This window comes from Engystomops pustulosus, chromosome 8 (genome assembly GCF_040894005.1).
Source record: "Engystomops pustulosus chromosome 8, aEngPut4.maternal, whole genome shotgun sequence".
Taxonomy (NCBI): Eukaryota; Metazoa; Chordata; class Amphibia; order Anura; family Leptodactylidae; genus Engystomops; species Engystomops pustulosus.
Window position 1 is genome coordinate 44,568,350 of NC_092418.1, and position 72,089 is coordinate 44,640,438.

Consider the following 72,089-nt stretch of genomic DNA (forward strand, 5'->3'; position numbering starts at 1 on the left):
GTTACAGAATCGGATACAAAACACAGAATACCAAACAAGATAGCAAGAGCACTAGATACACAGGAAAGACTTGAAATAACCAGCTAGGTCTGATGGGAATAGGCTGGTATATAAGGCCGTTCCCGGACACGCCTCCAGCAACACAATGGGGAACTGTCCATCAGGCTAGTAACCCTTGCTGGGCAGGGCTGAAATGCAAGGAGCAGGGTGTGGCTCAGTTAATCCAAACACAAGCAGTAAGCCACAGTAAGTCACACACAAATAAACGCCATCTATTCTGCCAACTGCAGATAGTATATCCTTATAGATCTCATATTTTTGTATGGAAGTCCAGGGAGCCTTTGTGAGCTACCATTACTACCATGGCAACCTTTGTCACCCAGCAATCATAGTGCATGGTGCCACTGTTGCGACCATGTCATAGGCAAGTTAAGAAAGCTTTAGCTCCAGCAGAAAAGACTGTTTAAGATAATCGTCTTGGACAGATGGCTCAAACACAGACATTGAAACCACTGCCAGGTCCATAAGGCTATAGATATTAATGTGTTTGTGTTCTATCAATTCAATAAATTGATAACAAAAGGACAAAAACAAAGTGGATTGAGCACCACCTCAACCCTGAACCCCCCCCCCCGACTTTTCAACCAAATTCAATTCTGTGCCCATTATGCCTTTTCCTTATAATACTGGGATGCTGCCACCCCAGTGCCGATTATAGCTGGTATTATTAGGTATTAGATTATAGTCAGCTTTCCAGTTGAAAACAGACAAACAGCGGTGTATTTATCAATCGTGTTTCCTGAAATCTTTTGTGATTCAATAAATCATAAGAGACTCTCCATCTCGAGCTGTGGGATCACAGCAGGCCTGCTGTTTTGGGGCTGTGCTGGACTCCGACTTCTGTTTTGCCCTGCCTATTCAATCTCTTGCTCACTCTTGTTGGGTGCATCTCAGAAACCTCTACTGAAACCACCAATTTCTTAAAATTGATGCCTCTAAAATGCTAATTGTATACTGTACTGCTACTGTAAATTTCTACTAATCAGTCTTCCACTCACTAAACTTTCTCCTCTGAAATCTTCCAGTTTCTGCATTGCAATAACAACCCTGTCTAAATTATGTCAGAAGTAGGGCCCTAATGTTCTGTATTTTTGTCCTACTGAATTACAATCTGAAGACCTTTTATTCAGACTATTCATTTATTTTTAACATATTTTATAGAATTATTAATAAATTGATTGTGTTTTATTAGAGAGGAGCGAGCACTAAAATGCTCGGGTACTCGTTATTCGAGACAAACTTTTCAATGGGAGACTCGAGCATTCTTCAAGGGGACCAAGGCTCTGCACAGGGAAGCTTGGCCAAACACCTGGGAACCTCAGAAAAGGATGGAAACACCACGGAAATGGACAGGAAACAGCAGGGGCAGCATGCATGGATGCCTCTGAGGCTGCTTAATCGCACCATTGTGCCAAAATTATGGGCAACAGCATGGCCATGACAGAGTGACCGAATGAGGCTAGATAGCATCTAAAACATCCAATAATTGACCCTGACACTATAGGGGACGGCATGCAGAGGCAGCGGCAGCAGTGGCAGGCTAGAGAGTCTCATGGCGACATACCCTAACTGGACTCAGGTTTCACCAAAGGAGGTGAAATGATTTCCTATGTGAACAAAAGGTTGACGGTATATTTAGTCGATAACACAGCATGGTGGCGACATAGTGACCAAGTTCCATAACGTATCTGGTGAAACACCCGAAAAATGAGCCTGACACAGCTCTTTTGATAAGGGGACGACATGTGGAGGCAGCCATGGAGACGACTTCCATGATTAAGAGCGACAGTATGGGGCATTCATATTGCGCTGCTATGATTGCAACTTCAGGTCTCCAGCATGGCGGCGACAGATGGGCCGAGTTCCACTATGTATCTGGTGAAACACCTTAAAATTCTGCCTGACACAGCTCGTTTGATAAGGGGATGATGTGCTGCATATCCTCTCGTGCTCCAGCGTCTGGGGTATAGAGAGTTGAAATGAGACATTGGTGGACGCTGTGGAGGATCGTGGAGGCAAAATGGACAGGAAACAGCAGGGGCAGCATGCATGGATGCCTCTGAGGCTGCCTAATCTTGGGATGGAGCTGGCAGTCCACTGCCAGGCGAGCTTTCGCCTGTCCAAGCCCCTGTCTCTCGGCTCCTCCCCACCCAAAATGGGCCTGGGGGCCAGAAGCGTTTACTTTGAAAAAATTATCATTTTCAAATCAGGCCAGGTCGTTTGAATATTTCACCTAGGAATAATGGAATAGCATAGTGGTTCTATTTTTAATTGTTTTTACGGAAATGGTTCCATGATTAAGAGCGACAGTATGGGGCATCCATATTGCGCTGCTATGATTGCAACTTCAGGTCTCCAGCATGGCGGTGACAGATGGGCCGAGTTCCACTATGTATCTGGTGAAACACCTGAAAAATCTGCCTGACACAGCTCGTTTGATAAGGGGACGATGTATGGAGGCAGTTAACTAGTAGTAGATTAAAGGTGCTGCAGTTAAAACTATGTAAGTTGGATCTTAAGATGGAGCTGGCGCTCCGCTGCCAGGCGAGCTTTCGCCAATCCAAGCCCCTGTCTCTAGGCTACTCCCCAAACAGCACTTCTAAGAACCTTTTGTATAAGATCAAGTGTAATAGCGTTCTTATAAGTTTGGGATATGGCGGGTGAGGGTTATGTAAACAGATGCGCAAGAAGCGCTGAAATAATATCTGTAAATTATAAAAGTTTGCCAGTATATTTTGTGGATTACACAGCAAGGTGGCGACAAAGGTAACACGTTTGATGTGGAATCCATGAAAACAACCCAAAATTCTGCCCGACACAGTTCTTTTGATAAGGAGACAATGTATGGAGGCAGCTATATGGACGACTTTTGGAGGCAGCTATGGCGATGATGTGTGGAGGTAGCAATGGTGACAACGTGTGGAGCCAGCTAAAAAGACGACATGTGGAGGCTGCTATGGAGACAATTTAATTTGGATAGTGCCTGTATGTGGGAGTCCAAAAAAGTTTTCAAACCAGAGGAGCAAGTAGGTGGTCCTCCAGAAAAATTAAATACATAGAGTACTATAGCTAGAGCCAGTTGGCCCTGGCAAAAAATTGCCAGTTTCCTATGCTTTAGTGTACAAAGAGGAGGAAAAGGAGGACAAAGAGGAGGAGGAGTGCATACATTATTCAGGTTGAGCTTCTTTCACCTGGTGGAGAATGAAAATCCGGAGAAATCCAGGCTTTATTCATCTTGATAAGCGTCAGCCTGTCAGCGCTGTCAGTCGACAGGCGTGTACGCTTATCGGTGATGATGCCACCAGCTGCACTGAAAACCCGCTCGGACAACACGCTAGCGGCAGGGCAGGCAAGAACCTCCAAGGAGTACAGCGCCAGTTCGTGCCACATGTCCAGCTTTGAAACCCAGTAGCTGTAGGGAGCTGTGTGATCATTTAGGACGATGGTATGGTCAGCTACGTACTCCCTCACCATCTTTCTGTAAAGATCAGCCCTACTCTGCCGAGACTGGGGACAGGTGACAGTGTCTTGCTGGGGTGACATAAAGCTGGCAAAGGCCTTGTAAAGCGTACCCCTGGCAGTGCTGGAAAAGCTGCCTGCTCGCCTACTCTCCCTCGCTACTTGTCCCGCAGAAGTACGCCCTCTGCCGCTAGCGCTGTCAGAAGGGAAATACTGTTTCAGCTTGTGCTCCAGGGCCTGCTGGTATTCATGCATTCTCACACTCCTTTCCTCTCCAGGGATGAGAGTGGAAAGATTTTGCTTGTACCGTGGGTCCAGGAGAGTGAATACCCAGTAATCAGTGCTGGAATAAATTCTTTGAACGCGAGGGTCACGGGATAGGCAGCCTAGCATGAAATCTGCCATATGTGCCAGAGTCCCAACGCGCAAGAATTCACTCCCCTCACTGGCCTGACTGCCCATTTCCTCCTCCTCCAACTCCTCCAACTCCTCTTCTTCTGCCCATACACGCTGAACAGTGAAGGACTCAACAATGGTCCCCTCTTCTGTCTCGCCAACATTCTCCTCCTCTTCCTCCTCATCCTCCTCCACCTCCTCCGATATGCGCTGAGAAACAGACCTAAGGGTGCTTTGGCTATCAACAAGGGAATCTTCTTTCCCCGTCTCTTGTGACGAGCGCAAAGCTTCCGACTTCATGCTGACCAGAGAGTTTTTCAACAGGCCAAGCAGCGGGATGGTGAGGCTGATGATGGCGGCATCGCCACTGACCATCTGTGTTGACTCCTCAAAGTTACTCAGCACCTGACAGATATCAGACATCCACGTCCACTCCTCATTGTAGACTTGAAGAAGCTGACTGACTTGACTACCAGTTCTGGTGGAAGTTGACATCTGGCAGTCTACAATCGCTCTGCGCTGCTGGTAAACTCTGGATAACTCTGGATAACCATGCCTGGCTTCAGGTTCAGAGGTGCCAGCCACAGATCAGTCGCCCTGATGCCCTGTAATAGCTCTTGGGCGGTGTGCCTTTTATTGCTTAGGCTCAGCAGTTTGAGCACCGCCTGCTGTCGCTTAGCAATGGCACTGCTGCTGTGCCTAGAGCTACCGACTGATGGCGCCATGCCCACGGATGGTAATTCGGAGGAGGTGGAGGAGGGGTGGGAGGAGGAGGAGGCATAGTAGGCCTTTGAGACCTGGACCGAGGTAGGCCCCACAATCCTCGGCGTCGGCAGTATATGAGCAGCCCCAGGGTCAGACTCGGTCCCAGCCTCCATTAAGTTAACCCAATGTGCCGTCAGCGATATATAGTAGCCCTGCCCGTCAGCACTCGTCCACGTGTCCGTGGTCAGGTGGACCTTGTCAGAAACGGCGTTGGTCAGGGCACGGATGATGTTCTCTGACACGTGCTTGTGCAGGGCTGGGACGGCACATCAGGAAAAGTAGTGGCGGCTGGGGACCGAATACCGAGGGGCGGCCGCCGCCATGAGGTTTCGAAAGGCCTCGGTCTCTACCAGCCTATAGGGCAGCATCTCCAGGCTAAGCAACTTGGAGATGTGGACGTTGAGGGCTTGGGCGTGTGGGTGGGTTGCGCTATACTTCCTTTTGCACTCCAGCGTCTGGGGTATGGAGAGCTGAATGCTGGTGGATGCTGTGGAGGATCGTGGAGGCGAAGATGGGGTTTTCGCACGGGAGGTGTTTGGGCCGTTGTCCTGGGCAGGGGGCTGACTAGCAGATGACACAGGGGAAGGAGCAGTGGTGTGCCCGGCCGGCGGTGAACGGGCTTGGTGCCATTGAGTGGGGTGTTTAGCATTCATATGCCTGCGCATACTGGTGGTAGTTAAGCTAGTAGTGGTGGAACCCCTGCTGATCCTGGTTTGGCAAAGGTTGCACACCACAGTCCGTCGGTCATCCAGTGTTTCTTTAAAGAACCTCCAGACTTCTGAAAATCTAGCCCTCGCCACGGGAGCTTGACTACGGGCAACATTTGGCGCTGATGCACCAGCTCTGGCCCTCCCTCTCCGTCTGGCCCCACCACTGCCTCTTCCAACCTGTTCTGCTATAGGACTCGCCTCCGTCTCAGTAGCACTGTGTTCACCTGGCCTATGAACCCAGCTTGGGTCTGTCACCTCATCATCCTCCGATCCCTCAGTCTGCTCCCCCCTCTGACTTCCTGCCCTGACAACAACTTCACCACTGTCTGACAACCGTGTCTCCTCATCGTCCGACACCTCTTTACACACTTCTTCCACTACGTCAATAATGTCATCATCACCCACAGACTGCGACCGGTGGAAAACCTGGGCATCGGAAAATTGCTCAGCAGCAACCGGACAAGTGGTTTGTGACTGTGGGAAGGGTCCAGAAAACAGTTCCTCAGAGTATGCCGGTTCAAATGCCAAATTTTGCTGGGAGGGGGCAGACTGGGGGGAAGGAGGCTGAGGTGGAGGAGCTGGAGGAGTGCTGATTTCGGTGACATGGGTGGACTGCGTGGAAGACTGACTGGTGGACAAATGGCTAGAAGCATTGTCCGCAATCCACGACATCACCTCTTCGCACTGTTCTGGCCTCAACAGTGCTCTACCACGAGTCCCAGTAACTTGAGACATGATGAACCTAGGGAGTGTAGCTCTGCGGCGTTCCCCTGCTCCCTCATCAGCAGGTGGTGTCTCACCCCGCCCAGGACCACGGCCTCTGACCCCTGCAGTAGTTGGACGCCCACGTGCACGCCCTCGTCCTCTACCCCTAGCCCTCGGGTTAAACATTTTCCAAATAAAAGTGTAAACTTTTAATTTTTTTTTTTTTGTGTTTATTTTTTTTTATTTATTTCTTTTTTTTAACAAAACGATGCTATCCTAATGCTATGGCTAGTTTCTAACCTACGCTGACAGCACACAACTGGATTTTGTGCTGTGCCTGATGACTTTGAGCTATAAAATGAAATAAAGGTAAAAAAAAAAAAAATCATCAGACTCTGCCTAATTCTAATCAAACCCCTAATAAATTGTCCCACTTCGGTGTTTGCGGTGGATATGCGTGTCACTAAGAGCTAAACACAACGGTCGCAGGTCTTCCAGCAAATTCCTCACAATATGGTACTAGCTGCACTACTAATGCCAGCAAGCCCAGCCACAAGCAAACGAAAAAAAGGAAAATATAACGCTATTGTAGGCCTAAGTAAGCCGTTGGGGTTCTCCTATGGCTATTTTGTAGCCTACACTGAAAGCACACTGCTTTGCAGGATGAGTTTGAGCTATAAAATGAAATAAAGGTATAAAAAAAAAAAAATCAGCAGACTCTGCCTAATTCTAATCAAACCCCTAATAAATTGTCCCACTTTGGTGTTTGAGGTGGATATGCGTGTCACTAAGAGCTAAATACAACGGTCGCCGGTCTCCCAGCAAATTCCTCACAATATGGTACTAGCTGCACTACTAATGCCAGCAAGCCCAGCCACAAGCAAACAAAAAAAAGAAAAATATAACGCTATTGTAGGCCTAAGTAAGCCGTTGGGGTTCTCCTATGGCTATTTTGTAGCCTACAATGAGAGCACACCGCTTTGCAAGATGAGTTTGAGCTATAAAATGAAATAAAGGTTAAAAAAAAAAAAAAAATCAGCAGACTGTGCCTAATTCTAATCAAACTCCTAATAAATTGTCCCACTTCGGTGTTTGAGGTGGATATGTGTGTCACTAAGAGCTAAACACAACGGTAGCAAGTCCCCCTGCAAATTCCTCACAATATGGTACTAGCTGCACTACTAGTGCCAGCAAGCCCAGCCACAAGCAAATAAAAAAAAAAATGTATAACGTTATTGTAGCCCTAAGAAGGGCTGTTGGGTTCTTGTAGAATCACTCCTGCCTAACACTATTCTAATAGAACACCCTAACGCTTTCCCTGACCAGCAGCAGCTCTCTCCCTAGCGGCATCAAGACACAGAATGATCTGAGCAGCGCGGGCAGGGGCTAGTCTATTCCAGGGTCACCTGATCTGGCCAGCCAACCACTGCTATCGACGTGTAAGGGTACCACGTCATGCTGGGTGGAGTGCAGAGTCTCCTGGCTTGTGATTGGCTCTGTTTCTGGCCGCCAAAAAGCAAAACGGCGGGAGATGCCATTTTCTCGAGCGGGCGAAGTATTCGTCCGAGCAACGAGCAGTTTCGAGTACGCTAATGCTCGAACGAGCATCAAGCTCGGACGAGTATGTTCGCTCATCTCTATGTTTTATGCATTTTATGCGTTTTTATTATTTACAATTGAATACAATGGATTTTATGTATCTACCACTCTTATTAGTGCCCAGAACTTTTAGTATCTGTATCATAAGCACATAAGATTGGGAATGGGAAAAATTAAAAAGTACCACAAAATCCATTATAGATCATCATCGTAGATCATACTGTGGAACATTAATTATTGTCCTATAAAATTTCAGTAGATTTATGTAAACAGCAAAGACACCAAAAAAGGGCTATTGTCATCTACTTTGTTCTCTACTGTCATTAAACACGTTTTTCTCTTTTCCTCAGACAAAAGATCTGTTTTTCTCCTAAGTCATACTGACCAGAGATTGTTCCATAATGAGCACATAACGATCACAATAATGAACATAAGGTTTTTTTTGAAGACTGGATTGAAGTTGGATTTACAGACATGTCCATATGCTGTGCATTGCAATATCCGTCAATCCCTAATTTTTTAAAAACATTATTTTATATATTTTTATGCTTTAAACACTTCCTGGTCTTTTTGCCAATTTGTTTTTATCCCAATACTAAGAAATCTGACTAATGTAGAAAGAATCCAAAAATATTCTAATATTAATAAACAATATTAAATATTATTATTTTAATTCAAGGCTTAAACTTTTAAAAAAAGAGTTGGGAAACACATTTTTAATCTATAAAATGTTAAAAGAAATATAATTTAAATTATACACTCAAGAACACATGAAATAGACACCATAAATTATGTAAAAAATAAAAAATAGAGTACATTAAAATTCAAAATAAATAACTGTGTCTAATGGCACAATCCTATTAATTCAAAAACCTGTCAAAGCTGACAGTGAGGCTGTCAATCCAGGATGCAGCTGCAATGGAAATAGAACACAAAATTTTACTTAAGTGCAAATCTTACTATAGTGCAACTTTTTACTGAAACAAAAAGGTCCACCAGGAGCAGAGACTAGCATACAATAGTAAGCTCAGAATGAGGTCACTTTTTAAGAACATTTTCCATCAAGTCCAAACCAGAAATACATCATTGCAGCATATTGAACACACTTTTTACGGAAATCAACTATTAATATTAAACTAAACATATTTACTAGAGATGAGCGAACATACTCGTCCGAGCTTAATGCTCGTTCGAGCATTAGCGTACTCGAAACTGCTCGTTGCTCGGACGAGTATTTCGCCAGCTCGAGAAAACGGCAACTCCCGCCGTTTTGCTTTTTGGCGGCCAGAAACAGAGCCAATCACAAGCCAGGAGACTCTGCACTCCACCCAGCATGACGTGGTACCCTTACACGTCGATAGCAGTGGTTGGCTGGCCAGATCAGGTGACCCTGGAATAGACTAGCCCCTGTCCGCGCTGCATGCGTCATTCTCTGTCTGGATGCCGCTAGGGAGAGAGCTGCTGCTGGTCACGGAAAGCGTTAGGGTGTTCTATTAGAATAGTGTTAGGCAGGAGTGATTCTACAAGAACCCAACAGCCCTTCTTAGGGCTACAATAACGTTTTATTTTCCTTTTTTTTTATTTGCTTGTGGCTGGGCTTGCTGGCATTAGTAGTGCAGCTAGTACCATATTGTGAGGAATTTGCAGGGGGACTTGCGACCGTTGTGTTTAGCTCTTAGTGACACACATATCCACCTCAAACACCGAAGTGGGACAATTTATTAGGGGTTTGATTTGAATTAGGCACAGTCTGCTGATTTATTTTTTTTTTACGTTTATTTCTTTTTAGAACTCACAGTAATCTGCCAAAGCAGTGTGCTTTGAGTGTGGGCTAGAAAATAGCCATAGGAGAACCCCAACGGCTTATTTAGGCCTACAATAGCGTTATATTTTCCTTTTTTTTGGTTTGCTTGTGGCTGGGCTTGCTGGCATTAGTAGTGCAGCTAGTACCATATTGTGAGTAATTTGCAGGGAGACTTGTGTTTAGCTCTTAGTGACACACATATCCACCTCAAACACCGAAGTGGGACAATTTATTAGGGGTTTGATTTGAATTAGGCAGAGTCTGCTGATTTATTTTCTGTTACGTTTATTTCTTTTTAGAACTCACAGTAATCTGCCAAAGCAGTGTGCTTTGAGTGTGGGCTAGAAAATAGCCAAAGGAGAACCCCAACGGCTTACTTAGGCCTACAATAGCGTTATATTTTCCTTTTTTTTGTTTGCTTGTGGCTGGGCTTGCTGGCATTACTAGTGCAGCTAGTACCATATTGTGAGGAATTTGCTGGGAGACTTGCGACCGTTGTGTTTAGCTCTTAGTGACACACATATCCACCTCAAACACCGAAGTGGGACAATTTATTAGGGGTTTGATTTGAAATAGGCACAGTCTGCTGATTTATTTAATTTTTACGTTTATTTCTCTTATAACTCAAAGTCATCTGGCACAGCACAAAATCCAGTTGTGTGCTGTCAGTGTAGGTTAGAAACTAGCCATAGCAATAGGATAGCATCGTTTTGTTTAAAAAAAAAAACACAAAAAACACAAAAAACAAAAATTGAAGTTTACACTTTAATTTTGAAAATGTTTAACCCGAGGGCTAGCAGTAGAGGACGAGGGCGTGGACGTGGGCGTCCAACTACTGCAGGGGTCAGAGGCCGTGGTCCTGGGCCGGGTGAGACACCACCTGCTGATGAGGGAGCAGGGGAACGCCGCAGAGCTACACTCCCTAGGTTCATCATGTCTCAAGTTACTGGGACTCGTGGTAGAGCACTGTTGAGGCCAGAACAGTGCGAAGAGGTGATGTCGTGGATTGCGGACAATGCTTCTAGCCATTTGTCCACGAGTCAGTCTTCCACGCAGTCCACCCATGTCACCGAAATCAGCACTCCTCCAGCTCCTCCACCTCAGCCTCCTTCCCCCCAGTCTGCCCCCTCCCAGCAAAATTTGGCATTTGAACCGGCATACTCTGAGGAACTGTTTTCTGGACCCTTCCCACAGTCACAAACCACTTGTCCGGTTGCTGCTGAGCAATTTTCCGATGCCCAGGTTTTCCACCGGTCGCAGTCTGTGGGTGATGATGACATTATTGACGTAGTGGAAGAAGTGTGTAAAGAGGTGTCGGACGATGAGGAGACACGGTTGTCAGACAGTGGTGAAGTTGTTGTCAGGGCAGGAAGTCCGAGGGGGGAGCAGACTGAGGGATCGGAGGATGATGAGGTGACAGACCCAAGCTGGGTTGATAGGCCAGGTCAACACATTGCTTCTGAGACGGAGGCGAGTCCTAGAGCAGAACAGGTTGGAAGAGGCAGTGGTGGGGCCAGACGGAGAGGCAGGGCCAGAGCTGGTGCATCAGCGCCAAATGTTGCCCGTAGTCAAGCTCCCGTGGCGAGGGCTAGATTTTCAGAAGTCTGGAGGTTCTTTAAAGAAACACCGGATCACCGACGGACTGTGTTGTGCAGCCTTTGCCAAACCAGGATCAGCAGGGGTTCCACCACTACTAGCTTAACTACCACCAGTATGCGCAGGCATATGAATGCTAAACACCCCACTCAATGGCACCAAGCCCGTTCACCTCCGGCCGGGCACACTACTGCTCCTTCCCCTATGTCATCTGCTAGTCAGCCCCCTGCCCAGGACAACGGCCCAAACACCTCCCGTGCGAAAACCCCATCTTTGCCTCCACGATCCTCCACAGCATCCACCAGCGTTCAGCTCTCCATACCTTAGACGCTGGAGTGCAAAAGGAAGTATAGCGCAACCCACCCACACGCCCAAGCCCTCAACGTCCACATCTTCAAGTTGCTTAGCCTGGAGATGCTGCCCTATAGGCTGGTAGAGGCCGAGGCCTTTCGAAACCTCATGGCGTCGGCCGCCCCTCGGTATTCGGTCCCCAGCTGCCACTACTTTTCCCGATGTGCTGTCCCAGCCCTGCACAAGCACGTGTCGGAGAACATCATCCGTGCCCTGACCAACGCCATTTCTGACAAGGTCCACCTGACCACGGACACGTGGACGAGTGCTTCCGGGCAGGGCCACTATATATCGCTGACGGCACATTGGGTTAACTTGGTGGAGGCTGGGACCGAGTCTGACCCTGGGGCTGGTCATATACTGCCGACGCCGAGGATTGCGGGGCCTACCTCGGTCCAGGTCTCAAAGGCCTACTATGCCTCCTCCTCCTCCCACCCCTCCTCCACCTCCTCCTCCTCCGAATTACCATCCGTGGGCATGGCGCCATCAGTCGATAGCTCTAGGCACAGCAGCAGTGCCGGCGCTAAGCAACAGCAGGCGGTGCTCAAACTGCTGAGCCTAGGCGATAAAAGGCACACCGCCCAAGAGCTATTACAGGGCATCACGGCGCAGACTGATCTGTGGCTGGCACCGCTGAACCTGAAGCCAGGCATGGTTGTGTGTGACAACGGCCGTAACCTGGTGGCGGCTCTGCAACTCGGCAGACTGACACATGTGCCATGCCTGGCCCATGTGTTAAATCTCATAGTTCAGCGTTTCCTCAAGACATACCCCAATCTGTCTGATTTGCTCACGAAGGTGCGCCGCATCTGTGCGCATTTCAGGAAGTCCAGCACAGATGCTGCCACTCTCAGGGCAGTGCAGCGCCGCCTCCAACTGCCCGCTCACCGACTGTTGTGCGACGTGCCCACGAGGTGGAATTCAACATTAACCATGTTATCCAGAATTTACCAGCAGCGCAGAGCGATTGTAGACTGCCAGATGTCAACTTTGGGCAGTCAGGCCAGTGAGGGGAGTGAATTCTTGCGCGTTGGGACTCTGGTGCATATGGCAGATTTCATGCTAGGCTGCCTATCCCGTGACCCTCGCGTTCAAAGAATTTATTCCAGCACCTATTACTGGGTATTCACTCTCCTGGACCCACGGTACAAGCTAAATCTTTCCACTCTCATCCCTGGAGAGGAAAGGAGTGTGAGAATGCATGAATACAGCAGACCCTGGTGCACAAGCTGAAACAGTATTTCCCTTCTGACAGCGCTAGCGGCAGAGGGCGTACCTCTTCGGGACAAGTAGCGAGGGAGAGTAGGTGAGCAGGCAGCTTTTCCAACACTGGCAGGGGTACGCTTTACAAGGCCTTTGCCAGTTTTATGTCACCCCAGCAAGACACTGTCACCTGTCCCCAGTCTCGGCAGAGGAGGGCTGATCTTTACAGAAAGATGGTGAGGGAGTACGTAGCTGACCATACCATCGTCCTAAATGATCACACAGCTCCCTACAACTACTGGGTTTCAAAGCTGGATATGTGGCACGAACTGGCGCTGTACGCCTTGGAGGTTCATGCCTGCCCTGCCGCTAGCGTGTTGTCCGAGCGGGTTTTCAGTGCAGCTGGTGGCATCATCACCGATAAGCGTACACGCCTGTCGACTGACAGCGATGACAGGCTGACGCTTATCAAGATGAATAAAGCCTGGTTTTCTCCGGATTTTCATTCTCCACCAGGTGAAAGAAGCTGAATAATGTATGCACTCCTCCTCCTCATTGTCCTCCTTTTCCTCCTCTTTGTACACTAAAGCAGAGGAAACTGGCTATTTTTTGCCAGGGCCAACTGGCTCTAGCTATAGTACTCTATGTATTTAATTTTTCTGGAGGGCCACCTACCCGGTCCTCTGTTTTAATAAATTTTTGGGAGTGCCACATACAGGCACTCAATCTATTTAATTTTTCTGGAGGACCACCTACTTGCTCCTCTGGTTTGAAAACTTTTTTGGACTGCCACATACAGGCACTCAATTTATTTAATTTTTCTGGAGGACCACCTACCTGCTCCTCTGGTTTGAAAACTTTTTTGGACTGCCACATACAGGCACTCAATTTATTTAATTTTTCTGGAGGACCACCTACCTGCTCCTCTGGTTTGAAAACTTTTTTGGACTGCCACATGCAGGCACTATCCAAATTAAATTGTCTCCATAGCAGCCTCCACATGTCGTCTTTTTAGCTGGCTCCACACGTTGACTTCATTGCTACCTCCACACGTCATCTCCATAGCTGCCTCCAAAAGTCGGCCATATAGCTGCCTCCATACATGGTCTCCTTATCAAACGAACTGTGTCAGGCAGAATTTTGGGTTGTTTTCATGGATTCCACATCAAACTTGTTAACTTTATCGCCTCCCTGCTGTGTAATCCACAAAATATACTGGCAAACTTTTATCATTTACCGATATTATTTCAGCGCTTCTTGCGCATCTGTTTACATTCCCCTCACCCGCCATAACCCAAACTTATAAGAACGCTACTACACTTGATCTTATACAAAAGGTTCTTAGAAGTGCTGTTTGGGGAGTAGCCAAGAGACAGGGTCTTGGATAGGCGAAAGCTCGCCTGGCAGCGGAGTGCCAGCTCCATCTCAAGATCCAACTAACCTAGTTTTAACTGCAGTACCTTTAATCTACTACTAGTTCACTGCCTCCATACATGGTCCCCTTATCAAACGAGCTGTGTCAGGCAGAATTTTGGGTTGTTTTCATGGCTTCCACATCAAACTTGTTAACTTTATCGCCTCCCTGCTGTGTAATCCACAAAATATACTGGCAAACTTTTATCATTTACCGATATTATTTCAGCGCTTCTTGCGCATCTGTTTACATTCCCCTCACCCGCCATAACCCAAACTTATAAGAACGCTACTACACTTGATCTTATACAAAAGGTTCTTAGAAGTGCTGTTTGGGGAGTAGCCGAGAGACAGGGGCTTGGATAGGCGAAAGCTCGCCTGGCAGCGGAGCGCCAGCTCCATCCCAAGATCCAACTAACATAGTTTTAACTGCAGCACCTTTAATCTACTACTAGTTCACTGCCTCAATACATCGTCCCCTTATCAAACGAGCTGTGTCAGGCAGAATTTTCAGGTGTTTCACCAGATACATAGTGGAACTCGGCCCATCTGTCGCCGCCATGCTGGAGACCTGAAGTTGCAATCCTAGCAGCGCAATATGGATGCCCCATACTGTCGCTCTTAATCATGGAACCATTTTTGTAATAACAATTAAAAATAAAACCACTATGCTATTCCATTATTCCTAGGTGAAATATTCAAATGACCCGGCCTGCTTTGAAAATTATAATTTTTTAAAAGTAAACGCTTCTGGCCCCCAGGCCCATTTTGGGTGGGGAGGAGCCGAGAGACAGGGTCTTGGACAGGCGAAAGCTCGCCTGGCAGTGAACCGCCAGCTCCAGCCCAAGATGAGGCAGCCTCAGAGGCATCCATGCATGCTGCCCCTGCTGTTTCCTGTCCATTTTGCCTCCACGATCCTCCACAACGTCCACCAATGTCTCATTTCAACTCTCTATACCCCAGACGCTGGAGCACGAGAGGATATGCAGCACATCATCCCCTTATCAAACGAGCTGTGTCAGGCAGAATTTTCAGGTGTTTCACCAGATACATAGTGGAACTCGGTCTATCTGTCGCCGCCATGCTGGAGACCTGAAGTTGCAATCATAGCAGCGCAATATGAATGCCCCATACTGTCGCTCTTAATCATGGAAGTCGTCTCCATGGCTGCCTCCACATGTCGTCCCCTTATCAAAAGAGCTGTGTCAGGCTCATTTTTCGGGTGTTTCACCAGATACGTTATGGAACTTGGTCACTATGTCGCCACCATGCTGTGTTATTGACTAAATATACCGTCAACCTTTTGTTGACATAGGAAATCATTTCAGCGCTTCTTGCTCACCTCCTTTGGTTCCTCTCTGCCACCCATTGGTTTGAAGCCTGAGTCCATTTAGGGTATGTCGCCATGACACTCTCTAGCCTGCCACTGCTGCCGCTGCCTCTGCATGCCGTCCCCTATATTGTCAGGGTCAATTATTGCATGTTTTAGATGCTATCTAGCCTCATTCGGTCACTCTGTCATGGCCATGCTGTTGCCCATAAATTTATGCATAATGGTGCATAATGGTGCCTCAGAGGCATCCATGCATGCTGCCCCTGCTGTTTCCTGTCCATTTCCGTGGTGTTTCCATCCTTTTCTGAGGTTCCCAGGTGTTTGGCCAAGCTTCCCTGTGCAGAGCCTTGGTCCCCTTGAAAAATGCTCGAGTCTCCCATTGACTTTAATAGGGCTCGTTATTCGAGACGAGCACTCGAGCATCGGGAAAAGTTCATCTTGAATAACAAGTACCCGAGCATTTTAGTGCTCGCTCATCTCTATTCCTACCCCATACAAGTTCGTTCAATAGCCTTTCTATCAATTGGAAAAGCCTATCCTCTATCCACACCGGTGACGCACACAGTACGTGCAGTAGTTGGGGTAACATCACCATTTTTATTAAGCCAATTCGATCCATTTTTGATAGGGGCAATTTTGTCCAGATAGAAACCTTAGACATAATCTTAGCGATTAATGGAATGATGTTAAATTCAATCTACCTTTCAATATCAGTACTATATTGGGTCTAGTACCAATATATCATTCCCCCTGTCGAGTTTGGTTCCATCCAACGGGAGTAATACCGTCTTGCCCCAATAAATTTCAAGTCCTAGCATACTCCCAAAATCCTGTATCAAGTTCATAGCCCTCGGGACAGATTTATTAGTGTCTCCCAGACATAGCAGAATATTGTCCGCGTATAGTAAGATTCTATCCATCTACCCATCAATACCACAGCCTATTACATAGGGATCTGCTCTGATCAAACAAACCAGGGGTTCAATAAATAGATCAAATAAAAGTGGGGACAGTGGGCAACCTTGGCGCATGCCTCTACTAAGTTGGAACCCCTATTACCATTAACCATTATCCTAGCCATAGGGACACTATAAAGCAATCTGACTCAGGAGATAAAGTTATCACCGAAACCCATTGACTGCATAACTGCCTACAGGAAAGGCAAAGATGACTTGTTAACGAACGTTTGCAAGGTACGTACCTAGAATGCAATGAATTATCACAGTCTAGCAGAGAGTTATTAGATCAATCAGTATAACATGTTAACAAAGCAAGATACAAGAGGTAGATGGATTGATTGTCTTTTTTAACAAAAAATTCAATATATTTCATAAACAAAGTAAAACAACATATACATTTCAGCAAAGAATGTAAATTCAGCATGTTTATTAATGTTGTACTAAAAAAAGGAAGGATATGAAATTGAATCACTTTTTTTGTATTTGAAGTCTATAAAATACGGTGAAAGTTATTTCAGATACACAACTTTTCAAAATTAACACTAAAAATAAAATACATAAAATGGAACTTGCCTTCCTAAAAATGTAATAAGACGAGATGAAACTAATAAAGTGAAACAAATGGCAGAATGTAAGATATTTTCAACATTTACTAGTAATCGCACTTGCCTCATCTGGTGTTGTATAATTTTATCTGCATGATTAAAAAAGATCTGAAGGAATAACTCAAAGATGCTTCCGGCCGCCAATTATAGCAGCGATATTAGAAATATGTGGATGAGAAGATACCTGCTGTCTATAAAACTACAGCAACAGGAAATCAAGTGGGAAATGGTCACGCAATGCGGACACAATTACAAGGACAATTTCAAACACTGGACTGGCCATTGCCCATCTCAAATCTTTTTTTGAGGGGAGCAGCATGAGGTGAAGATAAAGACAGAATGCGTGGCTGTGCTATGCTTCACGCAACACAAAATTTTTGCACTGAAGGGAGCTGAGTCAGACCGTGCGCCAGATTTAACATGCAAAGTCTGAAAGAAATGTTAAAGGTGCACCAAAAAAAACGTGGTGCACTCTGTCGGGGGAATGCATGAGATTCATGAAGAACATGAGACAGAAATCCTGTTTCTGGCGCACCATGCACACTACACAGGCAAACTGCACAGAGTACAGACTGCACTGTTCTTAGTAAATGTGCTCCATTGTCTTATATAGTAAAGGAGGGATGTTAAGGTAATGCATTGATTGTGGTGTCTTACACAGTTTTATACCAAAGTATGTAATTCCTGATTTGGCTACTATGATAACAATTTCGTCAATTGCTGCATTTCCCACATACAATAATTCTATCTTGTTAGGACCAATAGCTCAAATTTAGTTGTGTTTAATTTGGGACCTGAAAACCTGCCAAACTCCTACAGTGTCAACACTGGGTCTATTTGCTCATCCAGACAGAACATGAAGAGCAAAATATGAAATTATATAGTTCTTACCTCTCTCCTGTCTCAACATTTTTTTCCCATCATGAATGGACATTAAAATTAAAGTTGCAGCACTGCCCTTTTTTCATAATCTTATAAGATTCTTATTTGGGAGAAAAATCATTAACCTGTATCAGACTCATTACAGACTGGATTTATTTGGTGCTAGTTCTAGCTTCTGCAGTTCTGCCATCTTCATAAAATACATTAAAATATTACAACCCAGATGGAAATGTTGTTAATGCCAGTATCAGCTGCTTCTCTCTGGGCTGATAAAGTCATCCAATGTGTATTTCAAGTCTTAATCTCCTTGACCAGAATTTCATTGAGAACTTGAAAAAGATTACTGAATCTTTGTGACTTACACAAAAGCTTTGAATGTGTAATTCTTAATGTAGTTCTAATTCCTAGGTAAGCTATTTAGTCTTTTTTGTAATCCAGTCATTGTACAGACAACAAGTGCGACCTATCTGCATGCTTTTATATTAGCATTTTAATATTTCTTTTTATTATTTGGCAGGTATATACATAAATAACCGTTTTTTTAATCTATAATAAAGCATAAGGCTAAGAATTGTAGAAAGGCAAGTTTAATTATCATTAATGTGATGTCTAAGTCCACTGCTCTCTTTTTGGGCTCTGTATTAATGGATTTCACTATGGGCTCTAAATGAAACCTCCTCTATATGTTTTAATGTGGTACAATCAAGGGGATACCTAATTTATATAGATTTTGTGTGCACAGTAAAAAAGGAACATGTAGAAATATCTTGAATGTTTTAGTCATGCATGTCCAAAGTGCACCGTACAACATATGGGCACATTTACATATGGGTCCGCACACCACATTTCTTTCGGGTTTCCCGTCTATTTTTTTGCGCTGCATTTAACAGGGGTTTTTGGCCCACGTGATCGGATTTTGGCACAATCGCGCCAACTTTCATGCAACACAAATCGGGGGGCGTGGCCATCGGACAACCCGGGAAGAAGAAGGTGAACTCCGGCGGACCTCAGTGGGGAAGCAACACATGCAGGATATCGGGTGCATGAGCTTAGTGAATCGCGCCGGACTTCACCTCGTCGGACAACACACCTCGGGGATTGCGACAGGACCGGGTAAGTAAATGTGCCTCAATGAGTTCAAATGAGGTGTAGCACATGCACTTGTAGCAATAGAAAAATTTAAAACACAAACAGCAGAAAGCACCCGACCATGGACATGCAGTATATTCCCACCCCAGGACCCAAATAGGGGCTAGAGAGATTCTTATATCAGAGAGAGTATGCCTAGAATGGAATTTGGGGAACCGCTGTAAAGGGAAAGTCAAGCCATTTGTCACATATAGCATGGAACCTCCTATCCTTCTTTCTTTGAATAAATAACCACTTTTTGAGCGGGAGGGTGTTATTCATTGCCTTGATCCAGTCACGGAGAGAAGGGGGGATTCTCAGCCATCCAGAATCTAGCAACTGTCTTCCTTGCATAATACAGAGTTTCGGTAATGAAAGCTCGTTCTGCAATGGATTGGAGCAATTCAGGATCTGCCAGAAGGAGGCAGAGCTTAGGGTCATCAGGGACATCCACTCCCATTTTGTTATACAGAAATTTACGAACCTGCTCCCAGAACCCTCTAACCACAGGGCAGGACCATAATAGATGGAGAATGAGGTGAACAGGAAAGGAGTTCTCTACCAACTGCTCAACCGGGAACTGTTTGTTTATAGCATGGCAGAGTTGAAGATATGGCAGTCACCCAAAAATAACCCCTACAGGCTTCTTCTTTATTAATTAGGAAGGTGTCGTGGTGGATGATAGATACGTGTCACCGAGGTGCCTGGCCTCATTGAAGTAAAAACCATTATTGTTGGTGTCAGCGGCATTCGGCCACTGACACACATTTGTTATTTTATAATAGCTGCAATTCAGCTGATTTGGGACAGGTTTTAACAAGCCCTATATAAGGCCAGCTGTGTCAGATGAAGGGGAGGTTCTCTACCTGTGTGTGTAGCTCAGTGGACCAGGGTGGAGGTTAGAACCAGAGCTGGGCCTTGCTCTGTTTGAAAGGCTGAGGACAGAGAAGGTGCGCATAACCCAGTGGGCGTCCATGGAGGGCCAGCATAAGGGGCAGCAAACTGGGCATTTACCCAGGGCCCCCTGAAAGAGGAGAATCTCTTTCAAATTGTGTTTCTAGATGTCAGGGAACCGGAGATATTCATGTTTATAGTGAGAATTTCGAGTGTGATTTTTTTTTTGTAAAATATATATTTATATATAAATATATTTTTATCATCTTTCATATTTATCATCAATCTATCTCTCATCTGTCTATCTCCTATAATTTGCCCTGCAGTCCCATATTACAGATACTTACCTACTACTGTGTGTAACCTACAAAGTGTTATTATTGTGCAGGGCTAAAGGAGCCTCTTATTGACTGTGACTGCTCATAAAATAGTTTTATTTTGGGGCCCCTACTTTTAGTTTTGGGGCCTTCCAGCCCTAGGTCCAAGTAAGGACTGTGTTATTTGTTTTTGCCAGGTGGAGCAAGCCAAAAATAAAGGCAACCATTTTTTGTTCATCTGAAAACTGCTGCCTTGCGTCTATGGCTACCATTTGAGTTAAATCCCACACAATCTATGTGTTTTACAGGATAAAATAAAATCCTGCTTAAATGTAATACACAAAAACAATCATACAGAGACAATGGAGGAGATTTATCATGCACCGGCCTCCCTGCACCAGCATAACTGCCGAACCCCCCTTGTTGTGCCTAGAAGCAGTAATACATTTCCACTTATGTGTGTATATGCTGTATGTGTGTAACATTTACGTGTGTGTATCTTCTGCGTATATGCTGTTTGTGTAAATATGCTCTATATGTGTGTGTAGATGCTGTATATGCCGTGTATAAGCTGTATGTATAAATATGATGTGTATTTGTGTGTACATGTTGTATGTGTGTGTATGTGCTGTATGTGACTTCATGCTGTATGTGTGTGTAAATAAGTATATAAACGTGTTTATATATGAGTCTATAATCGTGTGAGGGGGTATCATTCAGAAGTCTGCTATGGGGCCCAGCCTCTCCTAGTGACTCCTTAGATTTAGATTTTTTCCAAGCAATGTTACAGGTATATACTACAAGCAAATAAATTCAGTACACATGCTATCAATAAAAGTGCCTTAAAGAGGACCAGTCACCCAAATTTTTGGCACTTGATTTTTGGCAGTGCTTGAACAAATGCCGCAGTTTACAGTGGGTACAGTGTAATTGTCGGACCGCTCGCAAAGCTGTCCGAAGTATTCATGAGGGGGCGGGGTTGGGGCGTGGTGCGCGGCAGTCACAGCTGGCCTATGGAGCGAGCTGTCCGATGATTACACTGTACCCCGCCGCAGTGTTTGATAGTGGTGCCGGAGGTTTCCGGTAACGCTATCACTCTAACACTGCAGCGTTTGTTCAAGCACTTGGAGCTGCTTACTTTAGTGCTGAAAATTTGGGTGACAGGTCCTCTTTAAATACCACTGTGGATACTGCAGTTTTGTTTCCAGATTAAAATTATATGAGATTAATGTGAGATAACACATATAATCACATTATGTTGTGATGATGTCAATGTAATGTCCATCTTTGTTCCATATACTTGTTATGTTCCATTGTGATGATGTTACATGAGTGCTTATCTTTGTTCTATTGAACTGACATATCAGTAGTGTTTGTTTTTATTCCTGATTATGTCACAATATTCCTTTCCCATTTTTTTGGAAAAAAAAAAAATTTAAAAGCGGCCCCAGCTCGGCCCAATCGCAAATGCGTTTCCATAGAAACGCATATGATCAGTAACCAGCACCCAGTAACCCCCCTCCCCCCAATGTCATTTCACATACTCCCTACTGACAACACTTAAGCCTTCCCCACTCTGGAACGCGTGCACTGGAAATGTGTGGGGGAAACTACTTAAATGCAAATAGTTTGCACTTAAATGAACGGGCAAAATTTCCAGTTGCAGCCTCCACTCACTAAAATCACCACAAGCAGCTTCCACTCTCTAAAATGGCCAGGAGCGGCCTCCATTCACTAAAATGACCACAAGCAGCCCCCACTCACTAAAATGACCATAAGCAGCCTCCACTCACTAAAATGACCACAAGCAGACCCCCCCCTCTATAAAGTGACTCCACTCAATGAAATGACCAGCTGCAGCTTCCACTTAGGGTGCGTTCACATGTGGTGTTTAGGGAATGCATTTTCAACGCATGCGCTTGAATGCACATCCCCAAAAACGCCACATGTGAACGTACCCTGTATGTTGTGAGTGGGCAAGGGTTTACGGCGCAACGATCATGGTCGCAGAGGGTTCGGCTGGACCAGGGGATAGGGGCTGGGGATACAAGCTCCCCTCTCCCCCACTCACAATATACAAGCTCCCCTCCCCACCTTCCAGCACCCACCTCATCTTCCTCCATGCTGCCAGGCCGGGCTGTGCTGTGGGGGTGTGGCCCCCTGTGTCTGGCTGCAGCAGGTCTGTGTAATGTGCAGGCAGCCTATATAGAGGGAGCGAGAAGTGCCCAGTCCAACCACAGCCCAGCACAGTATGGAGGGAGGGACTGGCCCCATCAGCTGTTTGAGAGCTGCGGCCCACCTGGAATCCCCCATTTAACTCTATGGCCATTCCGCCCCGGGCCGTATTACTGTATTTATGGTGAACTTTTTCATGGCTATCTTCCATTGCAATGAGTTCACATTAGTGTCAGCATGCTTTATTACTACGCTGTATTCCTTGGTGATGATGTAACAGCTGCCTTTGTATTCACTGCTTTGCATTGTCCTTTAGTGATGATGTAATCATAGCATTGATTTTATTCCTTATGTATCTTTCATTGTGGAGTTGTGGAAATAAATGCCTTTGTTGTGTCATTCTGCGGTGATCTCTCAAGGATGTCTGTCCAAATTAATTCAGTCGTTCTCTTGTGATAGAATCACAATATGTTTTCTTTATTTCTAGATCATGTTCTGTGGTGATGTTACAATCTCATCTGTCTATATTGCTAGGCTGTTTGTTTGTCAGAATTATATTTTTTATTATTTGGCTGTTTTTTGTGCATTTATTGGACAGTGGCTTAAACAGGTGGGGTCCTTCCAACAATGTTTTTGGAAGTATATAGCCAGCCAGCGCCCTGAAGTATATAGCCTGGGCCCCCTGTAGTATATAGCCTGCCAGCATCTGTAGTGTATAGCCTGCCAGCTCCCTGTAGTATATAGCCACCACCCCCCTTTAAAATATAGCCTGCCAGCCCCCTTTAGAATATACCTGCCAGCCCCTGGAGTATATAGCCTGCCAGCCCCCTGTAGAATACAGTCGCCAGCCCCCTGTAGAATTCAGCCGCCAGCCCCCTGTAGAATTCAGCCGCCAGCCCCCTGTAGAATACAGCCGCCAACCCCTGTAGAATACAGCCTGCCAGCCCCCTGTAGTATACAGCCTGCCAGCCCCCTGTAGTATACAGCCTGCCAGCCCCCTGTAGAATACAGCTGCCAGCTCCCTGTAGAATACAGCCACCAGCCCCCTGTAGAATATAGTCAGCCAGCCCCCATTAGTATACAGCCGCCAGACCCTTGAAACTGGTGGGGGCACCTTTATGTTAACTGTTAAAGAGAACCTGACATGTAAAATAACCCATCCAAAATAAATACTTAATCAATATGTAGTGTTTCCTGCACTACCTTGCACTGTTATTCCTGATTGAAGGGTTTCACTGCCAGGACACGCTGTTGTATGGAACTAGTGCTTAGGGATCATCTGCCAATATTCAACTACAAACATATACAGCTTCCTTTATTTTTCCCCGCAGGGACTGTAGGAAAGGTAGGTAGGAGGTGTGATGAAAGAGATGTCAGCCTCCCCCCAAGTCTACTGCCCGGTGGGGATATGGTCATATGATTCCAGCCTATCATGTATAAAAACCTAGATCCAGAAGGTACTGTGTCTGGTTTGTGGGAGTGGGTTCCTGGTGACAGGTTCTCTTTAAGCTGTGTTCTTTATAGAATAATGTTTAATTTCTAAGCTTTATATTGTGTTGATGTTAGAATACTTACTGCTCCCATTTATGACATTACACTCATTTCTTTAAATTTAATTTCAACTACATTATTAGCTTTGCTCTAAATCATAGGTTGTTATTGCTTAGATGATACTGTGCTACTAATGCCTTAATTTTTAGGCAGATTCCTTCTGTTTTGAAGTGATAATTGTACTAATGTCATGGATGTTTTATTGAGATGCTGTCACAAAATGTGATACGTATAATACATAAGAGAGTATTTAATAATTAAGTCCCATGGCCTCCAATACCACTCCTATGCTGATTACACACATCCATTGTCTACAATTAAGGCCCTTGCCCTTATCATCTCCCGCTTGGACTACTGTAACATTCTTCTCTATGGTCTCCCAGCTAACTCTCTAACACTCTTCCAATATATCCTTAACTCTGCTACCCTGCTAATCCATCTGTCTCCTCGCCTCGCCTCGCCTCACCTCTGCCTCTCCTCTCTTCAATCTCTTCACTGGTTACCCATTGCACAGTGACTTCAGTTTAAATTACTAGCTATGACTAACAAAATCATCCATAATCTATCCCCTCCATCTCTGAACTAATGAGCCAATACCGTCCTATGTGTCATCTCTGTTCCTCACGGGACCTTCAGCTACACTCTAAAAACATCTGTTCTTCTCAGAGCAGTATCCAGGACTTCTCCCTTGCTTCCCTATACTCTAGAACTCTGTACCAAAATGTGTCAAATAATCCCCCACCTTCCAAATCTTCAAGCATAACCCTATAAACCCATCTGTTTAGGATTGCCTACAACATGCAATAACGACACTGCTATTCTCCCTCACCACGTTTCTCCTTCTACCATGTAGTTTTTATACTTGCATTTGTTCTTGTCTTAATGTACGTGAAATTGACTGTACACCAGCATGGAATTAAAGGGGTTGTCCGACAGTTTTTAAAATTGTGGAAGCGGTCTGGGGAGGGATTTAAAAAAAGAAGTACTCACCTACTCCATCACTCCCGGTGTCTTGCATCACCATCTCGCTGGTCCGGACAGCTGGACTGAGTTCATCCGTCCCCATACATCAGCACATGATACAGGTGGGTGTGGCCGGCCAACTTCAGAAGCTGAAATCAGCCCAGTTTCCACGCCCCTCTAAACAAACAGGGGCATGAACCAGCAAGTCGGCAGCACGGGACACTAGGACCATTTTTATGCTATTTTACCCTAAATATTAGGATAATGTAAATGTACTCTCAAATATCAAGCACTTATATACCTAGGTCAAATTTTAAAAAGCACTGAAAGAGGAAAATTGGTCTTTTCTACACTCAAAATCCTAAACCATAGATTCAGGCACTGTGACTGTGGTAATAACATTCTTATACCTGTTATCCATGATGTCCTTTCTTCTAAAATCAACTTTTAAAGTTATGCTGAAGAGCCTGAAGAGCTCTGGGTGGGTGTGTTAACAGAGTCCTTCCATACTGTAGCTACACCGGCTGCCAGCACTTCCCCCTTCCCTATGCCTTGTGTATTGTCACTGCAGCAGAGGAAGCTTCTGCACATAGTAGGGAAGATGCTCCTGAACAGTGTAACAGTCTATGAATCCACAGCATAAGGGGCTCTGCTAATGCCCCTTGTGGCTCATTAGCATTATTTAAAAAGTTAATTTTAGAAGGAAGGAGGCAATGGATAACAAATATAGGAAGTTTACTAGATTCATAAGCCCACATTTATCAAAAATAGTGCAAAGTGGACTCGTTGCAGTCTGCCTGTGTAGTGTGCAGGGGGCGCCAGATTAATGATTGTGGCGCACGTTCTTCATGAATCTGGCGCACACTGCACTGCTCCAACAGAGTGCACCTTTAACATAGAGCATGACACACAATTCTGTGGGGCACTGCATGATAGGTCCAACTGTGCACCGCAACGCCCCTTTCAATGATGAAATTTGTGTTACGTTCAGTATAATGCAGCTGCGACACAAATGTGTCGCTCACACTTTATAAACACATGTGCAAGCAGTTTGCACTAAACAGAATGTACAAAGCCAGACAAAAAATGGTACAGGGGCTTTTAATACATTTAATAAAAAAGGATTCTGAATTGTACATTTACTTTAATCAAAAATCAAATAGTTACTACACTGAGAAATGTAAGCAGGCAAAAAAAGAAGAAAAATGATATTAAAGGATTAATAAAAAATGTTGGAAGAGCGGATTTGAAACAACTGCTCTGAAAATAGCATATTATTATAAAGAAAAATAACTTCCTTAATATCCATTTATTTTATGTACTGGATATCGTTCTTTTTACAGGGAAATGTATCAGTGCCATTACAGCAATTGGCTTTTATATAAGCCAAAATGAATAACTTACATAACCACTCAGATTTCTCCATCCAGCCAGATCATTAAAGTAGATAAGATAAAGGTTTACTTGCAAACTGATAAAGGTGAACACGGTTGTTGCAGTAATTCTCCAGACCTATCAGTCCCAATCTCAGGAGACATACACAAAAGAATGGTGGGGTTACATGGAATAAACAATGTGCTCGGGACATGACTGCAATTATCATAGTTGTATTTGATACAAGGTGCCGCCATATAACCTCCAGACACCAGCACCATACTATCATATTGAACAGTACATGGTAATTTGGCTGTTCTAAGGGGTAAAAGGGACTCCTTGCATCATGTATAATTATGCCTGGAGTCCCATTTCTGACACAAAGCTTGGTACATGTGCAACATCCCCCACCGGGGCCTAGCCTTTTCTTGGTGCCTGGAGGCAGCCGGGGCCCAGAATACCGGAGTGGCTGGCGGTTGTGGCCTAGGTGCGCTGATGTCATGGTGCTTGGTATGGTGACTGGAGGGCTGTCCTACAGCCTGGCAGGTCTCCAGCAGGTGGTGTGTGCAACAAAATATGGAGGGAGAGGCTGATGTACTGTTTCTCCCTGGGGCAACCCCTGAGTGTCTGTAAGATAGGTCTCTGGGTAATGGATGGGGAAGCCCGTGGTGCTAACAGCCGTATCCAGGGATCAGACGGAGGCAACGTTTTTTTATTGTACAACAGGTAGCAGGCAACGGGCCTAAACGGTAATACAGCAGATCTGGATTCTGGTACTGGAGCAGTCATAGAGAGGAGTCCTCAGGAATTGTCTCACCAGCCTGGTAGTAGGTGCAGCCTGGGATGGAGCTGTGTCCTAACTGTGGAAGCTGCAGCTCTGGATTAGAGTCTTGGGATTGGTTTCTGTGACAGCACTAAAGGTGTGCTCCACACTGTCTCTCTGTTCACTCTGTCCATGTGCTAAGAGACCTTGTGCTCCCACTGCACAGGGGTTTTAGACTCCCCTTGATCAGGTGGTAGCACCTCTCCAATTTACAATACAGCCACATAATTGGATAACATCTTACACCCATTTATTGCCTTTTCAGGCAGAGGCTACAGCTGCAAATTAGCTGAGATGTCCCTGCATTATCCCTTGGGTGAATTGTGCAGGCTCACCAGATGGATCCTGACAGGTAGAGGGCCCTATTCGCAACCACCCCCTTGCCTATACTTTGGCAGGGGTGTTGCACATGCATGGCCTGTGACTCTCAGACCAAGCATGTTTTTGTGCATTTAGCATTAGTTGTGGTATAGTGTTTGGTGATGCTATCAACAGCATAATACTGGCTGTCTTTGCCTGAGGACCAGTGTTTGTAGGATCTGGAGACTTTGTCAGTTGAAGGTTCCAAGCAAATGAGTTTAGGTCTCACATGAGAGACTATCCAATATGACTCATCTATGGAATTTGATCAGATATTGGTAAGAGTATATTCAGAGTTCCTTGCTACTGCGATGCTGCTTTGCGTTTTTCTCGAGCGGGTGTCATGTGATTTTGTTCTACATCTGTTTATTTACTGCTCCTTCTAGACTAATGTCTATGGATGATCAATGAAAACCAAGCAGATTAGCACATTGGTCACAGGGACATTATCCCCCTCAGGACCAGCCTATTATTGACCTTTAACATCAAGTGATTTTTATTTTTTTAACTTGTGTATATCCTAAATCCATACCATTTTTTGTGTTGGCTTCCTTAAAATGGGGGTCACGCGTTGCAGGATAAGTTGCTTTTGTCAATTTCACTGTATCTAGGATGCATAAAACTTACTGAATTCTAAAGTAAGCAGCTCCTAGTGCTACGACAGATGTAGCAGTGTTACACTGCTAGCGTTGTCGGAAACTTCTGATAACACTAGCAGACACTGCCGAACTGTACAGTAGATGCGCTCGACCGCGGTCAGGCATATTCATGCGCCAGTCACCGCCCCCTCATGAATACGCCCCACGGCTTACAGCGTGGTCTGGTTTTACAGCGGAGGTTTCTGATAAGGCTAACATTTAAGAAGTGTCTCCCCATTTATGAAGGTGAAATAGATTTCCATAAACCAGCTTTTGGCTGGTCAAATTTTGCGGCACAAATTGTGCCTCATAGCGAGACATAAATTAAGAAGTGCCAAGAGTGTCGGATTCACAAGTGGTGCCACACTTTTGGGCCCTAAAAAAGAACAGGTTGTGAGTGTTGGAAAACCACCAAAATTGTGCCGCCGACACTTCGTAAATAACTCTTGCAGCTGCAGAAAGGGGAAAAAAATCTGCACGTTTTCTGTTCGAAATTCGATCATAAATGACTCCCTTTTAGAGATGAGCGAGCACTAAAATGCTCGGGTACTCGTTATTCGAGACGAACTTTTCGCGATGCTCGAGTGCTCGTCTCGAATAACGAACCCCATTGAAGTCAATGGGAGACTCGAGCATTTTTCAAGGGGACCAAGGCTCTGCACAGGGAAGCTTGGCCAAACACCTGGGAACCTCAGAAAAGGATGGAAACACCACGGAAATGGACAGGAAACAGCAGGGGCAGCATGCATGGATGCCTCTGAGGCTGCTTAATCGCACCATTATGCCAAAACTATGGGCAACAGCATGGCCATGACAGAGTGACAGAATGAAGCTAGATAGCATCTAAAACATCCAATAATTGACCCTGACACTATAGGGGACGGCATGCAGAGGCAGCAGCGGCAGGCTAGAGAGTGTCATGGCGACATACCCTAAATGGACTCAGGCTTCAAACCAATGGGTGGCAGAGAGGAACCAAAGGAGGTGAGCAAGAAGCGCTCAAATAATATCGGTACATGATAAAAGTTTGCCAGTATATTTTGTGGATTACACAGCAGGGTGGCGACAAAGTTAACATGGAAGCCATGAAAACAACCCAAAATTCTGCCTGACACAGCTCGTTTGATAAGGGGACCATGTATGGAGGCAGTGAACTAGTAGTAGATTAAAGGTGCTGCAGTTAAAACTATGTTAGTTGGATCTTGGCATGGAGCTGGCGCTCCGCTGCCAGGCGAGCTTTCGCCAATCCAAGCCCCTGTCTCTAGGCTACTCCCCAAACAGCACTTCTAAGAACCTTTTGTATAAGATCAAGTGTAGTAGCGTTCTTATAAGTTTAGGATATGGCGGGTGAGGGGAATGTAAACAGATGCGCAAGAAGCGCTGAAATAATATCGGTAAATGATAAAAGTGTGCCAGTATTTTTTGTGGATTACACAGCAGGGTGGCGACAAAGTTAACAAGTTTGTTGTGGAAGCCATGAAAACAACCCAAAATTCTGCCTGACACAGCTCGTTTGATAAGGGGACCATGTATGCTTACAGTTCATGCCAGTAGCTGCACTGGCTGCCAGTCTCCTTTCGAATAGTTTAAAATAATAACCCTCATCCATAAAGCTCTGTATAATGCTGCACCCCCCTACCTCTCCTCTCTTATCTCAGTCTATCGCCCAACCCGTGCTCTTAGATCCGCCAGTGATCTTAGATTAACCTCTACCCTAGTGCGGACCTCCCACTCGCGTCTCCAAGACTTCTCTAGAGCTGCACCAATTCTATGGAATGCTCTGCCCTGGACTATCAGACTAATACCTAACCTCCAAAGTTTCAAACGTGCTCTTAAAACCCATTTCTTTAGGCAAGCCTATAACACTCATTAACTGCATGAAGTTTTAACTCTTCTACTAACCCGTCCTGTGTCGTCCTCCCATCTGTTATCCAGCAACCAACAGGCACCAGACTTCTCTACAGTCCCATTCACCCTGGACCTGGTATATAAGATGACGGCTGAGTGGTTCAAGCGACAGCAATTCCATTTATTATATTTTGTTCTATTCCCTAAGAAGAATGGCTTGACCATTAAATATTCTTTTACCTCGTGTTACCCCATCATCTTCATAAACCGTAAGCTCTGGCGAGCAGGGACCTCACTCCTGTTATTCCATACAAATGTTGTGCTCTGTTACATTACATTTGTATTTGTTTCCTATGATTTGTAAAGCGCTACGGAATATGATGGCGCTATATAAATAAAGATTATTATTATTATTATGGAGGCAGTGAACGAGTAGTAGATTAAAGGTGCTGCAGTTAAAACTATGTTAGTTGGATCTTGGGATGGAGCTGGCGCTCCGCAGCCAGGCGAGCTTTCGCCAATCCAAGCCCCTGTCTCTAGGCTACTCCCCAAACAGCACTTCTAAGAACCTTTTGTATAAGATCAAGTGTAGTAGCGTTCTTATAAGTTTGGGATATGGCGGGTGAGGGGAATGTAAACAGATGCGCAAGAAGCGCTGAAATAATATTGGTAAATGATAAAAGTTTATTAGTATATTTTGTGGATAACACAGCTGGGTGGCGACAAAGTTAACAACTTTGATGTGGAATCCATGAAAACAACCCAAATTTCTGCCTGACACACCTCGTTTGATAAAGGGACGATGTATGGAGGCAGCTATATGGACGACTTTTGGAGGTAGCAATGGAGACAACGTGTGGAGGCTGCTATGGAGACAATTTAATTTGGATAGTGCCTGTATGTGGCAGTCCCAAAAAGTTTTCAAACCAGAGGAGCAGGTAGGTGGCCCTCCAGAAAAATAGAATAGATTGAGTGCCTGTATGTGGCAGTCCCAAAAAGTTTTCAAACCAGAGGAGCAGGTAGGTGGCCCTCCAGAAAAATTGAATCGATTGAGTGCCTGTATGTGGCAGTCCCAAAAAGTTTTCAAACCAGAGGAGCAGGTAGGTGGCCCTCCAGAAAAATGGAATCGATTGAGTGCCTGTATGTGGCAGTCCCAAAAAGTTTTCAAACCAGAGGAGCAGGTAGGTGGCCCTCCAGAAAAATGGAATCGATTGAGTGCCTGTATGTGGCAGTCCCAAAAAGTTTTCAAACCAGAGGAGCAGGTAGGTGGCCCTCCAGAAAAATAGAATAGATTGAGTGCCTGTATGTGGCAGTCCCAAAAAGTTTTCATACCAGAGGAGCAGGTAGGTGGCCCTCCAGAAAAATTGAATCGATTGAGTGCCTGTATGTGGCAGTCCCAAAAAGTTTTCAAACCAGAGGAGCAGGTAGGTGGCCCTCCAGAAAAATTGAATAGATTGAGTGCCTGTATGTGGCACTCCCAAAAATTGTTTAAAACAGAGGACCGGGTCGGTGGCCCTCCAGAAAAATTAAATGCATAAAGTACTATAGCTAGAGCCAGTGGGCCCTGTCAAAAAATAGCCAGTTTCCTCTGCTTTACTGTACAAAGAGGAGGAGAAGGAGGAAAATGAGGAGGAGGAGGAGTGGATCAATTATTCAGGTTGAGCTTCCTTCACCTGGTGGAGATTGGAAATTATGAGAAATCCAGGCTTTATTCATCTTAATAAGCGTCAGCCTGTCAGCGCTGTCAGTCGACAGGCGTGTACGCTTATCGGTGATGATGCCACCAGCTGCACTGAAAACCCGCTCAGACAAGACGCTAGCGGCAGGGCAGGCAAGAACCTCCAAGGCGTACAGCGCCAGTTCGTGCCACATGTCCAGCTTTGAAACCCAGTAGTTGTAGGGAGCTGTGTGATCATTTAGGACGATGGTATGGTCAGCTACGTACTCCCTCACCATCTTTCTGTAAAGATCAGCCCTACTCTGCCGAGACTGGGGACAGGTGACAGTGTCTTGCTGGGGTGACATAAAGCTGGCAAAAGCCTTGTAAAGCGTACCCTTGCCAGTGCTGGACAAGCTGCCTGCTCGCCTACTCTCCCTCGCTACTTGTCCCGCAGAACTACGCCCTCTGCCGCTAGCGCTGTCAGAAGGGAAATACTGTTTCAGCTTGTGAACCAGGGCCTGCTGGTATTCATGCATTCTCACACTCCTTTCCTCTGCAGGGATGAGAGTGGAAAGATTTTGCTTGTACCGTGGGTCCAGGAGAGTGAACACCCAGTAATCGGTGCTGGAATAAATTCTTTGAACGCGAGGGTCACGGGATAGGCAGCCTAGCATGAAATCTGCCATATGCGCCAGAGTACCAACGCGTAAGAATTCACTCCCCTCACTGGCCTGACTGTCCATTTCCTCCTCCTCCAACTCCTCCAACTCCTCTTCTTCTGCCCATACACGCTGAACAGTGAAGGACTCAACAATGGTCCCCTCTTGTGTCTCGCCAACATTCTCCTCCTCTTCCTCCTCATCCTCCTCCACCTCCACCTCCTCCGATATGCGCTGAGAAACAGACCTAAGGGTGCTTTTGCTATCAACAAGGGAATCTTCTTCCCCCGTCTCTTGTGACGAGCGCAAAGCTTCCGACTTCATGCTGATCAGAGAGTTTTTCAACAGGCCAAGCAGCGGGATGGTGAGGCTGATGATGGCGGCATCGCCACTGACCATCTGTGTTGACTCCTCAAAGTTACTCAGCACCTGACAGATATCAGACATCCACGTCCACTCCTCATTGTAGACTTGAGGAAGCTGACTGACCTGACTACCAGTTCTGGTGGAAGTTGACATCTGGCAGTCTACAATGGCTCGGCGCTGCTGGTAAACTCTGGATAACATGGTCAGTGTTGAATTCCACCTCGTGGGCACGTCGCACAACAGTCGGTGAGCGGGCAGTTGGAGGCGGCGCTGCGCTTCCCTGAGAGTGGCAGCATCTGTGCTGGACTTCCTGAAATGCGCACAGATGCGGCGCACCTTCGTGAGCAAATCTGACAGATTGGGGTATGTCTTGAGGAAACGCTGAACTATCAGATTTAACACATGGGCCAGGCATGGCACATGTGTCAGTCTGCCGAGTTGCAGAGCCGCCACCAGGTTACGGCCGTTGTCACACACAACCATGCCTGGCTTCAGGTTCAGCGGTGCCAGCCACAGATCAGTCTGCGCCGTGATGCCCTGTAATAGCTCTTGGGCGGTGTGCCTTTTATCGCCTAGGCTCAGCAGTTTGAGCACCGCCTGCTGTCGCTTAGCAACGGCACTGCTGCTGTGCCTAGAGCTACCGACTGATGGCGCCGTGCCCACGGATGGTAGTTCGGAGGAGGAGGTGGAGGAGGGGTGGGAGGAGGAGGAGGCATAGTAGGCCTGAAACACCTGGACCGAGGTAGGCCCCGCAATCCTCGGCGTCGGCAGTATATGACCAACCCCAGGGTCAGACTCGGTCCCAGCCTCCCTCAAGTTAACCCAATGTGCCGTCAGCGATATATAGTGGCCCTGCCCGGCAGCACTCGTCCACGTGTCCGTGGTCAGGTGGACCTTGTCAGAAACGGCGTTGGTCAGGGCACGGGTGATGTTGTCTGACACGTGCTGGTGCAGGGCTGGGACGGCACATCGGGAAAAGTAGTGGCGGCTGGGGACCGAATACCGAGGGGCGGCCGCCGCCATGAGGTTGCGAAAGGCCTCGGTCTCTACTAGCCTATAGGGCAGCATCTCCAGGCTAAGCAATCTGGAGATGTGCACATTAAGGGCTTGGGCGTGCGGGTGGGTTGCACTATATTTGCGTTTCCGCTCCAGCGTCTGGGGTATGGAGAGCTGAACGCTGGTGGATGCTGTGGAGGATCGTGGAGGCGACGATGGGGTTTTTGTGGCAGGGTCCTGGGCAGGGGGCTGACTATCAGCTGACACAGGGGAAGGAGCAGTGGTGTGCACGGCCGGAGGTGAATGGGCTTGTTGCCACTGAGTGGGGTGTTTAGCATTCATATGCCTGCGCATACTGGTGGTAGTTAAGCTAGTAGTGGTGGAACCCCTGCTGAGCCTGGTTTGGCAAATGTTGCACACCACAGTCCGTCGGTCATCCGGTGTTTCCTTAAAGAACCTCCAGACTTCTGAAGATCTAGCCCTCGCCGCAAGAGCCCTCGCCACGGGAGCTTCACTAGTTGACACATTTGGCGCTGATGCACCAGCTCTGGCCCTGCCTCTCCGTCTGGCCCCACCACTGCCTCTTCCAACCTGTTCTGGTCGAGGACTCTCCTCCGTCTCAGAAGCACTGTGTTCACCCGGCCTCTCAACCCAGCTTGGGTCTGTCACCTCATCATCCTCCGATCCCTCAGTCTGCTCCCCCCTCGGACTTCCTGCCCTGACAACAACTTCCCCACTGTCTGACAACCGTGTCTCCTCATCGTCGGACACCTCTTTACACACTTCCACTACGTCAAGAAGGTCATCATCACCCACAGACTGTGACTGGTGGAAAACCTGGGCATCGGAAAATTGCTCAGCAGCAACCGGACAAGTGGTTTGTGACTGTGGGAAGGGTCCAGAAAACAGTTCCTCAGAGTATGCCGGTTCAAATGCCAAATTTTGCTGGGAGGGGGCAGACTGGGGGGGAGGAGGCTGAGGTGCAGGAGCTGGAGGAGTGGCGATTTCGGTGACATGGGTGGACTGCGTGGAAGACTGACTGGTGGACAAATTGCTCGAAGCATTGTCGGCAATCCACGACATCACCTGTTCGCACTGTTCTGGCCTCAACAGTGCTCTACCACGAGTCCCAGTAACTTCAGACATGAACCTAGGGAGTGTAGCTCTGCGGCGTTCCCCTGCTCCCTCATAAGCAGGTGGTGTCTCACCCCGGCCAGGACCACGGCCTCTGACCCCTGCAGTAGTTGGACGCCCACGTCCCCGCCCTCGTCCTCTACCCCTAGCCCTCGGGTTAAACATTTTTAAAATGAGAGTTATAGCTTTAATTTTTTTTTAACTTTTTTTTTTTTTTTTTTTTTTTTTTTGTGTTTTTGAGTTTTTAAAACCAAACAATGCTATCCTATTGCTATGGCTATTTTCTAGCCAAGTATGAAAGCACACTACTATGCCAGATGAGATGACGCTGAGTTATTAAACAAAATAAACGTAAAATAAAAAAGGACAAATGGCAGACTGTGCCTAATTGAAATCCAACCCCTACTAAATTTTCCCACTTCGGTCTTTGCAATGGATATGTGCGTCACTAAGCGCAAAACACAGCGGTCGCAAGTCTCACTACAAATTGCTCACAATTGGCTAGTAGATGCACTGCAGCAAGTACAGCCACCAGCAGATCAACCAGAAATCAAATATATAACGCTACTGTAGGCGTAAGCCGTTTGGATTCTCCTATGGCTATTTTCTAGCCAAGTATGAAAGCACACTACTATGCCAGATGAGATGACGCTGAGTTATTAAACAAAATAAACGTAAAATAAAAAAGGACAAATGGCAGACTGTGCCTAATTGAAATCCAACCCCTACTAAATTTTCCCACTTCGGTCTTTGCAATGGATATGTGCGTCACTAAGCGCAAAACACAGCGGTCGCAAGTCTCACTACAAATTGCTCACAATTGGCTAGTAGATGCACTGCAGCAAGTACAGCCACCAGCAGATCAACCAGAAATCAAATATATAACGCTACTGTAGGCGTAAGCCGTTTGGATTCTCCTATGGCTATTTTCTAGCCAAGTATGAAAGCACACTACTATGCCAGATGAGATGACGCTGAGTTATTAAACAAAATAAACGTAAAATAAAAAAGGACAAATGGCAGACTGTGCCTAATTGAAATCCAACCCCTACTAAATTTTCCCACTTCGGTCTTTGCAATGGATATGTGCGTTACTAAGCGCAAAACACAGCGGTCGCAAGTCTCACTACAAATTGCTCACAATTGGCTAGTAGATGCACTGCAGCAAGTACAGCCACCAGCAGATCAACCAGAAATCAAATATATAACGCTACTGTAGGCGTAAGCTGTTTGGATTCTCCTATGGCTATTTTCTAGCCAAGTATGAAAGCACACTACTATGCCAGATGAGATGACACTGAGTTATTAAACAAAATAAACGTAAAATAAAAAAGGAAAAATGGCAGACTGTGCCTAATTGAAATCCAACCCCTACTAAATTTTGCCACTTTGGTGTTTGAGGTGGATATGTGTGCCACTAAGAGCTAAACACAACGGTAGCAAGTCCCCCTGCTAATTCCTCACAAAATGGTACTAGATGCAAATAAAAAAAAAAAAAGTAGAACGTTATTGTAGCCCTAAGAAGGGATGTTGGGTTCTTGGAGAATCACTCCTGCCTAACAGTAAGCTAATAGAACACCCTAACGCTTTCCCTGACCAGCAGCAGCTCTCTCCCTAGCGGCATCCAGACACAGAATGATCCGAGCAGCGCGGGCAGCGGCTAGTCTATCCCAGGGTCACCTGATCTGGCCAGCCAACCACTGCTATCGACGTGTAAGGGTACCACGTCATGCTGGGTGGAGTGCAGAGTCTCCTGGCTTGTGATTGGCTCTGTTTCTGGCCGCCAAAAAGCAAAACGGCGGGAGCTGCCATTTTCTCGAGCGGGCGAAGTATTCGTCCGAGCAACGATCAGTTTCGAGTACGCTAATGCTCGAACGAGCATCAAGCTCGGACGAGCATGTTCGCTCATCTCTACTCCCTTTATCTTTTGTTCTACAATTATTATGATTATTTGGTGATACCAAATATATTAGGTATAGGTGTGTTATAGCCATAGGTTTTATATGTTTTATAACCTATTCATTCATGTTCTAAGGGTCTTACGTTTTAATTGTTCGGTCAATGTTCGAATATAGTGGCCTATTATTTAGGATGCAATGTCAGTGTCATTCTCTTGCTTTGATTGAAGGCTCAGAAGTTGTTTACACCTTCATACAGTAGGTCCATTAACCCCTTAACGCTGAAGCCACTTTTCACCTTCCTGACACGGCCCATTTTTTAAAATCTGACATGTGTCTATTTAAGTGGTTATAACTTTGGAACGCTTTAACATATCCAGTTGATTTTGAGATTGTTTTTTCGTGACACATTGTACTTCATGTTGGTCGAGAAATTTAATCAATATGTTTAGTATTTATTTATGAAATAAATGGAAATTTGCCAAAAATTTTGAAAAAAACAATGTTTTCAAAATTTTCTACTTTTTGGAAAGTTAGTCATATCACTAAAATAACTTGATAACTAACATTTTCCATATGTCTGCTTTAACTTGGCATCATTTTTCAAACATCTTTTCCTTTTTTTAGGATGTTAGGAGGCTTATAACTTTAGGTGCAATTTTTCAGATTTTCACGAAAATCATCAAAACCTACTTTTGGAGGGTTAGTTTAGTTAGAAGTGACTTTATAAGGCCTACATGATAGAAAACCCCCACAAATGACACCATTTTAGAAACTACACCCCTCAAAATATTCATAACAACCTTTGGGAATTTTGTTAACCCTTTGAGCGTTTCATGAGGGTGAAAGATAAATGAAAGTGAAATTACAGAAATGTAATTTTATCTTACAATAGATTCATTGAACACTAAAATTTGCACCTTCACAATGGGTTAAAAAGGAAAATGCATTTTACCATGTTTAGGGCAATTCCTCCTGAGCATGCCAATGCCCATTTTGTCACTGTACCCTGCTGTACGGGCACAGGGGGGCACTTGGAATGGAAAGAGCGTTGTTTCGTTTTTGCAGGGCAAATATGGCTGAAAAAGTTTTCATGTGTCAGGATGCATTTGGAGAGCCATAATGGTACCAAAACAGAGGAAAGCCCCAACAAGAGACACCATTCTGGAAAGTACACCCCTTGGAGAGTTTAGCAACGTGTAATTTGTGTATTTGCCCAAACAGGTGTTTGATTCAATTAGGCCCCAAAAGGGAAAAAAGGTGAAAATGTTCTCAAAAAAGTCACTTTTACCCCAAATTTTTGTAAGCCACAAGGGATAAAAGATGAAACAACTCCCATAAATGTGTAAAACTATTTCTCCTAAGCACAGAACTGCACCACTTTTGCATATAAAGTGTTGTATGGGTACACAGTAGGGCTCAGAAGGGAAGGAGGGGCTTTGGCCTTTTAGAAGCCAGATTTGACAATCATCCATTACATGTGTCAGGATGCATTTGGAGAGCCCAAGTGGTACCAAAACAGAGGGGAACCCCAACAAATGTCACCATTTTGGAAAGTGCACCCTTTGGAGAATTTAGCAAGGTGTAATATGTGTATTTTCCCCCACAGGTGTTTGCTTCAATTAGGTCCCTAAAAGGAAAAAGATGAACATTTTCCCCAAAAAAGTCACTTTTACGGCTAATTTTTGTATCCCATAAGGCATTAAAGATGAAACAACCCCAAAAAATGTGTACTAGCATTTCTCCCGAGTATAAAATTGCCCCACACATGCAAATAAAATGTTGTATGGGTACGCAGTGAAGCTCAGAAGGGAAAGAGGGGCGTTGGCCTTTTAGAAGCCAAATTTGACAAACATCCTTTACATGTGTCAGGATGCATTTAGAGAGCCGTAGTGGTACCAAAACAGAGGGGAACCCCAACAAGTGTCACCATTTTGGAAAGCACACCCTTTAGAGAATTTAGCAAGGTGTAATATGAGTATTTGTCCATATAGGTGTTTGATTTAATTTTGGCTTAAATAGGACAAAGGTGAACATTTTCTTATAAAGGTCATTGTACCCCTAATTTTTTATAGCCACAAGGGATAAAAAAAATTTAATAACCCCCCAAAATGTGTAAACCTATTTCTCTCAAGTGTAGAAGTACCTCACATGTGTATATAAAATGTTGTATGGGCGCACAGTAAAAGGGAAGGGGGATGTTTGCCTTTTAGAAGCCAAATTTGACAGAAATGTTTGACATGCATTTGGAGAACCCTAGTGGTATAAAACAGATAAGAATCCGAAAAGTGACCCTAATTTTTGAACACACACCCCTTAGAGAATTTTGCAATGTGTAATATATGTATTTGACCCTACAGGTGAATGATCCAATTAGGCCCTAAACATTAAAAAGGTGAAAATTTTCCTATAAATGTCACTTTACTCCTAATTTATGTAAGCCACAAGGGATAATATATTAAATAACCCCGAAAAAGGTGTAAAACTATTTCTCCTGAGTGTAGAAGTACCCCACATGTGCATATAAAATGCTTTATGGGCGCACAGTAGAGGAAAAGAGGGGTGTTTGTCTTTTAGAGGCCAAATTTGCAAGAAATCCTTCACATGTGTCAGGATACATTTGGAGAGCCGTAGTGGTACCAAAGCGGAGGAAAACCCGAAAAGTGACCCTAATTGTTGAATGTACACCCCTTGGGGAATTTAGCAAGGTGTAATATGTGGTGTAGTGTAATACACGTGGTGAAATGAGCATTTTGAACATATAGGTGGTTTCCAAATACGATGTGCGATGGAGTCCAAGATGGAAATTGCAATTATTTCTGGAACGTTCAGTGCCCGTTATGTGGCGCCCCTTATGAAATAATGGAGGGGTATAGGGAGCAACGTGACCTTCCAGTTGTTAAATTATTCATTTTACTGAATTCACAACAGGTTGGGCGTGAATTGTGAATGTGTTGCGTATAAGGAGGTAGAATAGACCAGGGGACCATCTAAACTTTTGTCACACTTGGAGTTGTCGCAGGTCTCTTAGTAGTATATAGTGTCCATCCTTAGTATATAGTGTCCATCCTTAGTATATAGTGTCCATCCTAACTCCTCTTTTGGAACAAACTCTTTTCTGAGTCCTTCCTTTAGAAGCAGCAGAATTTACCGTGAAAATGCTGCCCTGACAAAATACAGGAACATCTAAACCAGAGGTACTGGGGCTCCGTCCTTCTTGTCCCAATATTAGTTTCCTAATATCTTCCTCTTGAAAACGGAGAAATGATACGGCAGGACCTGCACATTGGAAGAGCTCGTAAGAGTTGTACAGCGTAATCTGTACAATGTTCATGGCCAGCGCTTTTGTACCATATCTTCGTTTTTCGTAGGGAAATTATCGCCAAGTGTTGCTCTTATTCACTCTAGCGATGCCCGTTGTGACGAATATTGCTGCTTTTGGCTGGACCAAATCGACCAGCCAATAGCGGCAAACATGGACAGAGGGGGGCAACAAAACCCCTCTGAACCACAAGGCAAAATTGGTGGCTGTCAGGAACAGCCGCCACCCTGCCCCGATCACCGTGTCTACAGACATGGTGATCGGTATTACTGACGTCATAAGTAAATTCGCTGCTATTGGCTCGTCTGAATTGATGAGCCAATAGCACCGATAATAAACTGGGGGTGTGTGGGGGGGACGTAACCCTTCTGGTCCATGGGGCAGGATGGATGGCTGTCAGGAACAGCCGCCGTCTTACCCCGATCAGTGAACAGCCGCCGTCTTACCCTGACCGGTGTTGGCAAGTCACTACCCGCCGCACCGTTCTATTACAACGCGCGTTGGGAATAGGCTATACAATCTTTATTTTTTAAGCAATTTAGACAAATAAGGGCTTATTTTTTGCGAGACGTGATGCACTGTAAAAAAAACTTTATTTTAGAGGGTGTTTAGCTTATTGAAGAAATTTTATTAACTTTTTTCGTGTGGAGGAAAATAAAATCATCAATTCTTGTTTTGGATTTTTAGCATTTTTTGGGGGGGTGTTCGCTGTAGCATAACAATATATTATCTTTATTCTACGGATCACTACGATTACGGTGATACCTCATTTATATAGTTTTATTTTTATTTAATTTTATTGAAGGAAAACTAGAATAGAAAAAATTGCATTTGTTTTAGTATTGCCATCTTTATAGCGACATAACTATAGTATTTTTTTGGTTGACGGAGCTGGTTGTGAGCTTATTTTTTGCGTGAAAAGTTGTTCTTTTCAGTGGTATCATTTTGGCGCTTGTAACTTTTTCGGATCACTTTTTAGAACATTTTTTGTAAAGCAATTTGATAAAAAGTTTTAATTTTTGGCAAGTTTTTGGGTTTTTTTTTTTACCACGTTCACCTAGAGGGTCCAATTATGATTAGGATTTATTGTACAGATTGTTACGGACGCGGCGATACCAAATAAGTGGGGTTTTTTTGTGATTTAGTGTATTTTATACTTTATTACTTGTGTAAAGGGAAATGTGGTGTTTGGGGGGACTTTCACTTTCTTTTATTATTTATTTTTATTTTAAAAAACCTTTATTTATTGTTTTAACTTTTTTTTACAGTTAATGACATCTAATCTTGAACAAGTGATCTTCTGATCACTTGTTCAAGCTATTTTACAGGTTACACAGTGCAATACAGATGTATTGCACTGTGTAATGTAAGACACTGAGCATGCTGCGCATGCCCAGTGTCTTACAGCCGGGTCCTGCCAGAAATGGGATTCCCCGCAGATTACATTTAAATGCCTCTGACACGCCGCGGTCAGCGCGACCGCGGCGTGTTAGGGGTTAACACCCGCGATCGGAGAAATCTCCGATCGCGGGTGTTAGAGGCAGGTGTCGGCTATAATATATAGCCGACACCCGCAGCTTCTGGCGCCGGCTCCGTTCAGGAGCCGGCGCCAGAAGCTTGACGTAATAATACTGCATTTTGCGGGAACGCACCTCCCGCCATGCAGTACTATTACGTCAAATGTCGGGAAGGGGTTAATGGTAAAGGGGTTAGAAAAAGGTTGTGTGAGCAGAACCAATATTACTGATCACAACAAAATAATCTCTTTGTATTTAACTGGCTCTTGTGTTATTAAAACATTTTTACAAAAACAGACTTTACAATATACAACAATGACTCCTAGGTCACAATAATATGTAGTGATCAAGGTGAGCTGTGTGCACTGGATACAAATGCATTGTTCTCAATCGTTTTAACAGAAATTAAAAGGTTTTTGGATCAGGAATTTAATGTCAAAACAAATCAGCAATTCATTGGTGAACCGAGGTCTGATAGTTTGGAAGTAGAAGATACTTTTAGCAAACCTTCAGTAGGTTGTAAAAGCATTCATACTGTACCCCTTGAACTTTTGTTCATTTTTAAATGTTACAGCCCCAAATGTAAATGTTACTTTATTGATATGTTACAGTTTGTGATACAGGAACACAAAGTATAAAGTATTTGTGAAGTATAAAGAAAATGATGCATGCTTTGTGGTGTGCATTTGTATCCAGCGTCATGCACTGTACGGCCACCTTTTAGATGCAATACCAGCTTTATCTCTTGAGGGTAGGTCTCTTACTAGCTTTATACATCAGGAGCTAGACATTGGGGCTCATTTACTTACCCGGTCCATTTGCGATCCCGCGGTGCGTTGTCCGACGTTGATTCGGAGCTTGCCGGGATTCACTAAAGTCGTTGCGCCCGATATCCACTAGGTGTCACTGCTGCACTGAAGTTCCACGGTTTTTCCGAATCTGTGGGGTTTTCCGACGGCCACAATCCCCCATTTCTGTCGCGTGAAAGCCGGCGCCGATGCGCCACAATCCAATCATGTGCGCCTTAATCCCGGGCCAATTTGGCGCAAATCGGAAATATTAGGGAATCCCCACGAAAATGCACGATTTGGACCCTTAATAAATGAGCCCCATTGTTTGTTCCATTCTTCTTTGGTGCCGCCATATAACCTCCAGACACCAGCTCCATACTATCATATTGAACAGTACATGGTAATTTGGCTGTTCTAAGGGGTAGAAGGGACTCCTTGCATCATGTATAATTATGCCTGGAGTCCCATTTCTGACACAAAGCTTGGTACATGTGCAACATCCCCCACCGGGCCTAGCCTTTTCTTGGTGCCTGAAGGCAGCCGGGGCCCAGAATGCAGGAGTGGCTGGCGGTTGCGGCCTAGGCGCGCTGATGTCACGGTGCTTGGTATGGTGACTGGAGGGCTGTCCTACAGCCTGGCAGGTCTCCAGCAGGTGGTGTGTGCAACAAAATATGGAGGGAGAGGCTGATGTACTGTTTCTCCCTGGGGCAACCCCTGAGTGTCTGTAAGATAGGTCTCTGGGTAATGGATGGGGAAGCCCGTGGTGCTAACAGCCGTATCCAGGGATCAGACGGAGGCAACATTTTTTTATTGTACAACAGGTAGCAGGCAACGGGCCTAAACGGTAATACAGCAGATCTGGATTCTTTTACTGGAGCAGTCATAGAGAGGAGTCCTCAGGAATTGTCTCACCAGCCTGGTAGTAGGTGCAGCCTGGGATGGAGCTGTGTCCTAACTGAGGAAGCTGCAGCTCTGGATTAGAGTCTTGGGATTGGTTTCTGTGACAGTGCTAAAGGTGTGCTCCACACTGTCTCTCTGTTCACTCTGTCCATGTGCTAAGAGACCTTGTGCTCCCACTGCACAGGGGCTTTAGACTCCCCCTGATCAGGTGGTAGCACCTCTCCAATCACACTCCAATTTACAATACAGCCACATAATTGGATAACATCTTACACCCATTTATTGCCTCTTCAGGCAGAGGCTACAGCTGCAGATTAGCTGAGATTTCCCTGCATTATCCCTTGGGTGAATTGTGCAGGCTCACCAGATGGATCCTGACAGGTAGAGGGCCCTATTCGCAACCACCCCCTTGCCTATACTTTGGCAGGGGTGTTGCACATGCATGGTCTGTGACTCTCAGACCAAGCATGTTTTTGTGCATTTAGCATTAGTTGTAGTTTAGAGTTTGGTGATGCTATCAACAGCATAATACTGGCTGTCTTTGCCTGTGCGCCACAATCCAATCATGTGCGCCAAAATCCCGGGCCAATTTGGCGCAAATCGGAAATATTCGGGAATACCCACGAAAATGCACGATTTGGACCCTTAATAAATGAGCCCCATTGTTTGTTCCATTCTTTTTTGAGGACATGGAAATAAAAATTAGGCACACACCACACTTAGAATTACTACGGTAATATTTTTATTTTTAGGTATAAAAACCCCAACACGTTCTAAGGTGGCCCCTTCTCAAGTGGATTTGGCTGTAGAGGAATTTAGGAACATATATAAATAGATGCATACACAAATAAAAGTTAAAATTAAAAATATAATTACATAATGTATCTACGACATAGATACAGGGTGTTAGATGGAATTGATAATAATAAACAAATAGCTGAAAATTAAATGAAAATATCTATAAAAGATGTATATACATGAATACATGTATATGTCATGCCTTCAGTAATTTTGTAATGTTAATTTAAAGGAAACCTAACACCACAGATCTACCTATTAAGGTAGATCGGGTGGTAGGTGCCTCTATTGGAGGTGAGGATAGACCTTTAAAGGGCTAATCCTCACGTCCCCGGTATCTTTTTATAACTTTTATTTCCCTAATATGCTAATTTTCTAAAGAGGCTACTGGGGCATGGAGTAGCCGGAGCTGAGGCTACACGACGCGGCTACTCCACGCCCCAGTAGTCTCTTTACTCCTCCTACCAGATATCTTTTGCGCGTAGCTATGAGGAGCTGCACACCCTCATCCTTCTGCCCATGCGCAGAACTCCGGCTTTGTGAATGTGGCTGCGCAGCTTATATGTTGTTTCTGACCACTCCCAAGGGGGGTTTATAGAAAACCCTTTAAAGTTATAGGTCTTTCTCATGTGATTTCTCCAGAGAAAGTCCAAAAGGAACTAAAGCGCATCATTCATCAACGACATGACCTGCAGCCATCTGGCCTCTGCAGGGCTCTGAGTTACCTACTAGAACTTTCCTAAAAAACCTGCTGCTGAAGCAGCCATTCATCCCTCCAGCCTGAAGCTACCTAAATACCAGGCTGTGAGCATCCTCTTGCCAGAAAAAAATCCAACCAGCGACCTGGACAAGTTGAATTATTACTGTGGCCTATTGCCTACGCTGTTTGGTGTGTTCAGGAATAAAGGAGATAAGAGTTTGTGGTTGACATTCCTTGTTTCCATGTGCTCCCTGCCAGACAAGCTGCATAACACCAAGAGTCTCCTACCTACCATCTAGCCACGGATCCTCACACACCTACATCAAGAATGCCCCAGGGAAAACTACTATTCTACGGCAACATCTCCCTCTCTTTTCTTGCATTTTGCCTGCTAGATACCTGCCTGGCATGGATGAGGCCTGTTCCTCCGGTACCCAGCGGGCATGACCCCATCGAGCACTCAGCCATTTTTCTCCAGGCACTAATTCACTATTGGGAATTCAGGGGCACCCAAGCGCAAAAAAGTCAGGCTGTTGCAATAGGACATTAGGATTATGCATCTATAAAACAAGTCTAGTCATTCACAAAAGCTAAAGAAGAGTGAAGAAATCAGACGACACCTTTTTGAGGCTGAGCATATCTGATGGTGAACTTTTCAGCTGTCCTCTGAAAATTATTGCATGAAAATTATTGCATTATTGCTGTCCTCTGATATTATGCATGAAATAAAAATTCACAGCATTTTATTTTTCATGCATAACATCATGTTTGATGAAAACTAGTATTCTCAAAAGCTCACTATCAAATATATGCGGATAGAAGAGAAAAAAAAAAAAGGGGCACTCCCGATGCCAGCCACGATGAAGTCAGTATACCTCTATTTCGGTTTCTTTGAGCCTCAGGCAAGATGAAGCGTTGATAGTAACGCGAAACGATTCGTCCCTGGAACACTCCATCCAGCATGTCTCCCCTCCCTGTGTGTGCCAATTTTTAAGAATGTTTGAATAAAAGAAGGACTTTTAAGAAAACGTGGTGAGTGCCTACCTTTCTTTACCCTATACTCTAGTTGGATCACTATCAAATATAGTCAGCCTCAAAAAGATATCACCTGATTGCTTCGCTCTTTAGCTTTTGTAAATGCTCTTTATGGCTACCTATGGCTAGGTTACAGTTCTTTACATTATCCCATGACTTGTTTGAGTTACTGCAAAGGAGAGAAAACTAGCTGAGGGAGCCCAGGCTCTGTGAATGATGGGACGGGAGGAGAACAACTAGTGCAGACGTGTAAGTACTGCCTGTCTTAACCTCCTGCCTGTTCCCCACCATGAGTTTGCCTAATGATTCTGTACCTCGTCTTGGCCGCCTCCACAGACAAATCCACTACCACTGATCCTGACAGCAACCTTCATCTGAGAAAAAAATGTCTGTGTATATGGTTGATAGTAGTAGGGGCAAAATTATATAGTGTATTAGTTGTTTGAATGGAGTAAAGGGAGGTTATTCATAAAGCTGGATTTGAGATTAAGAATAGAATTAAACAGATAATTACAAAATAAATAAATAATCAATAAATAAATATGAATTAAAGGGGTTGTCCACTTTCAACAAATAATTGAAATGGCTTGAGTAAGGAAAATTTATACAATTTTCCAATATACTTTCCGTATCAGTTCCTCACCCTTTTATAGATCTCTGCTTGCTTTGCTTCTATAGAAAGCTTCTAACCTTACTTCCAGTAGATATAATGGGGCAGATTTACTTACCCGGCCCATTCGCGATCCAGCGGCGCGTTCTCTGCACAGGATTCGGGTCCGGCCGGGATTTATGAAGGTAGTTCCTCCGCCGTCCACCAGGTGGCGCTGCTGCGCTGAAAAGCATCTCAGCGCGCCGGAATGCACCGAGCTGGACCAGGTGAAGGTAAACGCTTCCCAAGCGACACTTTTTCAGTTTTTAAATGCGGCGGTTTTTCCGAATACGTTGGGTTTTCGTTTTGCCACGCCCCCCGATTTCCATCACGCGCATGCCGGCGCCTATGCGCCACAATCCGATCGCGTGCGCAACAATCCCGGGGCAATTCAGGTACAAACGGAGCAAATCGGAAATATTCGGGTAACACATCGGGAAAACGCGATTCGGGCCCTTAGTAAATGACCCCCAATCTGTCCATGGTGATGTGATAGACTCCTGTTACTCTCAGTGATAATAACGGCTTGTGCACCTGCACATTACATCACCATTGATAGATTATGTCCAATGGAAGTAAATAGAGAAGATCTCTATAAAAGTACAGCAAGCAGAGATCTAGAAAACAATGAAGAATTGATACAGAAAGTATACTGAAAAATTGTATAACTTTCCATTACACAAATGATATCAATTATTTACTAAAAGTGGCCAACCCCTTTAAGTATAAATTTGAAGTTGAAAATATGTGATTCACTTGAAAATGATTTACCTACATGAAATAAATACGAAAGATGAATGCATTAAATACATGGATGTGCAATTCATGAATGGTTTTTGGAGTCTACCATTTCATTTGATGCAGTATGAACCAAATGTGCCTTGAGAATTCTGTAGCTACACTGATGCAGGATCATATCTTGTTTAATCCCATGCTGAGTGGTTTTGCTGAAAAAACAATGATACAATTATGATAATGAGGCTCTGCCGCTTCTGTGCCCCGCTCCAGCGCTTCTCCTCTTACATTAAGTATACTTCTCGATAGAATGATGTAATCAATGTGTTGTTCATGACAGGCAGAAGTAATCAATAACTGCACCATCCCCCAGCTGCTGCGCATGAGTGATCCAGCTCAGGTTGATTAGTCCTGTCTGGACAGCTCAGGAACCTCGTAATGTGGCAGGCTGAATGCAATCCAGCTTTCCCAAGGTCCTGAATATTATAATTGCTTTTTCAGCAAAACCACTCAGGTCAGGGATTAAATAAGATAGGTTTCTGCATCAGTGTAGCTACAGCATTCTCAAGGTATGTTTGGTTCATTATACATCAAATCAAAATGGTAGATTTCCTTTAATCAAAGATGGATGTTTGCGGGGATGTTAGAGGGGAAGATTTTTTGATGGGGTTAGGCGGTGTTTGGAGGGATTGAAATGTGGTTAGACGTTGTTGTCCAACAATTCATTTAGACCATAAGAGTGGAGACTGCTGATCTTAAAGATCAAAAGCATCTCGTATTTGAGGAGTGCTTGGACATGGTTCCCATGTATTTTAGTGACTGACTCTATTGGAATAAGGCCCCTTCCACACTAGCGTTTTTCACGCGCGAGTTCTGCGGGTGCTTTTGACGCGCAGAACTTGCATTGCACTCTGTCACATTGTTTCCAATGGGTCTTTCCTCATTTGCGTTGTTTTTCACGCGCGTGCTTGCGTTTGTTTTGACGCGCGTCAAAATCGCAGCATGCTCTACTTTTGCGTTTCACGCGCGTCTTTCCCGCCCCATTCAAGTCTATGGAGACGCATCAAAAATGCATTGCACTCGCAAGCATTGCAAGTGCAATGCGAGTGCAATGCGTTTTAAATGGATGGGTTGCTATGTGACATGAATAATTCCCCTGCTCGAGATCGAGCATTTAATTAAAAAAACACAGTGAAGAACAGTGAAGAATAGAATAAAAACAGTGAACACAGTGAACACAGGATCATTTAAGTGAAAAACACAGTAAAGAACACAGTGAAGAATAGATTACAGATGTTCGGCCCATTTGCTTACTTGTCGGGAGATATGCGCGGAGCGGTGCAAACAAAATAGCATGTGAAAAACAATATATATGTGTGTAAAGAACACATTGCAGATGTTTCCATACATCTGCAATGTCTTCTTCACACATATATATTGTTCTTCACATGCTATTTTGTTCGCACCGCTCCGCGCATATCTCCCGACAAGTAGGCAGATGTGCCGAACATCTGTAATCTATTCTTCACTGTGTTCTTTACTGTGTTTTTCACTTAAATGATCCTGTGTTCACTGTGTTCACCGTGTTCACTGTTTTTATTCTATTCTTCACTGTTCTTCACATCTGCTAACTTGTCGGGAGATAATATACGCGCGGAACAGTGAAGAATAGATTGTAGATGTTTGCATACATCTGTTATCTTATCAGAAGACATTCTTTTTCAATTAAATAAAACATTTTATTCCCGAACCATGGTCCCTTTGAAAAAGTCCCATTGACTTAAAAAAACACGCGTGAAAAACGCACCGAAAACGCAAAAAAACGCGAACAACACGCGTGTGAAAAACGCAAAAACGCTAATGACTCCAAGGAAAAATGAAACAAAAACACAGCCAAAAACGTCAGTTTTTCACGCATTGCACCCTGACGTGAAATGCAACGCTAGTGTGGAAGGGGCCTAACCGAAAAGGCTAAGACGTCACAGTAATGGCAGGTTTTGGCATGTCTAGACAAGCTGTGTTTCAGGTGGCCACTGGTTAATTTACCACAGTGTCCATTATTCCTTGATTTTAAGATTAGGGCTGTTTTACCATGGGATGTCACATTTCACTCCGAGAGGTAGATAACAAATATGTAGAAGCAATTTAAAAAGAATTTAATCATAAAAGTCTCTCCTGTTTGATTCCTGGCAAAGATTTTCCTTCCATGTTTTATATTTCTGCTGCATGTGTATTGTGGTTATATTTATCTATTAGTTCGGAAATAACTAAAGTACTCTCAGATTGGTTCTTTACCTCTGTAGCTTACTGGGGTCCAGCCTACTTTTGAGCATTTGTGACATTCTATAGGTGATCCTTGGACTTTTGGGGATGACATTTTTCAGGAAATGATTAGAGATGAGCGAGCACTAAAATGCTCGGGTACTCGTTATTCGAGACAAACTTTTCCCGATGCTCGAGTGCTCGTCTCGAATAACGAGCCCCATTGAAGTCAATGGGAGACTCGAGCATTTTTCAAGGGGACCAAGGCTCTGCACAGGGAAGCTTGGCCAAACACCTGGGAACCTCAGTAAAGGATGGAAACACCACGGAAATGGACAGGAAACAGCAGGGGCTGCATGCATGGATGCCTCTGAGGCTGCTTAATCGCACCATTATGCCAAAATTATGGGCAACAGCATGGCCATGACAGAGTGACCGAATGAGGTTAGATAGCATCTAAAACATCCAATAATTGACCCTGACACTATAGGGGACGGCATGCAGAGGCAGCGGCAGCAGTGGCAGGCTAGAGAGTCTCATGGCGACATACCCTAAATGGACTCAGGTTTCACCAAAGGAGGTGAAATGATTTCCTATGTGAACAAAAGGTTGACAGTATATTTAGTCGATAACACAGCATGGTGGCGACATAGTGACCAAGTTCCATAACGTATCTGGTGAAATACCCGAAAAATGAGCCTGACACAGCTCTTTTGATAAGGGGACGACATGTGGAGGCAGCCATGGAGACGACTTCCATGTTTAAGAGTGACAGTATGGGGCATTCATATTGCGCTGCTATGATTGCAACTTCAGGTCTCCAGCATGGCGGCGACAGATGGGCCGAGTTCCACTATGTATCTGGTGAAACACCTGAAAATTCTGCCTGACACAGCTCGTTTGATAAGGGGATGATGTGCTGCATATCCTCTCGTGCTCCAGCGTCTGGGGTATAGAGAGTTGAAAGTTGCGCATGGAGACATTGGTGGACGCTGTGGAGGATCGTGGAGGCAAAATGGACAGGAAACAGCAGGGGCAGCATGCATGGATGCCTCTGAGGCTGCCTAATCTTGGGATGGAGCTGGCGGTCCACTGCCAGGCAAGCTTTCGCCTGTCCAAGCCCCTGTCTCTCGGCTCCTCCCCACCCAAAATGGGCCTGGGGGCCAGAAGCGTTTACTTTGAAAAAATTATAATTTTCAAATCAGGCCGGGTCGTTTGAATATTTCACCTAGGAATAATGGAATAGCATAGTGGTTCTATTTTTAATTGTTTTTACGGAAATGGTTCCATGATTAAGAGCGACAGTATGGGGCATCCATATTGCGCTGCTATGATTGCAACTTCAGGTCTCCAGCATGGCGGCGACAGATGGGCCGAGTTCCACTATGTATCTGGTGAAACACCTGAAAATTCTGCCTGACACAGCTCGTTTGATAAGGGGACGATGTATGGAGGCAGTGAACTTGTAGTAGATTAAAGGTGCTGCAGTTAAAACTATGTTAGTTGGATCTTGAGATGGAGGTGGCGTTCCGCTGCCAGGCGAGCTTTCGCCAATCCAAGCCCCTGTCTCTAGGCTACTCCCCAAACAGCACTTCTAAGAACCTTTTGTATAAGATCAAGTGTAGTAGCGTTCTTATAAGTTTGGGATATGGCGGGTGAGGGGAATGTAAACAGATGCGCAAGAAGCGCTGAAATAATATTGGTAAATGATAAAAGTTTGCCAGTATATTTTGTGGATAACACAGCAGGGTGGCGACAAAGTTAACAAGTTTGATGTGGAAGCCATGAAAACAACCCAAAATTCTGCCCGACACAGCTCGTTTGATAAGGGGACGATGTATGGAGGCAGTGAACTAGTAGTAGATTAAAGGTGCTGCAGTTAAAACTATGTTAGTTGGATCTTGAGATGGAGCTGGCGCTCCGCTGCCAGGCGAGCTTTCGCCAATCCAAGCCCCTGTCTCTAGGCTACTCCCCAAACAGCACTTCTAAGAACCTTTTGTATAAGATCAAGTGTAGTAGCGTTCTTATAAGTTTGGGATATAGCGGGTGAGGGGAATGTAAACAGATGCGCAAGAAGCGCTGAAATAATATTGGTAAATGATAAAAGTTTGCCAGTATATTTTGTGGATTACACAGCAGGGTGGCGACAAAGTTAACAAGTTTGATGTGGAATCCATGAAAACAACCCAAAATTCTGCCTGACACAGTTCGTTTGATAAGGAGACAATGTATGGAGGCAGCTATATGGACGACTTTTGGAGGCAGCTATGGCGATGACGTGTGGAGGTAGCAATGGAGACAACGTGTGGAGCCAGCTAAAAAGACGACATGTGGAGGCTGCTATGGAGACAATTTAATTTGGATAGTGCCTGTATGTGGCAGTCCAAAAAAGTTTTCAAACCAGAGGAGCAGGTAGGTGGTCCTCCAGAAAAATTAAATAAATTGAGTGCCTGTATGTGGCAGTCCAAAAAAGTTTTCAAACCAGAGCAGCAGGTAGGTGGTCCTCCAGAAAAATTAAATAGATTGAGTGCCTGTATGTGGCACTCCCAAAAATTGCTTAAAACAGAGGACCGGGTAGGTGGCCCTCCAGAAAAATTAAATACATAGAGTACTATAGCTAGAGCCAGTTGGCCTTGGCAAAAAATAGCCAGTTTCCTATGCTTTAGTATACAAAGAGGAGGAGAAGGAGGACAATGAGGAGGAGGAGTGCATACATTATTCAGGTTGAGCTTCTTTCACCTGGTGGAGAATGAAAATCCGGAGAAATCCAGGCTTTATTCATCTTGATAAGCATCAGCCTGTCAGCGCTGTCAGTCGACAGGCGTGTACGCTTATCGGTGATGATGCCACCAGCTGCACTGAAAACCCGCTCGGACAAGACGCTAGCGGCAGGGCAGGCAAGAACCTCCAAGGCGTACAGCGCCAGTTCGTGCCACATGTCCAGCTTTGAAACCCAGTAGTTGTAGGGAGCTGTGTGATCATTTAGGACGATGGTATGGTCAGCTACGTACTCCCTCACCATCTTTCTGTAAAGATCAGCCCTACTCTGCCGAGACTGGGGACAGGTGACAGTGTCTTGTTGGGGTGACATAAAACTGGCAAAGGCCTTGTAAAGCGTACCCATGCCAGTGCTGGAAAAGCTGCCTGCTCGCCTACTCTCCCTCGCTACTTGTCCCGCAGAAGTACGCCCTCTGCCGCTAGTGCTGTCAGAAGGGAAATACTGTTTCAGCTTGTGCACCAGGGCCTGCTGGTATTCATGCATTCTCACACTCCTTTCCTCTCCAGGGATGAGAGTGGAAAGATTTTGCTTGTGCCGTGGGTCCAGGAGAGTGAATACCCAGTAATCGGTGCTGGAATAAATTCTTTGAACGTGAGGGTCACGGGATAGGCAGCCTAGCATGAAATCTGCCATATGTGCCAGAGTCCCAACGCGCAAGAATTCACTCCCCTCACTGGCCTGACTGCCCATTTCCTCCTCCTCCAACTCCTCCAACTCCCCTTCTTCTGCCCATACACGCTGAACAGTGAAGGACTGAACAATGGTCCCCTCTTCTGTCTCGCCAACATTCTCCTCCTCTTCCTCCTCATCCTCCTCCACCTCCTCCGATATGCGCTGAGAAACAGACCTAAGGGTGCTTTGGCTATCAACAAGGGAATCTTCTTCCCCCGTCTCTTGTGACGAGCGCAAAGCTTCCGACTTCATGCTGACCAGAGAGTTTTTCAACAGGCCAAGCAGCGGGATGGTGAGGCTGATGATGGCGGCATCGCCACTGACCATCTGTGTTGACTCCTCAAAGTTACTCAGCACCTGACAGATATCAGACATCCACGTCCACTCCTCATTGTAGACTTGAGGAAGCTGACTGACCTGACTACCAGTTCTGGTGGAAGTTGACATCTGGCAGTCTACAATCGCTCTGCGCTGCTGGTAAACTCTGGATAACATGGTTAATGTTGAATTCCACCTCGTGGGCACGTCGCACAACAGTTGGTGAGTGGGCAGTTGGAGGCGGCGCTGCGCTGCCCTGAGAGTGGCAGCATCTGTGCTGGACTTCCTGAAATGCACACAGATGCGGCGCACCTTCGTGAGCAAATCAGACAGATTGGGGTATGTCTTGAGGAAACGCTGAACTATGAGATTTAACACATGGGCCAGGCATGGCACATGTGTCAGTCTGCCGAGTTGCAGAACCGCCACCAGGTTACGGCCATTGTCACACACAACCATGCCTGGCTTCAGGTTCAGCGGTGCCAGCCACAGATCAGTCTGCGCCGTGATGCCCTGTAATAGCTCTTGGGCGGTGTGCCTTTTATCACCTAGGCTCAGGGGCAGCCGCCCCCATGAGGTTTCGAAAGGCCTCGCTCTCTACCAGCCTATAGGGCAGCATCTCCAGGCTAAGCAACTTGGAGATGTGGACGTTGAGGGCTTGGGCGTGTGGGTGGGTTGCGCTATACTTCCTTTTGCGCTCCAGCGTCTGGGGTATGGAGAGCTGAACGCTGGTGGATGCTGTTGAGGATCGTGGAGGCGAAGATGAAGTTTTCGCACGGGAGTTGTTTGGGCCGTGGTCCTGGGCAGGGGGCTGACTAGCAGATGACACAGGGGAAGGAGCAGTGGTGTGCCCGGCCGGAGGTGAACGGGCTTGGTGCCATTGAGTGGGGTGTTTAGCATTCATATGCCTGCGCATACTGGTGGTAGTTAAGCTAGTAGTGGTGGAACCCCTGCTGATCCTGGTTTGGCAAAGGTTGCACACCACAGTCCGTCGGTCATCCGGTGTTTCTTTAAAGAACCTCCAGACTTCTGAAAATCTAGCCCTCGCCACGGGAGCTTGACTACGGGCAACATTTGGCGCTGATGCACCAGCTCTGGCCCTGCCTCTCCGTCTGGCCCCACCACTGCCTCTTCCAACCTGTTCTGCTATAGGACTCTCCTCCGTCTCAGAAGCACTGTGTTCACCCGGCCTATCAACCCAGCTTGGGTCTGTCACCTCATCATCCTCCGATCCCTCAGTCTGCTCCCCCCTCGGACTTCCTGCCCTGACAACAACTTCACCACTGTCTGACAACCGTGTCTCCTCATCGTCCGACACCTCTTTACACACTTCTTCCACTACGTCAATAATGTCATCATCACCCACAGACTGCGACTGGTGGAAAACCTGGGCATCGGAAAATTGCTCAGCAGCAACCGGACAAGTGGTTTGTGACTGTGGGAAGGGTCCAGAAAACAGTTCCTCAGAGTATGCCAGGGGGCAGACTGGGGGGAAGGAGGCTGAGGTGGAGGAGCTGGAGGAATGCTGATTTCGGTGACATGGGTGGACTGCGTGGAAGACTGACTGGTGGACAAATGGCTAGAAGCATTGTCCGCAATCCACGACATCACCTCTTCGCACTGTTCTGGCCTCAACAGTGCTCTACCACGAGTCCCAGTAACTTGAGACATGATGAACCTAGGGAGTGTAGCTCTGCGGCGTTCCCCTGCTCCCTCATCAGCAGGTGGTGTCTCACCCCGCCCAGGACCACGGCCTCTGACCCCTGCAGTAGTTGGACGCCCACGTCCACGCCCTCGTCCTCTACCCCTAGCCCTCGGGTTAAACATTTTCCAAATTAAAGTGTAAACTTTTAATTTTTTTTTTTTTTAACAAAACGATGCTATCCTATTGCTATGGCTAGTTTCTAACCTACACTGACAGCACACAACTGGATTTTGTGCTGTGCCTGATGACTTTGAGCTATAAAATTAATCAGCAGACTCTGCCTAATTCTAATCAAACCCCTAATAAATTGTCCCACTTCGGTGTTTGAGGTGGATATGCGTGTCACTAAGAGCTAAACACAACGGTCGCAGGTCTCCCAGCAAATTCCTCACAATATGGTACTAGCTGCACTACTAATGCCAGCAAGCCCAGCCACAAGCAAACAAAAAAAAGGAAAATATAACGCTATTGTAGGCCTAAGTAAGCTGTTGGGGTTCTCCTATGGCAATTTTGTAGCCTACACTGAAAGCACACTGCTTTGCTAGATGAGTTTGAGCTATAAAATGAAATAAAGGTAAAAAAAAAAAAATCAGCAGACTCTGCCTAATTCTAATCAAACCCCTAATAAATTGTCCCACTTTGGTGTTTGAGGTGGATATGCGTGTCACTAAGAGCTAAATACAACGGTCGCAGGTCTCCCAGCAAATTCCTCACAATATGGTACTAGCTGCACTACTAATGTCAGCAAGCCCAGCCACAAGCAAACAAAAAAAAGGAAAATATAACGCTATTGTAGGCCTAAGTAAGCCGTTGGGGTTCTCCTATGGCTATTTTGTAGCCTACACTGAAAGCACACTGCTTTGCAAGATGAGTTTGAGCTATAAAATTAAATAAAGGTAAAAAAAAAAAAAAAATCAGCAGACTCTGCCTAATTCTAATCAAACCCCTAATAAATTGTCCCACTTTGGTGTTTGAGGTGGATATGTGTGTCACTAAGAGCTAAACACAACGGACGCAGGTCTCCCTGCAAATTCCTCACAGTATGGTACTAGCTGCACTACTAGTGCCAGCAAGCCCAGCCACAAGCAAACAAAAAAAAAATGTATAACGTTATTGTAGCCCTAAGAAGGGCTGTTGGGTTCTTGTAGAATCACTCCTGCCTAACACTATTCTAATAGAACACCCTAACGCTTTCCCTGACCAGCAGCAGCTCTCTCCCTAGCGGCATCCAGACACAGAATGATCCGAGCAGCGCGGGCAGCGGCTAGTCTATCCCAGGGTCACCTGATCTGGCCAGCCAACCACTGCTATCGACGTGTAAGGGTACCACGTCATGCTGGGTGGAGTGCAGAGTCTCCTGGCTTGTGATTGGCTCTGTTTCTGTCCGCCAAAAAGCAAAACGGCGGGAGATGCCATTTTCTCGAGCGGGCGAAGTATTCGTCCGAGCAACGAGCAGTTTCGAGTACGCTAATGCTCGAACGAGCATCAAGCTCGGACGAGTATGTTCGCTCATCTCTAGAAATGGTCTTTCAGAAGTTTCGGCCAGCATTTCTTCAGGATTAGGGCCATGGTTTTATGGTTGTTGTTAACGGTTGTGATGAAGTTTGGATCTCTTTGATTTTTTTTTAAGTTTTAAGCAATAAGCTTGTGTGAGGGCTTTAGCTCTCATAAATGTTGGTTGGACTACGGGTTTGGGAAAACACTTTTCTTTTACCTAGGGTGAAGCCTGAATGCTAAAATCCAAGGTGCATGAAAAGTTCTTCCTTATTTACCTAAAATGGCTGAAGAGAATGTTTCCATTTACGATGTGCACTGTGAAAATAGGGGTAGCTTTTGGCGTCAACTGCTTTACAGAATGTTTTGGTCAAAATAAAGTTGTTTGTTGATGAAGGTCCACAAAATTACATTTCAGATCCAAATTGTTGTTGTTGAGACTTAAAAACCTAGGAATATTGTCTTCCAACCATATAGAGGTTGCCAAAACTTGGGGCAAACCTTCTCCCTATATCCATCCCTCTGGTCTGCCTGTAAATTACCTTTTGGAATGTAAGGTAGTTATTAGAGATGAGCGAACACTAAAATGCTCGGGTACTCGTTATTCGAGACGAACTTTTCCCGATGCTCGAGTGCTCGTCTCGAATAACGAACCCCATTGAAGTCAATGGGAGACTCGAGCATTTTTCAAGGGGACCAAGGCTCTGCACAGGGAAGCTTGGCCAAACACCTGGGAACCTCAGAAAAGGATGGAAACACCACGGAAATGGACAGGAAACAGCAGGGGCAGCATGCATGGATGCCTCTGAGGCTGCTTAAACGCACCATTATGCCAAAATTATGGGCAACAGCATGGCCATGACAGAGTGACAGAATGAAGCTAGATAGCATCTAAAACATGCAATAATTGACCCTGACACTATAGGGGACGGCATGCAGAGGCAGCGGCAGCAGGCTAGAGAGTGTCATGGCGACATACCCTAAATGGACTCAGGCTTCAAACCAATGGGTGGCAGAGAGGAACCAAAGGAGGTGAGCAAGAAGTGCTCAAATAATATCGGTACATGATAAAAGTTTGCCAGTATATTTTGTGGATTACACAGCAGGGTGGCGACAAAGTTAACATGGAAGCCATGAAAACAACCCAAAATTCTGCCTGACACAGCTCGTTTGATAAGGGGACCATGTATGGAGGCAGTGAACTAGTAGTAGATTAAAGGTGCTGCAGTTAAAACTATGTTAGTTGGATCTTGGCATGGAGCTGGCGCTCCGCTGCCAGGCGAGCTTTCGCCAATCCAAGCCCCTGTCTCTAGGCTACTCCCCAAACAGCACTTTTGTATAAGATCAAGTGTAGTAGCGTTCTTATAAGTTTAGGATATGCCGGGTGAGGGGAATGTAAACAGATACGCAAGAAGCGCATGATGCGCATGGAGCTGGCGCTCCGCTGCCAGGCGAGCTTTCGCCAATCCAAGCCCCTGTCTCTAGGCTACTCCCCAAACAGCACTTTTGTATAAGATCAAGTGTAGTAGCGTTCTTATAAGTTTAGGATATGCCGGGTGAGGGGAATGTAAACAGATGCGCAAGAAGCGCATGATGCGCATGGAGCTGGCGCTCCGCTGCCAGGCGAGCTTTCGCAAATCCAAGCCCCTGTCTCTAGGCTACTCCCCAAACAGCACTTTTGTATAAGATCAAGTGTAGTAGCGTTCTTATAAGTTTAGGATATGCCGGGTGAGGGGAATGTAAACAGATGCGCAAGAAGCGCATGATGCGCATGGAGCTGGCGCTCCGCTGCCAGGCGAGCTTTCGCAAATCCAAGCCCCTGTCTCTAGGCTACTCCCCAAACAGCACTTTTGTATAAGATCAAGTGTAGTAGCGTTCTTATAAGTTTAGGATATGGCGGGTGAGGGGAATGTAAACAGATGCGCAAGAAGCGCTGAAATAATATCCCTAAATGGTAAAAGTTTGCAAGTATATTTTGTGGATTACACAGCAGGGTGGCGACAAAGTTAACAACTTTGATGTGGAATCCATGAAAACAACCCAAATTTCTGCCTGACACACCTCGTTTGATAAAGGGACGATGTATGGAGGCAGCTATATGGACGACTTTTGGAGGTAGCAATGGAGACAACGTGTGGAGGCTGCTATGGAGACAATTTAATTTGGATAGTGCCTGTATGTGGCAGTCCCAAACATTTTTCAAACCAGAGGAGCAGGTAGGTGGCCCTCCAGTAAAATGGGATAGATTGAGTGCCTGTATGTGGCAGTCCCAAAAATTGTTCAAACCAGAGGAGCAGGTAGGTGGCCCTCCAGTAAAATGGAATAGATTGAGTGCCTGTATGTGGCAGTCCCAAAAATTGTTCAAACCAGAGGAGCAGGTAGGTGGCCCTGCAGTAAAATGGAATAGATTGAGTGCCTGTATGTGGCAGTCCCAAAAATGTTTCAAACCAGAGGAGCAGGTAGGTGGCCCTCCAGTAAAATGGGATAGATTGAGTGCCTGTATGTGGCAGTCCCAAAAATGTTTCAAACCAGAGGAGCAGGTAGGTGGCCCTCCAGTAAAATGGAATAGATTGAGTGCCTGTATGTGGCAGTCCCAAAAATTGTTCAAACCAGAGGAGCAGGTAGGTGGCCCTGCAGTAAAATGGAATAGATTGAGTGCCTGTATGTGGCAGTCCCAAAAATTCTTCAAACCAGAGGAGCAGGTAGGTGGCCCTCCAGTAAAATGGAATAGATTGAGTGCCTGTATGTGGCAGTCCCAAAAATTCTTCAAACCAGAGGAGCAGGTAGGTGGCCCTGCAGTAAAATGGAATAGATTGAGTGCCTGTATGTGGCAGTCCCAAAAATTCTTCAAACCAGAGGAGCAGGTAGGTGGCCCTCCAGTAAAATGGAATAGATTGAGTGCCTGTATGTGGCAGTCCCAAAAATTCTTCAAACCAGAGGAGCAGGTAGGTGGCCCTGCAGTAAAATGGAATAGATTGAGTGCCTGTATGTGGCAGTCCCAAAAATGTTTCAAACCAGAGGAGCAGGTAGGTGGCCCTCCAGTAAAATGGAATAGATTGAGTGCCTGTATGTGGCAGTCCCAAAAATTCTTCAAACCAGAGGAGCAGGTAGGTGGCCCTCCAGTAAAATGGAATAGATTGAGTGCCTGTATGTGGCAGTCCCAAAAATTGTTCAAACCAGAGGACCGGGTAGGTGGCCCTCCAGAAAAATGGAATAGATTGAGTGCCTGTATGTGGCACTCACAAAAATTGTTTCAAACAGAGGACCGGGTAGGTGGCCCTCCAGAAAAATTAAATGCATGAAGTATAGCAAGAGCCAGTGGGCCCTGTCAAAAAATAGCCATTTTCCTCTGCTTTACTGTACAAAGAGGAGGAGAAGGAGGAAAATGAGGAGGAGGAGGAGGAGTGGATCAATTATTCAGGTTGAGCTTCCTTCACCTGGTGGAGATTGGAAATTCTGAGAAATCCAGCCTTTATTCATTTTAATAAGCGTCAGCCTGTCAGCGCTGTCAGTCGACAGGCGTGTACGCTTATCGGTGATGATGCCACCAGCTGCACTGAAAACCCGCTCGGACAAGACGCTAGCGGCAGGGCAGGCAAGAACCTCCAAGGCGTACAGCGCCAGTTCGTGCCACATGTCCAGCTTTGAAACCCAGTAGTTGTAGGGAGCTGTGTGATCATTTAGGACGATGGTATGGTCAGCTACGTACTCCCTCACCATCTTTCTGTAAAGATCAGCCCTACTCTGCCGAGACTGGGGACAGGTGACAGTGTCTTGCTGGGGTGACATAAAGCTGGCAAAAGCCTTGTAAAGCGTACCCTTGCCAGTGCTGGACAAGCTGCCTGCTCGCCTACTCTCCCTCGCTACTTGTCCCGCAGAACTACGCACTCTGCCGCTAGCGCTGTCAGAAGGGAAATACTGTTTCAGCTTGTGCACCAGGGCCTGCTGGTATTCATGCATTCTCACACTCCTTTCCTCTGCAGGGATGAGAGTGGCAAGATTTTGCTTGTACCGTGGGTCCAGGAGAGTGAACACCCAGTAATCGGTGCTGGAATAAATTCTTTGAACGCGAGGGTCACGGGATAGGCAGCCTAGCATGAAATCTGCCATATGCGCCAGAGTACCAACGCGTAAGAATTCACTCCCCTCACTGGCCTGACTGTCCATTTCCTCCTCCTCCAACTCCTCCAACTCCTCTTCTTCTGCCCATACACGCTGAACAGTGAAGGACTCAACAATGGTCCCCTCTTGTGTCTCGCCAACATTCTCCTCCTCTTCCTCCTCATCCTCCTCCACCTCCACCTCCTCCGATATGCGCTGAGAAACAGACCTCAGGGTGCTTTGGCTATCAACAAGGGAATATTCTTCCCCCGTCTCTTGTGACGAGCGCAAAGCTTCCGACTTCATGCTGACCAGAGAGTTTTTCAACAGGCCAAGCAGCGGGATGGTGAGGCTGATGATGGCGGCATCGCCACTGACCATCTGTGTTGACTCCTCAAAGTTACTCAGCACCTGACAGATATCAGACATCCACGTCCACTCCTCATTGTAGACTTGAGGAAGCTGACTGACCTGACTACCAGTTCTGGTGGAAGTTGACATCTGGCAGTCTACAATCGCTCTGCGCTGCTGGTAAACTCTGGATAACATGGTCAGTGTTGAATTCCACCTCGTGGGCACGTCGCACAACAGTCGGTGAGCGGGCAGTTGGAGGCGGCGCTGCGCTGCCCTGAGAGTGGCAGCATCTGGGCTGGACTTCCTGAAATGCGCACAGATGCGGCGCACCTTCGTGAGCAAATCAGACAGATTGGGGTATGTCTTGAGGAAACGCTGCACTATCAGATTTAACACATGGGCCAGGCATGGCACATGTGTCAGTCTGCCGAGTTGCAGAGCCGCCACCAGGTTACGGCCGTTGTCACACACAACCATTCCCGGCTTGAGGTTCAGCGGTGCCAGCCACAGATCAGTCTGCGCCGTGATGCCCTGTAATAGCTCTTGGGCGGTGTGCCTTTTGTCGCCTAGGCTCAGCAGTTTGAGCACCGCCTGCTGTCGCTTAGCGACGGCACTGCTGCTGTGCCTAGAGCTACCGACTGATGGCGCCGTGCCCACGGATGGTAGTTCGGAGGAGGAGGTGGAGGAGGGGTGGGAGGAGGAGGAGGCATAGTAGGCCTGAAACACCTGGACCGAGGTAGGCCCCGCAATCCTCGGCGTCGGCAGTATATGAGCAGCCCCAGGGTCAGTCTCGGTCCCAGCCTCCACCAAGTTAACCCAATGTGCCGTCAGCGATATATAGTGGCCCTGCCCGGCAGCACTCGTCCACGTGTCCGTGGTCAGGTGGACCTTGTCAGAAACGGCGTTGGTCAGGGCACGGATGATGTTGTCTGACACGTGCTGGTGCAGGGCTGGGACGGCACATCGGGAAAAGTAGTGGCGGCTGGGGACCGAATACCGAGGGGCGGCCGCCGCCATGAGGTTGCGAAAGGCCTCGGTCTCTACTAGCCTATAGGGCAGCATCTCCAGGCTAAGCAATCTGGAGATGTGCACATTAAGGGCTTGGGCGTGCGGGTGGGTTGCACTATATTTGCGTTTCCGCTCCAGCGTCTGGGGTATGGAGAGCTGAACGCTGGTGGAGGATCGTGGAGGCGACGATGGGGTTTTTGTGCCAGGGTCCTGGGCAGGGGGCTGACTAGCAGCTGACACAGGGGAAGGAGCAGTGGTGTGCACGGCCGGAGGTGAACGGGCTTGTTGCCACTGAGTGGGGTGCTTAGCATTCATATGCCTGCGCATACTGGTGGTAGTTAAGCTAGTAGTGGTGGAACCCCTGCTGAGCCTGGTTTGGCAAATGTTGCACACCACAGTCCGTCGGTCATCCGGTGTTTCCTTAAAGAACCTCCACACTTCTGAAGATCTAGCCCTCGCCGCAAGAGCCCTCACCACGGGAGCTTCACTAGTTGACAGTGGCGCTGATGCACCAGCTCTGGCCCTGCCTCTCCGTCTGGCCCCACCACTGCCTCTTCCAACCTGTTCAGGTCGAGGACTCTCCTCCGTCTCAGAAGCACTGTGTTCACCCGGCCTCTCAACCCAGCTTGGGTCTGTCACCTCATCATCCTCCGATCCCTCAGTCTGCTCCCCCCTCGGACTTCCTGCCCTGACAACAACTTCCCCACTGTCTGACAACCGTGTCTCCTCATCGTCGGACACCTCTTTACACACTTCCACTACGTCAAGAAGGTCATCATCACCCACAGACTGTGACTGGTGGAAAACCTGGGCATCGGAAAATTGCTCAGCAGCAACCGGACAAGTGGTTTGTGACTGTGGGAAGGGTCCAGAAAACAGTTCCTCAGAGTATGCCGGTTCAAATGGAAAATTTTCCTGGGAGGGGGCAGACTGGGGGGGAGGAGGCTGAGGTGCAGGAGCTGGAGGAGTGGGGATTTCGGTGACATGGGTGGACTGCGTGGAAGACTGACTGGTGGTGGACAAATTGCTCGAAGCATTGTCAGCAATCCACGACATCACCTGTTCGCACTGTTCTGGCCTCAACAGTGCTCTACCACGAGTCCCAGTAACTTCAGACATGAACCTAGGGAGTGTAGCTCTGCGGCGTTCCCCTGCTCCCTCATCAGCAGGTGGTGTCTCACCCCGCCCAGGACCACGGCCTCTGACCCCTGCAGTAGTTGGACGCCCACGTCCCCGCCCTCGTCCTCTACCCCTAGCCCTGGGGTTAAACATTTTTAAAATGAGAGTTATAACTTTTTTTTTTTTTTTACTTTTTTTTTTTTTTTTTTGTGTTTTTTTGTGTTTTTTGTTTTTTTTTGTGTTTTTTGTTTTTTTTTGAGTTTTTAGAACCAAACAATCCTATCCTATTGCTATGGCTATTTTCTAGCCAAGTATCAAAGGAAGCACACTACTATGCCAGATGAGATGACACTGAGTTATTGCCTAATAGAAATCCAACCCCTACTGAATTTTGCCACTTCAGCCTTTGCTATGGATATGTGCGCCACTAAGCGCAGAACACAGCGGTCGCAAGTCTCACTACAAATTGCTCAGAATTGGCAAGTACATGCACTGCAGAAACTACAGCCACCAGCAGATCAACCAGAAATCAAATATATAGAACGCTACTGTAGGCTTCAAGAAGCTATTTGTATTCTCCTATGGCTATTTTCTAGCCAAGTATCAAAGGAAGCACACTACTATGCCAGATGAGATGACACTGAGTTATTGCCTAATAGAAATCCAACCCCTACTGAATTTTCCCACTTCAGCCTTTGCTATGGATATGTGCGCCACTAAGCGCAGAACACAGCGGTCGCAAGTCTCACTACAAATTGCTCAGAATTGGCAAGTACATGCACTGCAGAAACTACAGCCACCAGCAGATCAACCAGAAATCAAATATATAGAACGCTACTGTAGGCTTCAAGAAGCTATTTGTATTCTCCTATGGCTATTTTCTAGCCAAGTATCAAAGGAAGCACACTACTATGCCAGATGAGATGACACTGAGTTATTGCCTAATAGAAATCCAACCCCTACTGAATTTTGCCACTTCAGCCTTTGCTATGGATATGTGCGCCACTAAGCGCAGAACACAGCGGTCGCAAGTCTCACTACAAATTGCTCAGAATTGGCAAGTACATGCACTGCAGAAACTACAGCCACCAGCAGATCAACAAGAAATCAAATATATAGAACGCTACTGTAGGCTTCAAGAAGCTATTTGTATTCTCCTATGGCTATTTTCTAGCCAAGTATCAAAGGAAGCACACTACTATGCCAGATGAGATGACACTGAGTTATTGCCTAATAGAAATCCAACCCCTACTGAATTTAGCCACTTCAGCCTTTGCTATGGATATGTGCGCCACTAAGCGCAGAACACAGCGGTCGCAAGTCTCACTACAAATTGCTCAGAATTGGCAAGTACATGCACTGCAGAAACTACAGCCACCAGCAGATCAACCAGAAATCAAATATATAGAACGCTACTGTAGGCTTCAAGAAGCTATTTGTATTCTCCTATGGCTATTTTCTAGCCAAGTATCAAAGGAAGCACACTACTATGCCAGATGAGATGACACTGAGTTATTGCCTAATAGAAATCCAACCCCTACTGAATTTTGCCACTTCAGCCTTTGCTATGGATATGTGCGCCACTAAGCGCAGAACACAGCGGTCGCAAGTCTCACTACAAATTGCTCAGAATTGGCAAGTACATGCACTGCAGAAACTACAGCCACCAGCAGATCAACCAGAAATCAAATATATAGAACGCTACTGTAGGCTTCAAGAAGCTATTTGTATTCTCCTATGGCTATTTTCTAGCCAAGTATCAAAGGAAGCACACTACTATGCCAGATGAGATGACACTGAGTTATTGCCTAATAGAAATCCAACCCCTACTGAATTTTGCCACTTCAGCCTTTGCTATGGATATGTGCGCCACTAAGCGCAGAACACAGCGGTCGCAAGTCTCACTACAAATTGCTCAGAATTGGCAAGTACATGCACTGCAGAAACTACAGCCACCAGCAGATCAACCAGAAATCAAATATATAGAACGCTACTGTAGGCTTCAAGAAGCTATTTGTATTCTCCTATGGCTATTTTCTAGCCAAGTATCAAAGGAAGCACACTACTATGCCAGATGAGATGACACTGAGTTATTGCCTAATAGAAATCCAACCCCTACTGAATTTTGCCACTTCAGCCTTTGCTATGGATATGTGCGCCACTAAGCGCAGAACACAGCGGTCGCAAGTCTCACTACAAATTGCTCAGAATTGGCAAGTACATGCACTGCAGAAACTACAGCCACCAGCAGATCAACCAGAAATCAAATATATAGAACGCTACTGTAGGCTTCAAGAAGCTATTTGTATTCTCCTATGGCTATTTTCTAGCCAAGTATCAAAGGAAGCACACTACTATGCCAGATGAGATGACACTGAGTTATTGCCTAATAGAAATCCAACCCCTACTGAATTTAGCCACTTCAGCCTTTGCTATGGATATGTGCGCCACTAAGCGCAGAACACAGCGGTCGCAAGTCTCACTACAAATTGCTCAGAATTGGCAAGTACATGCACTGCAGAAACTACAGCCACCAGCAGATCAACCAGAAATCAAATATATAGAACGCTACTGTAGGCTTCAAGAAGCTATTTGTATTCTCCTATGGCTATTTTCTAGCCAAGTATCAAAGGAAGCACACTACTATGCCAGATGAGATGACACTGAGTTATTGCCTAATAGAAATCCAACCCCTACTGAATTTTGCCACTTCAGCCTTTGCTATGGATATGTGCGCCACTAAGCGCAGAACACAGCGGTCGCAAGTCTCACTACAAATTGCTCAGAATTGGCAAGTACATGCACTGCAGAAACTACAGCCACCAGCAGATCAACCAGAAATCAAATATATAGAACGCTACTGTAGGCTTCAAGAAGCTATTTGTATTCTCCTATGGCTATTTTCTAGCCAAGTATCAAAGGAAGCACACTACTATGCCAGATGAGATGACACTGAGTTATTGCCTAATAGAAATCCAACCCCTACTGAATTTAGCCACTTCAGCCTTTGCTATGGATATGTGCGCCACTAAGCGCAGAACACAGCGGTCGCAAGTCTCACTACAAATTGCTCAGAATTGGCAAGTACATGCACTGCAGAAACTACAGCCACCAGCAGATCAACCAGAAATCAAATATATAGAACGCTACTGTAGGCTTCAAGAAGCTATTTGTATTCTCCTATGGCTATTTTCTAGCCAAGTATCAAAGGAAGCACACTACTATGCCAGATGAGATGACACTGAGTTATTGCCTAATAGAAATCCAACCCCTACTGAATTTTGCCACTTCAGCCTTTGCTATGGATATGTGCGCCACTAAGCGCAGAACACAGCGGTCGCAAGTCTCACTACAAATTGCTCAGAATTGGCAAGTACATGCACTGCAGAAACTACAGCCACCAGCAGATCAACCAGAAATCAAATATATAGAACGCTACTGTAGGCTTCAAGAAGCTATTTGTATTCTCCTATGGCTATTTTCTAGCCAAGTATCAAAGGAAGCACACTACTATGCCAGATGAGATGACACTGAGTTATTGCCTAATAGAAATCCAACCCCTACTGAATTTTGCCACTTCAGCCTTTGCTATGGATATGTGCGCCACTAAGCGCAGAACACAGCGGTCGCAAGTCTCACTACAAATTGCTCAGAATTGGCAAGTACATGCACTGCAGAAACTACAGCCACCAGCAGATCAACCAGAAATCAAATATATAGAACGCTACTGTAGGCTTCAAGAAGCTATTTGTATTCTCCTATGGCTATTTTCTAGCCAAGTATCAAAGGAAGCACACTACTATGCCAGATGAGATGACACTGAGTTATTGCCTAATAGAAATCCAACCCCTACTGAATTTTGCCACTTCAGCCTTTGCTATGGATATGTGCGCCACTAAGCGCAGAACACAGCGGTCGCAAGTCTCACTACAAATTGCTCAGAATTGGCAAGTACATGCACTGCAGAAAATACAGCCACCAGCAGATCAACCAGAAATCAAATATATAGAACGCTACTGTAGGCTTCAAGAAGCTATTTGTATTCTCCTATGGCTATTTTCTAGCCAAGTATCAAAGGAAGCACACTACTATGCCAGATGAGATGACACTGAGTTATTGCCTAATAGAAATCCAACCCCTACTGAATTTTGCCACTTCAGCCTTTGCTATGGATATGTGCGCCACTAAGCGCAGAACACAGCGGTCGCAAGTCTCACTACAAATTGCTCAGAATTGGCAAGTACATGCACTGCAGAAACTACAGCCACCAGCAGATCAACCAGAAATCAAATATATAGAACGCTACTGTAGGCTTCAAGAAGCTATTTGTATTCTCCTATGGCTATTTTCTAGCCAAGTATCAAAGGAAGCACACTACTATGCCAGATGAGATGACACTGAGTTATTGCCTAATAGAAATCCAACCCCTACTGAATTTTGCCACTTCAGCCTTTGCTATGGATATGTGCGCCACTAAGCGCAGAACACAGCGGTCGCAAGTCTCACTACAAATTGCTCAGAATTGGCAAGTACATGCACTGCAGAAACTACAGCCACCAGCAGATCAACCAGAAATCAAATATATAGAACGCTACTGTAGGCTTCAAGAAGCTATTTGTATTCTCCTATGGCTATTTTCTAGCCAAGTATCAAAGGAAGCACACTACTATGCCAGATGAGATGACACTGAGTTATTGCCTAATAGAAATCCAACCCCTACTGAATTTTGCCACTTCAGCCTTTGCTATGGATATGTGCGCCACTAAGCGCAGAACACAGCGGTCGCAAGTCTCACTACAAATTGCTCAGAATTGGCAAGTACATGCACTGCAGAAACTACAGCCACCAGCAGATCAACCAGAAATCAAATATATAGAACGCTACTGTAGGCTTCAAGAAGCTATTTGTATTCTCCTATGGCTATTTTCTAGCCAAGTATCAAAGGAAGCACACTACTATGCCAGATGAGATGACACTGAGTTATTGCCTAATAGAAATCCAACCCCTACTGAATTTTGCCACTTCAGCCTTTGCTATGGATATGTGTGCCACTAAGAGCTAAACACAACGGTAGCAAGTCCCCCTGCTAATTCCTCACAAAATGGTAAAAGATGCAAATTAAAATAAAAAAAGTAGAACGTTATTGTAGCCCTAAGAAGGGCTGTTGGGTTCTTTGAGAATCACTCCTGCCTAACAGTAAGCTAATAGAACACCCTAACGCTTTCCCTGACCAGCAGCAGCTCTCTCCCTAGCGGCATCCAGAGACAGAATGATCCGAGCAGCGCGGCCAGCGGCTAGTCTATCCCAGGGTCACCTGATCTGGCCAGCCAACCACTGCTATCGACGTGTAAGGGTACCACGTCATGCTGGGTGGAGTGCAGAGTCTCCTGGCTTGTGATTGGCTCTGTTTCTGGCCGCCAAAAAGCAAAACGGCGGGAGCTGCCATTTTCTCGAGCGGGCAAAGTATTCGTCCGAGCAACGAGCAGTTTCGAGTACCCTAATGCTCGACCGAGCATCAAGCTCGGACGAGCATGTTCGCTCATCTCTAGTAGTTATGTCTTAGTATAAACACTATGGGGCACATTTACTAACGGTCCACACACCGCATTTCCGTCGGGTTTCCCGACTATTTCCGATTTGCGCTGCACTTAACAGGGTTTTTTGGCGCATGCGATCGGATTTTGCCGCAATCGCGCCAACTTTCATGCGACGCAAATCGGGAGCATGGCCATCAGACAACCCGACTGATTTGGTCTAAGCGCAGAATTTAAAATTCAAATTGTGTCGCAAGACAATGCACTCACATACACCGGGAAGAAGAAGGTGAACTCCGGCGGACCTCAGCGGGGAAGAGACACATACAGAATGTCAGGCACACGATCTTAGTGAATTGCGTCGGACTTCATCCTCGTCGGACAACGCACCTCGGGGATCAAGACAGGAACGGGTAAGTAAATGTGCCCCTATTGCTTCAAGGATACTTGCTTAGATGGCATCAGTGGATCTTTGTCAAGAAATTACTTTGTGTCTTCCAAACCCCTGGTGTGTGGGATGTTTCCTTCCATGTACCATGAAGTCACATCAAGGGTAAGTCATACATACGATAAGTTCCATGTGATCTCATTGAAGGAAAGCGGTGGAATCCAGTATTTGACTCAGTATGTATTTCTGGAGTAGCACGCCAATGCAATGTGAAAGATTGCATGTAAAGTTTTAGATGGGAGATCTTTGGGAGATGATAGAAGATCGATGTAGCTGGACATTCAATCCAAATAAAATCCTTTTCTTTAATGGAAAGAGTTTGGTTGTTTTCAGCCCTGTCTAGGATGCATTTAAATTTTGTTATTTATCCAGAACGGAATCAAATCCTTATAAAGAGACCATGTCAAATGGTGCTACACACATGAATAATAGCACATGAGAACAAAAACAAAAACATGTGTCAAGTAGCTGAAAAATAGTAAATCCTTTATTTAAATACAAAAAATAGGAGAATCAACTGGACAAACAGTATAAAACCAATTAAAACACGAAAAAAAGCAGATCAACTGCTTTCGTGAAAAAAGTGTAGCAGGTGCAGTCATGCAATAGTGACTGACCACCTGCACAAAGATGGTAGCAATGGGTTCAACTTGATTTTGTTGCATTAGTATTGACTAAGTTGAAATGCCATGTCAGAGTTAGGCTGCATTCACATGACCGTTGAAAAATGGCCGTATATACGGGTGTATATTCGTCCAGAATACGCTACCATTCATTCCTATGGGAGATACGGTCATACAAAGTATTGCCCTATTTGTCACCGTACCATACCGCACCGTATGTGAGCCTTATAAAAAGATAGAGCATGTCCTATTTTTTCACGTTCTTGCGGCCGTATGCCCCATTGAAGTCTATGGGAACGTATAAAATACGGGTGACATACGTTGTAGCCACCGTATGCTGCCGTATATACGTTCTGTATCTAGGAATACCAGGAGCTATGGGAGGGGAGGGGAGGACTTTCCTGGGAGTCAGAAGCAACATGGCTTATGTGCAGATGGAGAGGCTTCTGGCTCTGGTGCAAGCACACCCTATCCTATGGGATAAGAGGATAGAAGGCTTCCACAAGCACAAAAAGTGGGAGGAGATAACAGCAATAATGTTGCCGGCTACTAGCAATACCCGTGAATGTGCATCTCTTGGTAAGTTAATTACCCTACCCTGCAGCCATGTGCATACCCCACCCCTGCAGATCCCTGCAGCCATGCGCATGACCTTTCCCTGTGCCGTGTATCACCCCTGCAGCCATGTGCCCTGTATCACCCCTGCAGCCATGTGCCCTGTATCACCCCTGCAGCCTGTATCACCACTGCAGCCATGTGGCCTGTATCACCCCTGCAGCCATGTGCATAGCTCCCAACCGTCCCGATTTTGCCGGGAAAGTCCCGTTTTTCTTACCTCTGCCCCGCGTCACGGGCAGCTGTCAGATTGTCACGGATTTTCCCCCCAGGTCCCGCGCTGTGTCCGCATAGTAAATACTTTGAAAGCCAGAACTGATAGTACAGAATGGCTGCTACAGACATCGGGAGGGAATCCTTTTCAGAGAAGTGTCGGCTTAGCGGAGAGCAGGGACCACGTCATCAGCTTCAGATCTCTATCCATATATGGTCACTGCATCTCCTAGGGTTCCCCAGAGCAGACATCGGGCAGGGAATCCTTTTCAGAGAAGTGTCGGGTTAGCGGAGAGCAGGGACCACGTCATCAGGCTCAGATCACCATCTGTCCATATATGATCTCCAGGGCTTCCCCAGACACAAGCTCTTTATTTAATTAAATTAAATAATGTTTGCCCAGGCTGAGATTCGAACCTGGGACCCTCTGCACTGTAGACAGGAGCCTTAACTAACTGAGCAGTGATACAGTGATACAGTGATACAGAGCTGAGGATTTCTGGTAACTAAGAATCTGCCACTGTTACACTGTGACACAGACTTAATGCACTGATAGAGAGGGATCTTCTCAGAGAATATTATTGTAATTATTGAGACTATTATTATTATAAATTTTATTATTTTTATTATTATGGAGATGATTATTACTAATAGTAAAAATAATAATCATCATCTCAATAATAATAATAATAATAATAATAATAATAATCTCCATAATAATAATAGTCTCAATAATTACAATAATTTCTGAGAAGATCCCTCCCTATATACCAAGGCAGTAAATCTGTGTCACAGTGTAACAATAGTCATAGTTCTTAGTTACCAAAATTCTAAGCCTTGATAATCACTGAGGTCATAGCTCAGTTGCTTGAGGCGCTGTGACATTATTGTACATGCACACTGCAGGTTCTAGGTTCAAATTCCATAGAGGATAATTTTTTTTTTATTGAGATGATTTTTATTATTATAATATGGCTAGAATTTGGGGCCTGGCCAGGGAGTGATTGGGGGTGTGGCTTAGGGGGATCGCCGCTATGCGTGCCGCCATTTTGTCCCCCTTTCCCTTTCACAAATGTTGGGAGGTATGCATGTGGCCTGTATCACCCCTGCAGCCATCAGGCCTGTATCACCCCTGCAGCCATCAGGCCTGTATCACGCCTGCAGCCATGTGGCCTGTATCACGCCTGCAGCCATGTGGCCTGTATCACCCCTGCAGCCATGTGGCCTGTATCACCCCTGCAGCCATGTGCCCTGTATCACTCCTGCAGCCATGTGCCCTGTATCACCCCTGCAGCCATCAGGCCTGTATCACCCCTGCAGCCATCAGGCCTGTACCTTCTTATTACTATTCTGTATGATTGCTTGAAACCGCAAATTAATAAAAAAAACATTTTTTTTACAGTAAAAAAGGTCTCCACTCGCTGGGTCTCGGCAAGAGACCAGTATAAGAGAGAAATATCGGAGAAAGGGCGAAGTGGCAGTGGGACTAGAGATGAGCGAACATACTCGTCCGAGCTTGATGCTCGTTCGAGCATTAGCGTACTCGAAACTGCTCGTTGCTCGGACGAATACTTCGCCCGCTCGAGAAAATGGCAGCTCCCGCCGTTTTGCTTTTTGGCGGCCAGAAACAGAGCCAATCACAAGCCAGGAGACTCTGCACTCCACCCAGCATGACGTGGTACCCTTACACGTCGATAGCAGTGGTTGGCTGGCCAGATCAGGTGACCCTGGGATAGACTAGCCGCTGCCCGCGCTGCTCGGATCATTCTGTGT